This window comes from Mesoplodon mirus (genome assembly GCF_964341445.2).
Source record: "Mesoplodon mirus genome assembly, contig: SUPER_14_unloc_5, whole genome shotgun sequence".
In the NCBI taxonomy this organism is placed as follows: Eukaryota; Metazoa; Chordata; class Mammalia; order Artiodactyla; family Ziphiidae; genus Mesoplodon; species Mesoplodon mirus.
Window position 1 is genome coordinate 341,932 of NW_028295698.1, and position 71,612 is coordinate 413,543.

Genomic DNA, 71,612 nt, shown 5'->3' on the forward strand with positions numbered 1-71,612 from the left:
CTCAGAAGACTGCCAGCCTGAAGCCTTACCTCTTCCAAGGGACGGCCACACCGTCTTCCAGGATCTTCTGTCCCATGAATCTCAGTTGCTGTTTGGAACTCAAAGGAGAGAAAAGACCCTGCCTGCGGGGTCTCTTTGGGCTGGGGCCTTCCCCCGTGGGCTGCTCTCCCTCATTCTCCTTTTCTTCTTGCTTCTCTACCTCCTTCTCCTCCTCCTCCTCCTCCTCGTTCTCCTCCTCCTCCTCCTCGTCCTCTTCCTCAGGGGTGCTCTCGGATTCCACATTGCCCATCCACTGGGCCACGGTGAGATGAAAGGCATGGCAGCTGAAACCCTGCAGGACGCCGCCCTTCACGTGCTGCTGGAGGATCTCCAAGGTGGGGAAGACCCGGCAGCAGGCCATGCACCTGAAGCCGGTCTCCATGGTCAGCATCCAGTCCGCTGTCTTGGCGCTGGGTCTCTCCTCGACGGCAGGTGGCCCTGATGGGCTGCCTGGCTCTGCCCTTTCCTCATACTCTTTCTCCTCCCCAGTGGGCTCACTGTCAGACAGGAGGCTTTCGGTGCACACATCAGAAGAGGGGTCAGTGGCTACTGCGCACACATCCTCAGGAAAGGTCACTTCTTCTATCCTCAGCTGCTTTTCAGGCAACTCCAAGGGTTTCTTTGTCTTCCAGGAGACAGCGACACCCTTGTTCACTTGTACCTGCATGTAGTATATTTTCATGCCCCTTTCCTCTTTGTCTGGGTGCAGATAGTTCTTACAGGGTGAAGAGGGTGAGGAGGAGACACAGTGTGATGGGGAAGCGGTCTCTCCTTCTTCCTGATCCTGGGCTAGGGGTGGTCTAGGCTGGGCAGTGTCTCGATGAAATCTCCGGATTCCTGAAAAAGGAAATTAAAATCATAATAACATGCATGGGCCATGCCGGAAGCTGAGGGAGCAGGTGTGGTAGACGAGAGAGGGACATTGGCACGACATAGCAATGTCGTGAGCTTGGTGTCCGTTGGCCGTAGGACGGAGTGGTGTATCTGGTGTCATCTGTGGGCTTTTCATGTGCGTGGGGGGGTATACTGGAGCGGTGTCTGTATACAGGGGTGTGGAGTATGGTGGTGAGGGCTGTAGTATGTGAGGGATGCGGCTGGATGCGTGTACGATGAGGAGTGTGAGTTTGGGAATATCGGTGGTGCATTCCTTGTGGAATGGGGCTGTGGTGCAGGAGAGTACTGTGGAGCACGTGCTTGGGGTTGATGTGCACTGAGAAGGGCTGTGCCTGGAGGGCGCGTGTATGTGTGAGCTGTGTGCACCTGAGCTGGATGGTCCTGCTCTCAGGCTGGAGGTGTATGATGCAGAACTCTGTCCTTCTCTGGAAGCAAAGGCAAAGACAAAGCCTACATTTTCCTCTGAAGATGCTTAATCTGGTCCCTCTTCCCTCCACCTCAAGCCCAGACCTTTCCGGCCCCTGCTCCTTGACTTCCCCACCATGGTAGTAGCAGTATTCACACACACACCCCCAGACTCAGCTGGCATCCACGCCCTCGGAACAGCTCAGCCATCCTGCCCAGGCTCCTCCACAGAGCCCTCATCACCTCTGATGACCCTGGATTTCCTCTCAGCCTCCCTGGGATCTGTGTGCCTCCTGCTTCACAGCCAAGCACCCCGTCACCTGAGGAGCCCCACGCCCTTACCAGCGTAGCTGAGCTTGCGCAGAGTAGAAGTACAGAAGAAGTATTTAGAGGCAGAGGAGACCTCCACTGCCCCTGGGCTGCAGCCTTGGGCCACCACAATGGATCCAAGCCGAGGGGGATCCTCTTGTGACTTCGAGATTCCTGAGGGAGGAATGAAAGGCTCAGGGTGGGTTCATCAGTCCTCTGTCCACAAATATTTACTGAGTGTGTGACACGTGTCAGGTGCAGTGAATACACACAGTTGAGAGTGTGGTTCCCAGTGGATCCTCCAGGATTTAATTCCAATCAATACTTATTCTCTCACTGTCTAGTTGGTAATGTAGGCCTCGGTGGTGACTGTGAGTGTGTGGGAAGAGTGAGTGATGTGTATCAGTTAAGTCTGTGGTAAGTGTGGGGTTGGCATGGGGAGCACAGTGCAGACGTGTCTATCTGTGTCTGTGGCCTTTGTGTGCATGGTTTCTGTTCACAAGTCAGGAATTCTGGGACATGTAACGTTTCCTCATTACATGGTGTGGCTTGTATTTATGGTGCGTGTTCATTCATTCATTCACCAAGATTCAGTAAGCAGCTACTCCTGTGTATCCGGCACTCTTCCATTGTTGTAGTCTTTGGTAACGCTGCACATTCTAGTAGGGGAAGACACACACTAAACAAAACTACAATAAATATATAATACATCAGCAGGTGGTAAGTATATAAGGGTTGCCAGACTTAGCGAACAAGAATACAAGGCACCCAGTTAAATTTCAGTTTCAGATAAACCCAGAATAATCTTTTAGTGTAAGTATTCCCATGCAGTATTTGGCCTGACTTAGTTTTAGTGTAAGTATAGCCCATACAATATGTGGGACATACGGACACTGAAAAATTACTTGTTCTTTATCTAGAATTCAAATTGAACTGGATAGCCCATATTTTCTCTGGCAATCCTGACATGGGTTACTGAGACTGTGGTTTACTGTGGTTTGTACAAAGCGGGTCTGGCATTACGCAAGAATGTGTTATAAGTGTGGTGTGTATGACACGTGACTGGTTCTTATAGAGGTATTTAGAGATGGCTGAAGTTAGTTGTGTTTGTGCAAGAGTTGAGGAGATACATGTATATAGTGTGTGTGTGTGTGTGTGTCCTATATATATAGTGTGTGTGTCTATATACATATCTCATCTCCAGCGTTTGGTGTTGGAGGAGAGGATTGTGATACAGGTGGGTTGTAAGGGAACGTAGTACAGGAGGGATGTGTGTATATACCTCCATGTGCTGTGTGTGGTTTACTAAGGAAGTTATATGTGGGGTGTGTGATATTTTTGCTGTATCAGAGTGTACATGGGTGTATGAGTTACTGTCTCATAAAACACCCCTAACAAGAATTCTGTATACACTCTTACGTACACCGAGTGTCAGCCAGGTCCAGGCAGGGTGACAAGAACTTTACCACGCAGACTTTATATCTGGTAAGCACTCTACCCCCATTCATCTCGCTCTTCTCTGCACTACCACACACACACACACACACACACACACTCAAACACACACACACACACGAACATAGAGCAAAATATTCTGAATGGTCAGGGGCAGTCACTGCCTTCCCCAGCCTGTCCCAGCCACTGCCTGGAAATCTGCCTGCTGTCTAGAGCTCCATTCCCAGGGCCCATCCTACAGTCTCCAGGGCCCTGGGCCTGGTAGGAGCTACTGGGCTCTAATCTGGGGCAGAGGCCTCTAGCTGGAGCTCTGGGGTGACCACCCCTCTCCCAGGGCAAGCTACTCGCCTACATTTAATGCACGCAGGCACCACGTGGCCCGTGGCTCTCAGAGCTCCCCACAGGACACTGAGGCCATTTCTCACCCCCGCTCACGCCGTCTCAGTCTCTGGAAAACCCTTCCCTTCCCTTGATCTCCTTGGGGAAATTCTTCCTGTTGAAAGAATAAAACCTCCTTGCTTTCAATATGACACCATCCCTAGACAAACAATCTTCTTTCAAAGTACATTCCAATTGTCAAGATATTTTTCAACAGGGCCTTCAACTCATGGGGCTTCTCTTTCCACTTTGGTAAAAGAGGCCAAGCAACTCATGGGTCTCTCTCAGCATCCTTGCATCCTTCACATCCCCCACCTCATGACCCCAGGGAAAGATCCAAGAGCATAAGGGAGAAATCGGGGACTGAGAAAAGCTGCACCTCTAGGTCTGTGCAAGCAGGATGCAGCCTGCTATGTGTCCGACAAAGCTCCAGGCCCGGCTGCCCCAGGAGAGAGTCCTCAGACCAGCGGAGCTGACCTCCCATCTCCCAGGGGGCATCTGGCCGTTCTGTGCCGTCTCACACCACAGGGACCCTCCGGATAGATACGGCAGCATCAGTGAGACAAGGTCTCTCGCTCCCTGCTTCACAGGTGACACGTTCTCAGTCCCCCGCTTCCTAGAGAAGCTTCAGTTTGGCAGAAACCCATGTGCCCCAGACAAGTTGCCCCCCACAAACCTCCTCCGTTCTCGCAGTTTCCTGGGACTCTTCATTTTCCAGATGTTTCCTCTTTTGTCGCCATTCCATCGTACCAAATAGAAGTCTCCCTTAGAAGATGCCTCAAGAGATGTCCAACTCCTCCTCTTCCCTACAGGTTGGCCCTTCTTGGCTCTTGGGCAATCCGTTGAAATGATTCAGTACAAACAAAAATAGTCAAGTCTCCTAAATGGCTGAAAAACTTGTACCACTTGGTGAACCAGCAGTAGTGCCTAGTGCTCACCAGGGCTGTTATGTTTGCAAGGTTGCCAGGCTCACAGTGGAATTCTGTGACCTCAGTGATGACATCAGAGCATTCGGTGGACCTAGGTTGAGCACAGTGTCTGCAATAGCACAGGCCCCATTTTCAAGAACAATTCCTTTTTCCCAGCCGAAGCTTTCCCGTGAAAGGGAAAGGTTCCTACCATATCTATTATAAATTGTATCATACCATGTCTATTATAAAATTCACATTTTGATTGGAGATCTTTTAATGTCTTTTCTAGAGAGATTTAATATGAATGTTTTAAATGGTCTCCAGTTTCCCTGTGGATTATTGACATTTTAAACTCTGCACTTCAATTTTCCCTCAATACGTGTAATTTTGTCACGGCTATTTCTGTACTTAAAGATGAGGAACTATATAATTGATTTCTTCATTTTTTCCCCATCTCTTTCCAAGGTACTGCATTTGATTGTGTCTTGCGACTGAGTGAAAAATGCTAGTCCTTGAGTCAGGACATTGGGCCCTTTAGCAAGTAACTCAACCTATCTGGGCTTCAGCTTCTGTATGTGCGATCAAGAGGCTTGGACTAGCTGACTTTTCAAATGCTGTGTTTCTTTGCTTCACTCTCACTTACTGATCTGCTCCTTAAGAAGAGGGTCTGTTCTCATAAAGTAACAACAGTCTTTCGTACTCAGTTTGTTAGTTATATTGCCTTCTACGTATGCTTAGCTCTAAATAATTTATACGGCTCTTGTGACAAATTTTAGATCTTCTTTTTTTCTTATTTTCTTTTATAGTTTCTAATTTGTTATCGCCAGTGTAGAGGAGCCTGATTGACTTTTAAAATTTATTGATCTTGTATGTGTGTGCCTTGTTGAACCGTCTTATTAGTTCCTGCTAGTTTATCTGTGGGTTCTTTTGGGTCTCCTAGATAAATGAGCATATTAAATGTAAATAATGTGTTCTTTGGATAAAGTTTATTTTCTTGCATCTCTATATATAGAAGCAATATGTTGAATTGATTTAAATATTTAAACACTTACATACCTGTTATCACAATCTAACATTGTTTATCTTATTTTCTTTCAATCAATATTATGTTTTCAAGATTTATCCACGTGAATCCATAGAGATCTAGGTCTTTGATTTTTGACTGTTTGATATTATGTGATCACATGCATATAGCATCATTTATTTTCCATTCAAGCATTATTGGACAATTGGATTGTTTCCCTCCCTTCTCTAGAACAAACAACATTTCCTAGAATATCCCTGAAGATGTCTGACAGTCGAGAAGGGCCAGGCTGCCCGAAGGATTGCTACTTGCTTTTAGCCACCTTCCAACAGGCCGTCTCCAGCCAGCAATTTGAAGCACAGCTGAAATGAGAACTGCCCCAAATGTGAAGATCTTAGGAGCTTCCTAGAAGGTGGGAGGTTAATGATAGGCATCCTGCTGGGATCCCAGGGGAGTCTGAGCTGGCCTGAAGCTCATCTTCCTCCTCCACCTCTCAAGAGAAATGTGGAGGAAAGAAGACTTCAAAAACTGTGAGCAGGCAGAGGGAGAGATATTGGGGGCCGAAGCTGTAACTGAGGTCTTGGAGTGGGCTGTGAGCACGCAGAGCCTCTCGAGAGCCAGGCTCTGCCTTCTGAGAACTTCTCCCCTAAGGCTGCTCATAATTCACGTGATACCAGCCATATAGAGCCGACTTGGCCCACACTGTCACAGAAAGCCTTATCAGAATCTCTTCTTCTTCATACACTCTTGTGTCTGTTACTTGGTTATTGCCTTTGGTACTCCAGTGATGTGAACCACAGTCGCCAGGGGATGGAGGACACTAGTGACCCATCTTGCTCTGTGGCCTCAGTCCACAGCTGGAGGGTAAGGGAAGAGGCCAAATGAAGGTCAAGAAGGAAAGATGGAGTTTGAAGAGAAGACCTGAGTTAAGGGTGTCTTCTCAAGTCTTGATGACTGAAATGTAGCTCCAGTACCTGAAGTCCTGCTTGTTCTCAAGGCTGACCGCGGGGCTGGGTGCACTCAGTGAAGGAACCGTATACACTTAGTATTTCCTTGCTTGCTCACACTTGCCCTCCTCTGATACACCCTCTGCAAGACTGATCTTCCCCTGAAACAACTTTCCACCTGCTACTGTCATCTCAGGAACATTTGCTTCCCCTTCCTAAAGTCCCCCTAGAATGCCATTGCAGCCAATTCATAATTTGATAATCATGCTGCTTACCATATTCTCAGCAACTTCTGAGAAATTTTATTCACTTTATTCCATAGTCTTCACCCATCAATAATCTTCCTTAACTTCCTAGCTGCAGGTTAACCCATTCGGAATCATTTCTTTTGCTTTCTCTTCTTTGGCAAATCCTTTCTATCTTTTAAGGTCTTTTTCTTGTCTCTCTACCATCCTGCCTTCCTGAACTTCTTTTTTTTTCGTTTAAGTAACCTTTCAATCTCCTTCCCCAATTTCCTCATACACATTGAGAGTTTATTCCTCACACGTTAGACAGCGGTTTATGAATGGCCAGGCATAATGGACTCAGAATGAGTTGGCACCCCCGAGGTACCTGTCTTGCTGGGGAGCCGCAGGTGAAGGGCTGGCCGCTGGACACATGTTTGCATGGAGTCAGGCTGAGTGGCCTCAGGGTGTTTGCTCTGCACTTGTGTGTGTTTCTCCCTAGTTGGTTTCCTTGTCCAGCCACCTGTGACCTCCCTCCATCCAGCCCAGGGAATCCTTCTCATCACTGGGGTAGGATGTTTGTCTCATTTTCCATCACATCCTTTCCCCAAAGTTTGGTTGTGAGTTGTTCCCATTCCAAAGACCTTTCCTCTTTGAAGAGAAAAGAGAAAATCTTGTCTCTCCTTTTCTCTCACTTCACTTCTGCTCTATTATCTCCTCCGTCCAGAATGGCCCACTGACTCACATGGGTGTAGATCCAAAGATGGCAAGAAATGCCAGCAATTCTGAGATAATAATACGGATGGATCAGGAAAACTTGAAAACCTTTATCCCGCCACATTAAAAAAAATTGCACTTCCAGTGTATTCAGAGTCTCAGTGTAGAAACACAAATGATAGAGAAATTGAATGACACTCAAGTTTTTCTTTCCTCCTTTCCTGATTTATTCTAATCGTCCAAGTTAACATGATGAACTCTTTGTTGTGTAAAGTTTCAGACATTTCTACCCATGCACACTTTTCTTCTTTTCACATAAGAGTGTGAACTATGTCACTTTCAACATGCTGTGATTCTGTGATTCACTGTCTCCCACCGAGTCATCCACGGATAAAGTCATCTGTTTCATGGAGAACTATTTCCAATAGCTAATAGCCAATGTCTGTGGAGTGCTTACTCTGTGTCGGTTTCTTGTAACTACTTTACAGATCATTTGTACAGCGTACCCATGGACCAGGTACAATTATGACCCCCAAGTGACAGATAAGTGCAGATAAGTACAAATAAATACAGAGGCCAAGTGACTTGCCCAAGACACTGGAGCAAATCAAAATCCATGCCTCTGTAATCATTTTGCTCTATTGCCTCTGTCTGGGAGGCTTGATGATTTGGCAACTAAAACCTTAAATATCATGTTCCATTTTTATATCTGTGACACAAGCGTGGGGCTGTGATACGGGGTAACTAACCTGACTACTTTTGAAAACCCTTATGCACCTGGATGAAAGTAAGCCAGGGACTGCAAACCATAGTTTTAAGTTTTCCTACCAACTTTTAAAAATAGCTTCTTGAATGCAATTTATGTAGTGTCAAGTCTAGGATGTAGTCCAAATAGTAACAGAAAAATGGAGATATGTAGAAAAATACTTAAAGTTGACAAGTATTGGGAGTGTAGTATTTTTGGGGCCAGCGTGTAGACCACAGGAAAACTTGCTGTTTCAATCCCAAAGGGAAGAGCCCTACGTTGCAACTGCCAAGGTGCCTGGGACAGCAAGTGTGCTCACTGCTTAGTAAAGAAGCATCCTCAGTTTGATAGAATCATATGGGAGCCTTACATTTGGTTAGCAGTTCTACATTCTTGATGTAATAATATTTTCAGGGTGTGGGAGGGTATCAAGCTCTGAAAATACCCTTGGAGAAATCTGCTTATTAAGTTTGGCTTTTTCAGTCTCCCTACTACTTCTTTACTAAACACCAGGCGGTTTCCTTCACTTTTCAGAACCATATTGTTTTTCCCTTCTCTAATGAACTTTGAAATACTTTTGGATGAGCTATTAAGATTGGGAAAAAATAAACATCTCTTTAAAATAAGGAAGATAATAACAATGACAAGTAGAAAAAGCTCTAAAACAGAGAATATCCTCCATTCTAGCCACTGACTGGGAGTGGAAGGTTCGTGCTCGCTGTCCAGGACGTAGAAATAAAAGCTGAGGAGGCGCTGAGGCGTCTCCTGGATCTCTATGAGCCTCCATCATTTCTGCTGAGTAGGGTTGACAGATAAAATATAGACTGTTTAGTTAAATATGAATGTTTGAAAAACAACGAGTACATTTTGAAGATAAGTATGCCCCAAATAGTTCATAGGATCTACTTATACTAAAAATAATGACTTATTATTCATGTGAAGTTCAAGGTTAACTGGGTATCCTGTATTTTTATGTCCTAAATCTGACAGCCCTACTGATGATCCACAATGGAGGCAGTTGAGGAACGGTACATGCTGGCTCTCGGACAGTCAGAAATGGCTTCAGCAGATCCAGGTACAGTATGAAATTCTTTTTGGATGTAGCTCAGAAGCCATGGCCAGCCCTTGACTGCAAGTACTGCCTCGGGTTTCCCTGAGGTGGGGTAAACCTTCCTCTTAATGGCCTTTTGGTAAGTCTGGAAGACCATATCCAAGGGGAGCCCCAAAGTCAGTTTCATCCTCACAACCATGTTTCCAATTCCTGGAATTGGCTGCATGTGACTCACAAGAGCTGAGGAGGTTTGTGGAAGTTGGGAGTGTCATAGCTTGAACCCTTTGTAGGTAAAGTTTTGCTGTTGTGAGAGTTTTAACAGGAGGATTGTGAAAGACTCCAAGTCCCCAGGTAGATAGAAATAATCCTGTTCTACCTGTGTGTATGTGACAAGTCTCTAATAGTTCAGAGAGCAAGTATCTGGTCTTAGAAAGACTGATCCAAGCTTGGATGTTTCTGGTGACAAGGCAAGGTCCTGAGTTTCAAGTTCACCTTTTATGGTTGAGGAGACAATAAGGTGGTCAGAAGGGAAATCATGGAGGAGACCTTGGCTTCATCCATCGTGCAGGCTTGTATATGTGGTTCTATGTAGATTGTGTTTCAAAGGTGGAGCTTGTTTACAACTATGAACATTCTCCGATGTGCTTTTTGGACCTTCATTCCCAGAGCGAGAGCAGTGCCGAGGCTCTAGAAATGCCATGGATATTCTGAGCTGTCAGTGGCATTTCCCCGGTACTGTTCCCTTGGTGCCGCTCCTTGAAATGTCCAAAGGGATTATCATGTGTCTTGTGGCGGGTCCTAGCATTGTGAAAGGAAGCTGCTGCACCTGGCTCAGAGGATTTCGGATGTGGTGGGAGGAGGAGTAGTACTACGACTATAAATTGTATCACAGCATATCGATTCCATCTTGAGAGTGGGGTTGGGGGGTTATGAAGGGGGGCTTTTATTGTACTTTTTTACATTGTACCCTTGAAACTAATTCAATTTTTTAAAATTAATTAATTTATTTGGGGCTGCATTGGGTCTTTGTTGCTGCTAGCGGGCGTTCTCTAGTTGCAGTGAGCGGGGGCTCCTCTTGGCTGTGGTGCACGGGCTTCTCATTGCAGTGGCTTCTCTTGTTGCGGAGCATGGTCTCTAGGCACGCAGGCTTCCGTAGTTGTGGCACGTGTGCTCGGTTGATGTGGCACACGGGCTCTAGAGCGCAGGCTCTGTAGTTGTGGTGCGCGGGCTTAGTTACTCCGTGGCACGTGGGATCTTCCCAGAACAGGGCTCGAACCCATGACCCCTGCATTCGCAGGCATATTCTTAACCACTGCTCCACCAGGGAAGCCCGATAATTCAGTTTTTTATAAAGAGAAGATTCCTAATATTATTCCAAAATTTTAAAAATATGTAGTTGGATAACACTATGAAAAATTAACTGATATATTCTTTTATTATTTCTCTTTGCTCCCTGGATTTTTTTCCCCATCCAGTCAGCTAGGCACTGTGAGTTCACTGCATTAGGAAGGTAAAGACTCAGCAGAAATGAGGGAGAAAAACAGAAAAGTCTCAGCTTTGGAATGTTCACAACGGAAGCCATAGTAGAACAGTTGAGAATTCTGTGAACCAAAAATAAAAGTCGTCTCAAATGCAAAAAAGTATTCTCTGCACTGGGAGGCAGGAGAGGGAGGGAGGGAAGGACTGAAGGAGAGAGATCAGTGTGGCCAGGGACATGGAGACTGTGCTTGAGGACGATATGCCCAGGAAGAGAATCAGAATCTGGAGAAGATTCAGCCTGCACGTGATCATTGCCTCCAGCCAGCACCCTCATCTCAGACGTTGGGAAATTCAGAGAGAGAGTGGGAGTATGTCAGGAGGGCCACGCGCATAGTCTGTGTGGCAGGGGTTGTGGCCGTTCCCTATTTGTGAGGAGTCCCCAGCAATTTGCAGGCCTCTTCTGGAAAATGCTGGCGGACGTCTCTAGTGCTTATGTGAAAGCTTGTTCACAAACCTTGAAAGATACAGATGTAGATGACAGATAGATGCATAGATAGAAAAATGTCATTAAATAAAAGCTCCAGGAAAGGTTTGGAAAATGCCCTTTATTGCATAGGACGCTTCTATTGTCATATGATGTTAGACTGAGTGCCGGTCCCTTCATCCTCCTTCAGACCACGGCATTCTGTCTGCTACTCTCCCGAGGGTCCTTTCTTCTCCCTGGAAGGGATAAAACAAATGAGGTAGGACAGGAAGAGACAAGAAGCACTCCAAGCTCTGCTGGTCAGGGTTACCCTCCAGCTTTGCCTTAATGCTCACTTCACTTCTGCTCTATTATCTCCTCCGTCCAGAATGGCCCACTGACTCACATGGGTGTAGATCCAAAGATGGCAAGAAATGCCAGCAATTCTGAGATAATAATACGGATGGATCAGGAAAACTTGAAAACATTTATCCCGCCACATTAAAAAAAATTGCACTTCCAGTGTATTCAGAGTCTCAGTGTAGAAACACAAATGATAGAGAAATTGAATTACACTCAAGTTTTTCTTTCCTCCTTTCCTGATTTATTCTAATCCTCCAAGTTAACATGATGAACTCTTTGTTGTGTAAAGTTTCAGACATTTTCTACCCATGCACACTTTTCTTCTTTTCACATTAGAGTGTGAACTAGGTCACTTTCAACATGCTGTGATTCTGTGATTCACTGTCTCCCACCGAGTCATCCACGGATAAAGTCATCTGTTTCACGGAGGACTATTTCCAATAGCTAATAGCCAATGTCTGTGGAGTGCTTACTCTGTGTCGGTTTCTTGTAAGTACTTTACAGATCATTTGTACAGCGTACCCATGGACCAGGTACAATTATGACCCCCAAGTGACAGATAAGTGCAGATAAGTACAAATAAATACAGAGGCCAAGTGACTTGCCCAAGACACTGGAGCAAATCAAAATCCATTCCTCTGTAATCATTTTGCTCTATTGCCTCTGTCTGGGAGGCTTGATGATTTGGCAACTAAAACCTTAAATATCATGTTCCATTTTTATATCTGTGACACAAGCGTGGGGCTGTGATACGGGGTAACTAACCTGACTACTTTTGAAAACCCTTATGCACCTGGATGAAAGTAAGCCAGGGACTGCAAGCCATAGATTTAAGGTTTCCTACCAACTTTTAAAAATAGCTTCTTGAATGCAATTTATGTAGTGTCAAGTCTAGGATGTAGTCCAAATAGTAACAGAAAAATGGAGATATGTAGAAAAATACTTAAAGTTGACAAGTATTGGGAGTGTAGTATTTTTGGGGCCAGCGTGTAGACCACAGGAAAACTTGCTGTTTCCATCCCAAAGGGAAGAGCCCTACGTTGCAACTGCCAAGGTCCCTGGGACAGCAAGTGTGCTCACTGCTTAGTAAAGAAGCATCCTCAGTTTGATAGAATCATATGGGAGCCTTACATTTGGTTAGCAGTTCTACATTCTTGATGTAATAATATTTTCAGGGTGTGGGAGGGTATCAAGCTCTGAAAATACCCTTGGAGAGATCTGCTTATTAAGTTTGGCTTTTTCAGTCTCCCTACTACTTCTTTACTAAACACCAGGCGGTTTCCTTCACTTTTCAGAACCATATTGTTTTTCCCTTCTCTAATGAACTTTGAAATACTTTTGGATGAGCTATTGAGATTGGGAAAAAATAAACATCTCTTTAAAATAAGGAAGATAATAACAATGACAAGTAGAAAAAGCTCTAAAACAGAGAATATCCTCCATTCTAGCCACTGACTGGGAGTGGAAGGTTCGTGCTCGCTGTCCAGGACGTAGAAATAAAAGCTGAGGAGGCGCTGAGGCGTCTCCTGGATCTCTATGAGCCTCCATCATTTCTGCTGAGTAGGGTTGACAGATAAAATATAGACTGTTTAGTTAAATATGAATGTTTGAAAAACAACGAGTACATTTTGAAGATAAGTATGCCCCAAATAGTTCATAGGATCTACTTATACTAAAAATAATGACTTATTATTCATGTGAAGTTCAAGTTTAACTGGGTATCCTGTATTTTTATGTCCTAAATCTGACAGCCCTACTGATGATCCACAATGGAGGCAGTTGAGGAACGGTACATGCTGGCTCTTGGACAGTCAGAAATGGCTTCAGCAGATCCAGGTACAGTATGAAATTCTTTTTGGATGTAGCTCAGAAGCCATGGCCAGCCCTTGACTGCAAGTACTGCCTCGGATTTCCCTGAGGTGGGGTAAACCTTCCTCTTAATGGCCTTTTGGTAAGTCTGGAAGACCATATCCAAGGGGAGCCCCAAAGTAAGTTTCATCATCACAACCATGTTTCCAATTCCTGGAATTGGCTGCATGTGACTCACAAGAGCTGAGGAGGTTTATGGAAGTTGGGAGTGTCATAGCTTGAACCCTTTGTAGGTAAAGTTTTGCTGTTGTGAGAGTTTTAACAGGAGCAATGTGAAAGACTCCATGTCCCCAGGTAGATAGAAATAATCCTGTTCTACCTGTGTGTATGTGACAAGTCTCTAATGGTTCAGAGAGCAAGTATCTGGTCTTAGAAAGACTGATCCAAGCTTGGATGTTTCTGGTGACAAGGCAAGGTCCTGAGTTTCAAGTTCACCTTTTATGGTTGAGGAGACAATAAGGTGGTCAGAAGGGAAATCATGGAGGAGACCTTGGCTTCATCCATCGTGCAGGCTTGTATATGTGGTTCTATGTAGATTGTGTTTCAAAGGTGGAGCTTGTTTACAACTATGAACATTCTCCGATGTGCTTTTTGGACCTTCATTCCCAGAGCGAGAGCAGTGCCGAGGCTCTAGAAATGCCATGGATATTCTGAGTTGTCAGTGGCATTTCCCCGGTACTGTTCCCTTGGTGCCGCTCCTTGAAATGTCCAAAGGGATTATCATGTGTCTTGTGGCGGGTCCTAGCATTGTGAAAGGAAGCTGCTGCACCTGGCTCAGAGGATTTCGGATGTGGTGGGAGGAGGAGTAGTAGTACGACTATAAATTGTATCACAGCATATCGATTCCATCTTGAGAGTGGGGTTGGGGGGTTATGAAGGGGGGCTTTTATTGTACTTTTATACATTGTACCCTTGAAACTAATTCAATTTTTAAAAATTAATTAATTTATTTGGGGCTGCATTGGGTCTTTGTCACTGCTAGCGGGCGTTCTCTAGTTGCAGTGAGCGGGGGCTCCTCTTGGCTGTGGTGCACGGGCTTCTCATTGCAGTGGCTTCTCTTGTTGTGGCGCATGGTCTCTAGGCACGCAGGCTTCCGTAGTTGTGGCACGTGGGCTCGGTTGATGTGGCACACGGGCTCTAGAGCGCAGGCTCAGTAGTTGTGGCGCACGGGCTTAGTTACTCCGTGGCACGTGGGATCTTCCCAGAACAGGGCTCGAACCCATGACCCCTGCATTCGCAGGCATATTCTTAACCACTGCTCCACCAGGGAAGCCCGATAATTCAGTTTTTTATAAAGAGAAGATTCCTAATATTATTCCAAAATTTTAAAAATATGTAGTTGGATAACACTATGAAAAATTAACTGATATATTCTTTTATTATTTCTCTTTGCTCCCTGGATTTTTTTCCCAATCCAGTCAGCTAGGCACTGTGAGTTCACTGCATTAGGAAGGTAAAGACTCAGCAGAAATGAGGGAGAAAAACAGAAAAGTCTCAGCTTCGGAATGTTCACAACGGAGGCCACAGTAGAACAGTTGAGAATTCTGTGAACCAAAAATAAATGTCGTCTCAAATGCAAAAAAGTATTCTCTGCACTGGGAGGCAGGAGAGGGAGGGAGGGAAGGACTGAAGGAGAGAGATCAGTGTGGCCAGGGACATGGAGACTGTGCTTAAGGACGATATGCCCAGGAAGAGAATCAGAATCTGGAGAAGATTCAGCCTGCACGTGATCATTGCCTCCAGCCAGCACCCTCATCTCAGACGTTGGGAAATTCAGAGAGAGAGTGGGAGTACGTCAGGAGGGCCACGCGCATAGTCTGTGTGACAGGGGTTGTGGCCGTTCCCTATTTGTGAGGGGTCCCCAGCAATTTGCAGGCCTCTTCTGGAAAATGCTGGCGGACGTCTCTAGTGCTTATGTGAAAGCTTGTTCACAAACCTTGAAAGATACAGATGTAGATGACAGATAGATGCATAGATAGAAAAATGTCATTAAATAAAAGCTCCAGGAAAGGTTTGGAAAATGCCCTTTATTGCATAGGACGCTTCTATTGTCATATGATGTTAGACTGAGTGCCGGTCCCTTCATCCTCCTTCAGACCACGGCATTCTGTCTGCTACTCTCCCGAGGGTCCTTTCTTCTCCCTGGAAGGGATAAAACAAATGAGGTAGAACAGGAAGAGACAAGAAGCACTCCAAGCTCTGCTGGTCAGGGTTACCCTCCAGCATTGCCTTAATGCTCAGAGCCACACACACCACAGTGAGCTTGGCTCCAGATCAACTACCACGCAACGAAGGTTCTGGAACATTTCCATATCTCGGGGGACCTCATTTCCACGTGACTCTCTTTCATATTCCCCTTTGTCACAGAAGGCTAGGTCCAGTGGTCCGGGTGAGATCTCGGCTCAGGCCCAAGGATCTCAGACCTCAAAGTTCTGGTCCTGCAAGGGCCCCTGTCCTCTCTTGAGACCACTCCTGGCTCTCTCTGCCGAGAAGGAGCTGCTGGCAGTACGTCCTCTAAGAGTTGAGGTCCATCGTGCAGACCCTGAGAAAACACCTAGGAAAAGGCTCCACCTTCTTGTTTACGTCAACAGAGGTCAATGCCTTTGTTAGTGCTGAGTGTGTCCCATTTGATGCAACTGCAGAGCCATTAGGTAAACCAGCACATGTGTGCGGCCCCTTCCCTTAGACTTCTCTGGGCCCTCGTGACATAGGCTCAGAAGACTGCCAGCCTCAAGCCTTACCTCTTCCAAGGGACGGCCACACCGTCTTCCAGGATCTTCTGTCCCATGAATCTCAGTTGCTGTTTGGAACTCAAAGGAGAGAAAAGACCCTGCCTGCAGGGTCTCTTTGGGCTGGGGCCTTCCCCCATGGGCTGCTCTCCCTCATTATCCTTTTCTTCTTGCTTCTCTACCTCCTCCTCCTCCTCCTCCTCCTCGTTCTCCTCCTCCTCCTCCTCGTCCTCTTCCTCAGGGGTGCTCTCGGATTCCACATTGCCCATCCGCTGGGCCATGGTGAGATGAAAGGCACGGCAGCTGAAGCCCTGCAGGACGCCGCCCTTCACGTGCTGCTGGAGGATCTCCATGTTGGGGAAGTCCCGGCAGCAGGCCATGCACCTGAAGACGGTCTCCATGGTCAGCATCCAGTCTGCTGTCTTGGCGCTGGGTCTCTCCTCAACGGCAGGTGGCCCTGATGGGCTGCCTGGCTCTGCCCTTTCCTCATACTCTTTCTCCTCCCCAGTGGGCTCACTGTCAGACAGGAGGCTTTCGGTGGACACATCAGAAGAGGGGTCATTGGATACTGTGCACACATCCTCAGGAAGGGTCACTTCTTCTATCGTCAGCTGCTTTTCAGCCAACTCCAAGGGTTTCTTTGTCTTCCAGGAGACAGCGACACCCTTGTTCACTTGTACCTGCATGTAGTATATTTTCACGCCCCTTTCCTCTTTGTCTGGGTGCAGATAGTTCTTACAGGGTGAAGAGGGTGAGGAGGAGACACAGTGTGATGGGGAAGCGGTCTCTCTTTCTTCCTGATCCTGGGCTAGGTGTGGTCTAGGCTGGGCAGTGTCTCGATGAAATCTCCGGATTCCTGAAAAAGGAAATTAAAATCATAATAACATGCATGGGCCATGCCGGAAGCTGAGGGAGCAGGTGTGGTAGACGAGAGAGGGACATTGGCACGACATAGCAATGTCGTGAGCTTGGTGTCCGTTGGCCGTAGGACGGAGTGGTGTATCTGGTGTCATCTGTGGGCTTTTCATGTGCCTGGGGGTGTATACTGGAGTGGTGTCTGTATACAGGGGTGTGGAGTATGGTGGTGAGGGCTGTCGTATGTGAGGGATGCGGCTGGATGCGTGTACGATGAGGAGTGTGAGTTTGGGAATATCGGTGGTGCATTCCTTGTGGAATGGGGCTGTGGTGCAGGAGAGTACTGTGGAGCACGTGCTTGGGGTTGATGTGCACTGAGAAGGGCTGTGCCTGGAGGGCGCGTGTATGTGTGAGCTGTGTGCACCTGAGCTGGATGGTCCTGCTCTCAGGCTGGAGGTGTATGATGCAGAACTCTGTCCTTCTCTGGAAGCAAAGGCAAAGTCAAAGCCTACATTTTCCTCTGAAGATGCTTAATCTGGTCCCTCTTCCCTCTACCTCAAGCCCAGACCTTTCCGGCCCCTGCTCCTTGACTTCCCCACCATGGTAGTAGCAGTATTCACACACACACCCCCAGACTCAGCTGGCATCCACGCCCTCGGAACAGCTCAGCCATCCTGCCCAGGCTCCTCCACAGAGCCCTCATCACCTCTGATGACCCTGGATTTCCTCTCAGCCTCCCTGGGATCTGTGTGCCTCCTGCTTCACAGCCAAGCACCCCGTCACCTGAGGAGCCCCACGCCCTTACCAGCGTAGCTGAGCTTGCGCAGAGTAGAAGTACAGAAGAAGTATTTAGAGGCAGAGGAGACCTCCACTGCCCCTGGGCTGCAGCCTTGGGCCACCACAGTGGATCCAAGCCGAGGGGGATCCTCTTGTGACTTCGAGATTCCTGAGGGAGGAATGAAAGGCTCAGGGTGGGTTCATCAGTCCTCTGTCCACAAATATTTACTGAGTGTGTGACACGTGTCAGGTGCAGTGAATACACACATTTGAGAGTGTGGTTCCCAGTGGATCCTCCAGGATTTAATTCCAATCAATACTTATTCTCTCACTGTCTAGTTGGTAATGTAGGCCTCGGTGGTGACTGTGAGTGTGTGGGAAGAGTGAGTGATGTGTATCAGTTAAGTCTGTGGTAAGTGTGGGGTTGGCATGGGGAGCACAGTGCAGACGTGTCTATCTGTGTCTGTGGCCTTTGTGTGCATGGTTTCTGTTCACAAGTCAGGAATTCTGGGACATGTAACGTTTCCTCATTACATGGTGTGGCTTGTATTTATGGTGTGTGTTCATTCATTCATTCACCAAGATTCAGTAAGCAGCTACTCCTGTGTATCCGGCACTCTTCCATTGTTGTAGTCTTTGGTAACGCTGCACATTCTAGTAGGGGAAGACACACACTAAACAAAACTACAATAAATATATTATACATCAGCTGGTGGTAAGTATATAAGGGTTGCCAGACTTAGCGAACAAGAATACAAGGCACCCAGTTAAATTTCAGTTTCAGATAAACCCAGAATAATCTTTTAGTGTAAGTATTCCCATGCAGTATTTGGCCTGACTTAGTTTTAGTGTAAGTATAGCCCATACAATATGTGGGACATACGGATACTGAAAAATTACTTGTTGTTTATCTGGAATTCAAATTGAACTGGATAGCCCATATTTTCTCTGGCAATCCTGACATGGGTTACTGAGACTGTGGTTTACTGTGGTTTGTACAAAGCGGGTCTGGCATTACTCAAGAATGTGTTATAAGTGTGGTGTGTATGACACGTGACTGGTTCTTATAGAGGTATTTAGAGATGGCTGAAGTTAGCTGTGTTTGTGCAAGAGTTGAGGAGATACATGTATATAGTGTGTGTGTGTGTGTGTGTCCTATATATATAGTGTGTGTGTCTATATACATATCTCATCTCCAGCGTTTGGTGTTGGAGGAGAGGATTGTGATACAGGTGGGTTGTATGAGAATGTAGTACAGGAGGGATCCGTGTATATACCTCCATGTGCTGTGTGTGGTTTATTAAGGAAGTTATATGTGGGGTGTGTGATATTTTTGCTGCATCAGAGTGTACATGGGTGTATGAGTTACTGTCTCATAAAACACCCCTAACAAGAATTCTGTATACACTCTTACGTACACCGAGTGTCAGCCAGGTCCAGGCAGGGTGACAAGAACTTTACCACGCAGACTTTATGTCTGGTAAGCACAATAACCCCGTTCATCTCGCTCTTCTCTGCACTACCACACACACACACACACACACACACACACACACACACACACTCACACACACACACACACACAGGAACATAGGGCAAAATATTCTGAATGGTCAGGGGCAGTCATTGCCTTCCCCAGCCTGTCCCAGCCACTGCCTGGAAATCTGCCTGCTGTCTAGAGCTCCATTCCCAGGGCCCATCCTACAGTCTCCAGGGCCCTGGGCCTGGTAGGAGCTACTGGGCTCTAATCTGGGGCAGAGGCCTCTAGCTGGAGCTCTGGGGTGACCACCCCTCTCCCAGGGCAAGCTACTCGCCTACATTTAATGCACGCAGGCACCACGTGGCCCGTGGCTCTCAGAGCTCCCCGCAGGACCCTGAGGCCATTTCTCACCCCCGCTCACGCGGTCTCAGTCTCTGGAAAACCCTTCCCTTCCCTTGATCTCCTTTGGGAAATTCTTCCTGTTGAAGGAATAAAACCTCCTTGCTTTCAATATGACACCATCCCTAGACAAACAATCTTCTTTCAAAGTGCATTCCACTTGTCAAGATATTTTTCAACAGGGCCTTCAACTCATGGGGCTTCTCTTTCCACTTTGGTAAAAGAGGCCAAGCAACTCATGGGTCTCTCTCAGCATCCTTGCATCCTTCACATCCCCCACCTCATGACCCCTAGGAAAGATCCAAGAGCATAAGAGAGAAATCGGGGACTGAGAAAAGCTGCACCTCTAGGTCTGTGCAAGCAGGATGCAGCCTGCTGTGAGTCCGACAAAGCTCCAGGCCCGGCTGCCCCAGGAGAGAGTCCTCAGACCAGCGGAGCTGACCTCCCATCTCCCAGGGTGCATCTGGCCGTTCTGTGCCGTCTCACACCACAGGGACCCTCCGGATAGATACGGCAGCATCAGTGAGACAAGGTCTCTCGCTCCCTGCTTCACAGGTGACACGTTCTCAGTCCCCCGCTTCCTAGAGAAGCTTCAGTTTGGCAGAAACCCATGTGCCCCAGACAAGTTGCCCCCCACATACCTCCTCCGTTCTCGGCAGTTTCCTGGGACTCTTCATTTTCCAGATGTTTCCTCTTTTGTCGCCGTTCCATCGTACCAACTAGAAGTCTCCCTTAGAAGATGCCTCAAGAGATGTCCAACTCCTCCTCTTCCCTACAGGTTGGCCCTTCTTGGCTCTTGGGCAATCCGTTGAAATGATTCAATACAAACAAAAATAGTCAAGTCTCCTAAATGGCTGAAAAACTTGTACCACTTGGTGAACCAGCAGTAGTGCCTAGTGCTCACCAGGGCTGTTAGGTTTGCAAGGTTGCCAGGCTCACAGTGGAATTCTGTGACCTCAGTGATGACATCAGAGCATTCGGTGGACCTAGGTTGAGCACAGTGTCTGCAATAGCACAGGCCCCATTTTCAAGAACAATTCCTTTTTCCCAGCCGAAGCTTTCCCGTGAAAGGGAAAGGTTCCTACCATATCTATTATAAATTGTATCATACCATGTCTATTATAAAATTCACATTTTGATTGGAGATCTTTTCATGTCTTTTCTAGAGAGATTTAATATGAATGTTTTAAATGGTCTCCAGTTTCCCTGTGGATTATTGACATTTTAAACTCTGCACTTCAATTTTCCCTCAATACGTGTAATTTTGTCACGGCTATTTCTGTACTTAAAGATGAGGAACTATATAATTGATTTCTTCATTTTTTCCCCATCTCTTTCCAAGTTACTGCATTTGATTGTGTCTTGCGACTGAGTGAAAAATGCTAGTCCTTGAGTCAGGACATTGGGCCCTTTAGCAAGTAACTCAACCTATCTGGGCTTCAGCTTCTGTATGTGCGATCAAGAGGCTTGGACTAGCTGACTTTTCAAATGCTGTGTTTCTTTGATTCACTCTCACTTACTGATCTGCTCCTTAAGAAGAGGGTCTGTTCTCATAAAGTAACAACAGTCTTTTCCTAACCTTGGGTTGGGCGGAGTTTAACTGTTCGTACTCAGTTTGTTAGTTATATTGCCTTCTACGTATGCTTACCTCTAAAAAACATATATGGCTCTTGTGACAATTTTTAGATCTTCTTTTTTTCTTATTTTCTTTTACAGTTTCTAATTTGTTATCGCCAGTGTAGAGGAGCCTGATTGATTTTTAAAATTTATTGATCTTGTATGTGTGTGCCTTGTTGAACCGTCTTATTAGTTCCTGCTAGTTTATCTGTGGGTTCTTTTGGGTCTCCTAGATAAATGAGCATATTAAATTTAAATAATGTGTTCTTTGGATAAAGTTTATTTTCTTGCATCTATATATATAGAAGCAATATGTTGAATTGATTTAAATATTTAAATACTTACATACCTGTTATCACAATCTAACGTTCTTTATCTTATTTTCTTTCAATCAATATTATGTTTTCAAGATTTATCCACGTGAATCCATAGAGATCTAGGTCTTTGATTTTTGACTGTTTGATATTATTTGATCACATGCATATAGCATCATTTATTTTCCATTCAAGCATTATTGGACAATTGGATTGTTTCCCTCCCTTCTCTAGAACAAACAACATTTCCTAGAATATCCCTGAAGATGTCTGACAGTCGAGAAGGGCCAGGCTGCCCGAAGGATTGCTACTTGCTTTTAGCCACCTTCCAACCGGCCGTCTCCAGCCAGCAATTTGAAGCACAGCTGAAATGAGAACTGCCCCAAATGTGAAGAACTTAGGAGCTTCCTAGAAGGTGGGAGGTTAATGATAGGCATCTTGCTGGGATCCCAGGGGAGTCTGAGCTGGCCTGAAGCTCATCTTCCTCCTCCACCTCTCAAGAGAAATGTGGAGGAAAGAAGACTTCAAAAAATGTGAGCAGGCAGAGGGAGGGATATTGGGGGCCGAAGCTGTAACTGAGGTCTTGGAGTGGGCTGTGAGCACGCAGAGCCTCTCGAGAGCCAGGCTCTGCCTTCTGAGAACTTCTCCCGTAAGGCTGCTCATAATTCACGTGATACCAGCCATATAGAGCCGACTTGGCCCACACTGTCACAGAAAGCCTTATCAGAATCTCTTCTTCTTCATACACTCTTGTGTCTGTTACTTGGTTATTGCCTTTGGTACTCCACTGATGTGAACCACAGTCGCCAGGGGATGGAGGACACTAGTGACCCATCTTGCTCTGTGGCCTCAGTCCACAGCTGGAGGGTAAGGGAAGAGGCCAAATGAAGGTCAAGAAGGAAAGATGGAGTTTGAAGAGAAGACCTGAGTTAAGGGTGTCTTCTCAAGTCTTGATGACTGAAATGTAGCTCCAGTACCTGAAGTCCTGCTTGTTCTCAAGGCTGACCACGGGGCTGGGTGCACTCAGTGAAGGAACCGTATACACTTAGTATTTCCTTGCTTGCTCACAATTGCCCTCCTCTGATACACCCTCTGCAAGACTGATCTTCCCCTGAAACAACTTTCCACCTGCTACTGTCATCTCAGGAACATTTGCTTCCCCTTCCTAGTGTCCCCCTAGAATGCCATTGCAGCCAATTCATAATTTGATAATCATGCTTCTTACCATAGTCTCAGCAACTTCTGAGAAATATTATTTGCTTTATTCCATAGTCTTCACCCATCAATAATCTTCCTTAACTTCCTAGCTGCAGGTTAACCCATTTGGAATCATTTCTTTTTCTTTCTCTTCTTTGGCAAATCCTTTCTATCTTTTAAGGTCTTTTTCTTGTCTCTCTACCATCCTGCCTTCCTGAACTTCTTTTTTTTCCGTTTAAGTAACCTTTCAATCTCCTTCCCCAGTTTCCTCATAAATATTGAGAGTTTATTCCTCACACGTTAGACAGCGGTTTATGAATGGCCAGGCATAATGGACTCAGAATGAGTTGACACCCCCGAGTTACCTGTCTTGCTGGGGAGTCACAGGTGAAGGGCTGGCTGCTGGACACATGTTTGCATGGAGTCAGGCTGAGTGGCCTCAGGGTGTATGCCCTGCACTTGTGTGTGTTTCTCCCTAGTTGGTTTCCTTGTCCAGCCACCTGTGACCTCCCTCCATCCAGCCCAGGGAATCCTTCTCATCACAGGTGTAGGATGTTTGTCTCAATTTCCATCACATCCTTTCCCCAAAGTTTGGTTGTGAGTTGTTCCCATTCCAAAGACCTTTCCTCTTTGAAGAGAAAAGAGAAAATCTTTTCTCTCCTTTCCTCTCACTTCACTTCTGCTCTATTATCTCCTCCGTCCAGAATGGCCCACTGACTCACATGGGTGTAGATCCGAAGATGGCAAGAACTGCCAGCAATTCTGAGATAATAATACGGATGGATCAGGAAAACTTGAAAACCTTTATCCCGCCACATTAAAAAAAATTGCACTTCCAGTGTATTCAGAGTCTCTGTGTAGAAACAAAAATGATAGAGGAATTGAATTACACTCAAGTTTTTCTTTCCTCCTTTCCTGATTTATTCTAATCCTCCAAGTTAACATGATGAACTCTTTGTTGTGTAAAGTTTCAGACATTTTCTACCCATGCACACTTTTCTTTTTTTCACATAAGAGTGTGAACTAGGTCACTTTCAACATGCTGTGATTCTGTGATTCACTGTCTCCCACCGAGTCATCCACTGATAAAGTCATCTGTTTCACGGAGAACTATTTCCAATAGCTAATAGCCAATGTCTGTGGAGTGCTTACTCTGTGTCGGTTTCTTGTAACTACTTTACAGATCATTTGTACAGCGTACCCATGGACCAGGTACAATTATGACCCCCAAGTGACAGATAAATGCAGATAAGTACAAATAAATAGAGGCCAAGTGACTTGCCCAAGACGCTGGAGCAAATCAAAATCCATGCCTCTGTAATCATTTTGCTCTATTGCCTCTGTCTGGGAGGCTTGATGATTTGGCAACTAAAACCTTAAATATCATGTTCCATTTTTATATCTGTGACACAAGCGTGGGGCTGTGATACTGGGTAACTAACCTGACTACTTTTGAAAACCCTTATGCACCTGGATGAAAGTAAGCCAGGGACTGCAAGCCATAGATTTAAGGTTTCCTACCAACTTTTAAAAATAGCTTCTTGAATGCAATTTATGTAGTGTCAAGTCTAGGATGTAGCCCAAATAGTAACAGAAAAATGGAGATATGTATGAAAATACTTAAAGTTGACAAGTATTGGGAGTGTAGTATTTTTGGGGCCAGCGTGTAGACCACAGGAAAACTTGCTGTTTCCATCTCAAAGGGAAGAGCCCTACGTTGCAACTGCCAAGGTCGCTGGGGCAGCAAGTGTGCTCACTGCTTAGTAAAGAAGCATCCTCAGTTTGATAGAATCATATGGGAGCCTTACATTTGGTTAGCATTTCTACATTCTTGATGTAATAATATTTTCAGGGTGTGGGAGGGTATCAAGCTCTGAAAATACCCTTGGAGAGATCTGCTTATTAAGTTTGGCTTTTTCAATCTCCCTACTACTTCTTTACTAAACACCAGGCGGTTTCCTTCACTTTTCAGAACCATGTTGTTTTTCCCTTGTCTAATGAACTTTGAAATACTTTTGGATGAGCTATTAAGTTTGGGAAAAAATAAACATCTCTTTAAAATAAGGAAGATAGGGCTTCCTTGGTGGTGCAGTGGTTGAGAGTCCGCCTGCCGATGCAGGGGAAACGGGTTCGTGCCCCGGTCTGGGAAGATCCCACATGCCGTGGATCGGCTGGGCCTGTGAGCCATGGCCGCTGGGCCTGTGCGTCCGGAGCCTGTGCTCCACAACGGGAGAGGCCACAACAGTGAGAGGCCCACATACCGCAAAAAAAAAATAAAGAAATAAATAAAAAAAATAAAATAAGGAAGATAATAACAATGACAAGTAAAAAAAGCTCTAAAACAGAGAATATCCTCCATTCTAGCCAATGACGGAGTGGAAGGTTCGTGCTCGCTGTCCAGGACGTAGAAAGAAAAGCTGAGGAGGCGCTGAGGCGTCTCCTGGATCTCTATGAGCCTCCATCATTTCTGCTGAGTAGGGTTGACAGATAAATTATAGGCTGTTTAGTTAAATATGAATGTTTGAAAAACAACGAGTACATTTTGAAGATAAGTATGCCCCAAATAGTTCATAGATTATACTTATACTAAAAATAATGACTTATTATTCATGTGAAGTTCAAGTTTAACTGGGTATCCTGTATATTTATGTACTAAATCTGACAGCCCTACTGATGATCCACAATGGAGGCAGTTGAGGAGGGATACATGCTGGCTCTCGGACAGTCAGAAATGGCTTCAGCAGATCCAGGTACAGTATGAAGTTCTTTTTGGATGTAGCTCAGAAGCCATGGCCAGCCCTTGACTGCAAGTACTGCCTCGGGTTTCCCTGAGGTGGGGTAAACCTTCCTCTTAATGGCCTTTTGGTAAGTCTGGAAGACCATATCCAAGGGGAGCCCCAAAGTCAGTTTCATCCTCACAACCATGTTTCCAATTCCTGGAATTGGCTGCATGTGACTCACAAGAGCTGAGGAGGTTTGTGGAAGTTGGGAGTGTCATAGCTTGAACCCTTTGTAGGTAAAGTTTTGCTGTTGTGAGAGTTTTAACAGGAGCAATGTGAAAGACTCCAGGTCCCCAGGTAGATAGAAATAATCCTGTTCTACCTGTGTGTATGTGACAAGTCTCTAATAGTTCAGAGAGCAAGTATCTGGTCTTAGAAAGACTGATCCAAGCTTGGATGTTTCTGGTGACAAGGCAAGGTCCTGAGTTTCAAGTTCACCTTTTATGGTTGAGGAGACAATAAGGTGGTCAGAAGGGAAATCATGGAGGAGACCTTGGCTTCATCCATCGTGCAGGCTTGTATATGTGGTTCTATGTAGATTGTGTTTCAAAGGTGGAGCTTGTTTACAACTATGAACATTCTCCGATGTGCTTTTTGGACCTTCATTCCCAGAGCGAGAGCAGTGCCGAGGCTCTAGAAATGCCATGGATATTCTGAGCTGTCAGTGGCATTTCCCCGGTACTGTTCCCTTGGTGCCGCTCCTTGAAATGTCCAAAGGGATTATCATGTGTCTTGTGGCGGGTCCTAGCATTGTGAAAGGAAGCTGCTGCACCTGGCTCAGAGGATTTCGGATGTGGTGGGAGGAGGAGTAGTACTACGACTATAAATTGTATCACAGCATATCGATTCCATCTTGAGAGTGGGGTTGGGGGGTTATGAAGGGGGGCTTTTATTGTACTTTTATACATTGTACCCTTGAAACTAATTCAATTTTTAAAAATTAATTAATTTATTTGGGGCTGCATTGGGTCTTTGTTGCTGCTAGAGGGCGTTCTCTAGTTGCAGTGAGCGGGGGCTCCTCTTGGCTGTGGTGCACGGGCTTCTCATTGCAGTGGCTTCTCTTGTTGCGGAGCATGGGCTCTAGGCACGCAGGCTTCCGTAGTTGTGGCACGTGGGCTCGGTAGATGTGGCACGGGCTCTAGAGCGCAGGCTCAGTAGTTGTGGCGCGCGGGCTTAGTTACTCCGTGGCACGTGGGATCTTCCCAGAACAGGGCTCAAACCCATGACCCCTGCATTCGCAGGCATATTCTTAACCACTGCTCCACCAGGGAAGCCCGATAATTCAGTTTTTTATAAAGAGAAGATTCCTAATATTATTCCAAAATTTTAAAAATATGTAGTTGGATAACACTATGAAAAATTAACTGATATATTCTTTTATTATTTCTCTTTGCTCCCTGGATCTTTTTCCCCATCCAGTCAGCTAGGCACTCTGAGTTCATTGCATTAGGAAGGTAAAGACTCAGCAGAAATGAGGGAGAAAAACAGAAAAGTCTCAGCTTTGGAATGTTCACAACGGAGGCCACAGTAGAACAGGTGAGAATTCTGTGAACCAAAAATAAATGTCGTCTCAAATGCAAAAAAGTATTCTCTGCACTGGGAGGCAGGAGAGGGAGGGAGGGAAGGACTGAAGGAGAGAGATCAGTGTGGCCAGGGACATGGAGACTGTGCTTGAGGACGATATGCCCAGGAAGAGAATCAGAATCTGGAGAAGATTCAGCCTGCACGTGATCATTGCCTCCAGCCAGCACCCTCATCTCAGACGTTGGGAAATTCAGAGAGAGAGTGGGAGTACGTCAGGAGGGCCACGCGCATAGTCTGTGTGGCAGGGGTTGTGGCCGTTCCCTATTTGTGAGGAGTCCCCAGCAATTTGCAGGCCTCTTCTGGAAAATGCTGGCGGACGTCTCTAGTGCTTATGTGAAAGCTTGTTCACAAACCTTGAAAGATACAGATGTAGATGACAGATAGATGCATAGATAGAAAAATGTCCTTAAATAAAAGCTCCAGGAAAGGTTTGGAAAATGCCCTTTATTGCATAGGACGCTTCTATTGTCATATGATGTTAGACTGAGTGCCGGTCCCTTCATCCTCCTTCAGACCACGGCATTCTGTCTGCTACTCTCCCGAGGGTCCTTTCTTCTCCCTGGAAGGGATAAAACAACTGAGGTAGAACAGGAAGAGACAAGAAGCACTCCAAGCTCTGCTGGTCAGGGTTACCCTCCAGCATTGCCTTAATGCTCAGAGCCACACACACCACAGTGAGCTTGGCTCCAGATCAACTACCACACAACGAAGGTTCTGGAACATTTCCATATCTCAGGGGACCTCATTTCCACGTGACTCTCTTTCATATTCCCCTTTGTCACAGAAGGCTAGGTACAGTGGTCAGGGTGAGATCTCAGCTCAGGCCCAAGGCTCTCAGACCTCAAAGTTCTGGTCCTGCAAGGGCCCCTGTCCTCTCTTGAGACCACTCCTGGCTCTCTCTGCCGAGAAGGAGCTGCTGGCAGTACATCCTCTAAGAGTTGAGGTCCATCGTGCAGACCCTGAGAAAACTCCTAGGAAAAGGCTCCACCTTCTTGTTTACGTCAACAGAGGTCAATGCCTTTGTTAGTGCTGGGTGTGTCCCATTTGATGCAACTGCAGAGCCATTAGGTAAACCAGCACATGTGTGCGGCCCCTTCCCTTAGACTCCTCTGGGCCCTCGTGACATAGGCTCAGAAGACTGCCAGCCTCAAGCCTTACCTCTTCCAAGGGACGGCCACACCGTCTTCCAGGATCTTCTGTCCCATGAATCTCAGTTGCTGTTTGGAACTCAAAGGAGAGAAAAGACCCTGCCTGCGGGGTCTCTTTGGGCTGGGGCCTTCCCCCGTGGGCTGCTCTCCCTCATTCTCCTTTTCTTCTTGCTTCTCTTCCTCCTCCTCCTCCTCGTCCTCCTCCTCAGGGGTGCTCTCGGATTCCACATTGCCCATCCACTGGGCCATGTTGAGATGAAAGACACGGCAGCTGAAGCCCTGCAGGACGCCGCCCTTCACGTGCTGCTGGAGGATCTCCAAGGTGGGGAAGACCCGGCAGCAGGCCATGCACCTGTAGCCGATCTCCATGGTCACCATCCAGTCCGGTGTCTTGGCCCTGGGTGTCTCCTCGACGGCAGGTGACCCTGATGGGCTGCCTGGCTCTGCCATTTCCTCATACCCTTTCTCCTCCCCAGTGGGCTCACTGTCAGACAGGAGGCTTTCGGTGAACACATCAGAGGGGCAAGTGCCTACTGTGCACGCATCCTCAGGAAGGGTCATTTCTTCTATCGTCAGCTGCTTTTCAGGCAACTCCAAGGGTTTCTTTGTCTTCCAGGAGACAGCGACACCCTTGTTCACTTGTACCTGCATGTAGTATATTTTCATGCCCCTTTCCTCTTTGTCTGGGTGCAGATAGTCCTTACAGGGTGAAGAGAGTGAGGAGGAGACACAGTGTGATGGGGGAGCGGTCTCCCCTTCTTCCTGAACCTGGGCTAGGGGTGCTGTAGGCCAGGCAGTGTCTCGAAATCTCCGCATTGCTGAAAAAGGAAATTAAAACCATAATAACATGCATGGGCCGTGCCGGAAGCTGAGGGAGCAGGTGTGGTAGACGAGAGAGGGACATTTGCATGACGTAGCTATGTCGAGAGCTTGGTGTCTGTTGGCCGTAGGATGGAGCGGTGTATCTGGTGTCATCTGTGGGCTTTTCATGTGCGTGGGGGGGATACTGGAGTGGTGTGTGTATACAGGGGTGTGGAGTATGGTGGTGAGGGCTGTGGTATGTGAGGGATGCGGCTGGATGCGTGTATGACAAGGAGTGTGATTTTGGTAATATCGGTGGTGCATTTCTTGTGGAATGGGGCTGTGGTGCTTGGGGTTTATGTGTGCTGTGAGAAGGGCTGTGCCTGGAGGGCAGATGTATGTGTGAGCTGTGTGGACCTGAGCTGGATGGTCCTGCTCTCAGGCTGGAGGTGTATGATGCAGAACTCTGTCCTTCTCTGGAAGCAAAGGCAAAGACAAAGCCTACATTTTCCTCTGAAGATGCTTAATCTGGTCCCTCTTCCCTCCACCTCAAGCCCAGACCTGTCCGGCCCCTGCTCCTTGACTTCCCCACCATGGTACTACCAGTATTCTCACCGCACCCCCAGTCTCAGCTGGCATCCACGCCCTCGGAACAGCTCAGCCATCCTGCCCAGGCTCCTCCACAGAGCCCTCATCACCTCTGATGACCCTGGATTTCCTCTCAGCCTCCCTGGGATCTGTGTGCCTCCTGCCTCACAGCCAAGCACCCCCTCACCTGAGGAGCCCCGCACCCTTACCAGCGTAGCTGAGCTTGCATGGAGTAGAAGTACAGAAGAAGTATTTAGGGGCAGAGGAGACCTCCATTGCCCCTGGGCTGCAGCCTTGGGCCACCACGGTGGATCCAAGCCGAGGGGGATCCTCTTGTGACTTCGAGATTCCTGAGGGAGGAATGAAAGGCTCAGGGTGGGTTCATCAGTCCTCTGTCCACAAATATTTACTGAGTGTGTGACACGTGTCAGGTGCAGTGAATACACACAGTTGAGAGTGTGGTTCCCAGTGGATCCTCCAGGATTTAATTCCAATCAATACTTATTCTCTCACTGTCTAGTTGGTAATGTAGGCCTCGGTGGTGACTGTGAGTGTGTGGGAAGAGTGAGTGATGTGTATCAGTTAAGTCTGTGGTAAGTGTGGGGTTGGCATGGGGAGCACAGTGCAGACGTGTCTATCTGTGTCTGTGGCCTTTGTGTGCATTTTTTCTGTTCACAATTCAGGAATTCTGGGAAATGTAACTTTTCCTCATTACATGGTGTGGCTTGTATTTATGGTGCGTGTTCAGTCATTCATTCACCAAGATTCAGTAAGCAGCTACTCCTGTGTATCCGGCACTCTTCCATTGTTGTAGTCTTTGGTAACGCTGCACATTCTAGTAGGGGAAGACACACACTAAACAAAACTACAATAAATATATAATACATCACCTGGTGGTAAGTATATAAGGGTTGCCAGACTTAGCGAACAAGAATACAAGGCACCCAGTTAAATTTCAGTTTCAGATAAACCCAGAATAATTTTTTAGTGTAAGTATTCCCATGCGGTATTTGGCCTGACTTAGTTTTAGTGTAAGTATGGCCCATACAATATTTGGGACATACTGATACTGCAAAATTACTTGTTCTTTATCTGGAATTCAAATTGAACTGGATAGCCCATATTTTCTCTGGCAATCCTGACATGGGTTACTGAGACTGTGGTTTACTGTGGTTTGTACAAAGCGGGTCTGGCATTACTCAAGAATGTGTTACAAGTGTGGTGTGTATGACACGTGAATGGTTCTTACAGAGGTATTTAGCGATGGCTGAAGTTAGCTGTGTTTGTGCGAGAGTTGTGGAGATACATATATATATATATATATATATATATATATAGTGTGTGTGTGTGTGTGTCCTATATATATAGTGTGTGTGTCTATATTCATATCTCATCTCCAGCGTTTGGTGTTGGAGGAGAGGATTGTGATACAGGTGGGTTGTATGAGAACGTAGTACAGGAGGGATCTGTGTATATACCTCCATGTGCTGTGTGTGGTTTACTAAGGAAGTTATATGTGGGGTGTGTGATATTTTTGCTGCATCAGAGTGTACATGGGTGTATGAGTTACTGTCTCATAAAACACCCCTAACAAGAATTCTGTATACACTCTTACGTACACCGAGTGTCAGCCAGGTCCAGGCAGGGTGACAAGAACTTTACCACGCAGACGTTATATCTGGTAAGCACTCTAACCCCATTCATCTCGCTCTTCTCTGCACTACCACACACACACACACACACACACACACACACACACTCTCACACACCCACACACACACAGGAACATAGAGCAAAATATTCTGAATGGTCAGGGGCAGTCATTGCCTTCCCCAGCCTGTCCCAGCCACTGCCTGGAAATCTGCCTGCTGTCTAGAGCTCCATTCCCAGGGCCCATCTTACAGTCTCCAGGGCCCTGGGCCTGGTAGGAGCTACTGGGCTCCAATCTGGGGCAGAGGCCTCTAGCTGGAGCTCTGGGGTGACCACCCCTCTCCCAGGGCAAGCTACTCGCCTCTATTTAATGCACGCAGGCACCACGTGGCCCGTGGCTCTCAGAGCTCCCCGCAGGACCCTGAGGCCATTTCTCACCCCCGCTCACGTGGTCTCAATCTCTGGAAAACCCTTCCCTTCCCTTGATCTCCTTTGGGAAATTCTTCCTGTTGAAGGAATAAATCCTCCTTGCTTTCAATATGACACCATCCCTAGACAAAATCTTCTTTCAAAGTGCATTCCACTTGTCAAGATATTTTTCAACAGGGCCTTCAACTCATGGGGCTTCCCTTTCCACTTTGGTAAAAGAGGCCAAATAACTCATGGGTCTCTCTCAGCATCCTTGCATCCTTCACATCCCCCACCTCATGACCCCAGGGAAAGATCCAAGAGAATAAGAGAGAAATCGGGGACTGAGAAAAGCTGCACCTCTAGGTCTGTGCAAGCAGGATGCAGCCTGCTGTGAGTCCGACAAAGCTCCAGGCCCGGCTGCCCCAGGAGAGAGTCCTCAGACCAGCGGAGCTGACCTCCCATCTCCCAGGGGGCATCTGGCCGTTCTGTGCCGTCTCACAACACAGGGGCCCTCCAGATAGATACGGCAGCATCAGTGAGACAAGGTCTCTCGCTCCCTGCTTCACAGGTGACACGTTCTCAGTCCCCCGCTTCCTAGAGAAGCTTCAGTTTGGCAGAAACCCATGTGCCCAGCCAAGTTGACCCCACATACCTCCTCCGTTCTCGGCAGTTTCCTGGGACTCTTCATTTTCCAGATGTTTCCTCTTTTGTCGCCATTCCATCGTACCAACTAGAAGTCTCCCTTAGAAGATGCCTCAAGAGATGTCCAACTCCTCCTCTTCCCTACAGGTTGGCCCTTCTTGGCTCTTGGGCAATCCGTTGAAATGATTCAATACAAACAAAAATAGTCAAGTCTCCTAAATGTCTGAAAAACTTGTACCACTTAGTGAACCAGCAGTACTGCCTAGTGCTCACCAGGGCTGTTATGTTTGCAAGGTTGCCAGGCGCACAGCGGAATTCTGTGACCTCAGTGATGACATCAGAGCATTCGGTGGACCTAGGTTGAGCACAGTGTCTGCAGTAGCACAGGCCCCATTTTCAAGAACAATTCCTTTTTCCCAGCCGAAGCTTTCCCGTGAAAGGGAAAGGTTCCTACCATATCTATTATAAATTGTATCATACCATGTCTATTATAAAATTCACATTTTGATTGGAGATCTTTTCATGTCTTTTCTAGAGAGATTTAATATGAATATTTTAAATGGTCTCCAGTTTCCCTGTGGATTATTGACATTTTAAACTCTGCACTTCAATTTTCCCTCAATACGTGTAATTTTGTCACAGCTATTTCTGTACTTAAAGATGAGGAACTATATAATTGATTTCTTCATTTTTTCCCCATCTCTTTCCAAGTTACTGCAGTTGATTGTGTCTTGCGACTGAGTGAAAAATGCTAGTCCTTGAGTCAGGACATTGGGCCCTTTAGCAAGTAACTCAACCTATCTGGGCTTCAGCTTCTGTATGTGCGATCAAGAGGCTTGGACTAGCTGACTTTTCAAATGCTGTGTTTCTTTGATTCACTCTCACTTACTGATCTGCTCCTTAAGAAGAGGGTCTGTTCTCATAAAGTAACAACAGTCTTTCGTACTCAGTTTGTTAGTTATATTGCCTTCTACGTATGCTTAGCTCTAAATAATTTATATGGCTCTTGTGACAATTTTTAGATCTTCTTTTTTTCTTATTTTCTTTTACAGTTTCTAATTTGTTATCGCCACTGTAGAGGAGCCTGATTGATTTTTAAAATTTATTTTTTTTTATTTTTTATTTTTTTAAATTTATTGATCTTGTATGTGTGTGCCTTGTTGAACCGTGTTATTAGTTCCTGCTAGTTTATCTGTGGGTTCTTTTGGGTCTCCTAGATAAATGAGCATATTAAATGTAAATAATGTGTTCTTTGGATAAAGTTTATTTTCTTACATCTATATATATAGAAGCAATATGTTGAATTGATTTAAATATTTAAATACTTACACACCTGTTATCACAATCTAACGTTCTTTATCTTATTTTCTTTCAATCAATATTATGTTTTCAAGATTTATCCACGTGAATCCATATAGATCTAGGTCTTTGATTTTTGACTGTTTGATATTATGTGATCACATGCATATAGCATCATTTATTTTCCATTCAAGCATTATTGGACAATTGGATTGTTTCCCTCCCTTCTCTAGAACAAACAATATTTCCTAGAATATCCCTGAAGATGTCTGACAGTCGAGAAGGGCCAGGCTGCCCGAAGGATTGCTACTTGCTTTTAGCCACCTTCCAACAGGCCGTCTCCAGCCAGCAATTTGAAGCACAGCTGAAATGAGAACTGCCCCAAATGTGAAGATCTTAGGAGCTTCCTAGAAGGTGGGAGGTTAATGATAGGCATCCTGCTGGGATCCCAGGGGAGTCTGAGCTGGCCTGAAGCTCATCTTCCTCCTCCACCTCTCAAGAGAAATGTGGAGGAAAGAAGACTTCAAAAACTGTGAGCAGGCAGAGGGAGGGATATTGGGGGCCGAAGCTGTAACTGAGGTCTTAGAGTGGGCTGTGAGCACGCAGAGCCTCTCGAGAGCCAGGCTCTGCCTTCTGAGGACTTCTCCCGTAAGGCTGTTCATAATTCACGTGATACCAGCCATATAGAGCCGACTTGGCCCACACTGTCACAGAAAGCCTTATCAGAATCTCTTCTTCTTCATACACTCTTGTGTCTGTTACTTGGTTATTGCCTTTGGTACTCCACTGATGTGAACCACAGTCGCCAGGGGATGGAGGACACTAGTGACCCATCTTGCTCTGTGGCCTCAGTCCACAGCTGGAGGGTAAGGGAAGAGGCCAAATGAAGGTCAAGAAGGAAAGATGGAGTTTGAAGAGAAGACCTGAGTTAAGGGTGTCTTCTCAAGTCTTGATGACTGAAATGTAGCTCCAGTACCTGAAGTCCTGCTTGTTCTCAAGGCTGACCGCGGGGCTGGGTGCACTCAGTGAAGGAACCGTATACACTTAGTATTTCCTTGCTTGCTCACACTTGCCCTCCTCTGATACACCCTCTGCAAGACTGATCTTCCCCTGAAACAACTTTCCACCTGCTACTGTCATCTCAGGAACATTTGCTTCCCCTTCCTAGTGTCCCCCTAGAATGCCATTGCAGCCAATTCATAATTTGATAATCATGCTTCTTACCATAGTCTCAGCTACTTCTGAGAAATTTTATTCACTTTATTCCATAGTCTTCACCCATCAATAATCTTCCTTAACTTCCTAGCTGCAGGTTAACCCATTTGGAATCATTTCTTTTTCTTTCTCTTCTTTTGCAAATCCTTTCTATCTTTTAAGGTCTTTTTCTTGTCTCTCTACCATCCTGCCTTCCTGAACTTCTTTTTTTTCCGTTTAAGTAACCTTTCAATCTCCTTCCCCAGTTTCCTCATAAACATTGAGAGTTTATTCCTCACACGTTAGACAGCGGTTTATGAATGGCCAGGCATAATGGACTCAGAATGAGTTGGCACCCCCGAGGTACCTGTCTTGCTGGGGAGCCACAGGTGAAGGGCTGTCTGCTGGACACATGTTTGCATGGAGTCAGGCTGAGTGGCCTCAGGGTGTTTGCCCTGCACTTGTGTGTGTTTCTCCCTAGTTGGTTTCCTTGTCCAGCCACCTGTGACCTCCCTCCATCCAGCCCAGGGAATCCTTCTCATCACAGGGGTAGGATGTTTGTCTCATTTTCCATCACATCCTTTCCCCAAAGTTTGGTTGTGAGTTGTTCCCATTCCAAAGACCTTTCCTCTTTGAAGAGAAAAGAGAAAATCTTTTCTCTCCTTTCCTCTCACTTCACTTCTGCTCTATTATCTCCTCCGTCCAGAATGGCCCACTGACTCACATGGGTGTAGATCCGAAGATGGCAAAAACTGCCAGCAATTCTGAGATAATAATACGGATGGATCAGGAAAACTTGAAAACCTTTATCCCTCCACATTAAAAAAAATTTGCACTTCCAGTGTATTCAGTGTCTCAGTGTAGAAACACAAATGATAGAGAAATTGAATTACACTCAAGTTTTTCTTTCCTCCTTTCCTGATTTATTCTAATCCTCAGTGCTATCATGATGAACTATTTGTTAGGTAAAGTTTCAGACATTTTCTACCCATGCACACTTTTCTTTTTTTCACATAAGAGTGTGAACTAGGTCACTTTCAACATGCTGTGATTCTGTGATTCACTGTCTCCCACCGAGTCATCCACGGATAAAGTCATCTGTTTCACGGAGAACTATTTCCAATAGCTAATAGCCAATGTCTGTGGAGTGCTTACTCTGTGTCGGTTTCTTGTAACTACTTTACAGATCATTTGTACAGCGTACCCATGGACCAGGTACAATTATGACCCCCAAGTGACAGATAAGTGCAGATAAGTACAAATAAATAGAGGCCAAGTGACTTGCCCAAGACGCTGGAGCAAATCAAAATCCATGCCTCTGTAATCATTTTGCTCTATTGCCTCTGTCTGGGAGGCTTGATGATTTGGCAACTAAAACCTTAAATATCATGTTCCATTTTTATATCTGTGACACAAGCGTGGGGCTGTGATACGGGGTAACTAACCTGACTACTTTTGAAAACCCTTACGCACATGGATGAAAGTAAGCCAGGGACTGCAAGCCATAGATTTAAGGTTTCCTACCAACTTTTAAAAATAGCTTCTTGAATGCAATTTATGTAGTGTCAAGTCTAGGATGTAGTCCAAATAGTAACAGAAAAATGGAGATATGTAGGAAAATACTTAAAGTTGACAAGTATTGGGAGTGTAGTATTTTGGGGGCCAGCGTGTAGACCACAGGAAAACTTGCTGTTTCCATCCCAAAGGGAAGAGCCCTACGTTGCAACTGCCAAGGTCCCTGGGGCAGCAAGTGTGCTCACTGCTTAGTAAAGAAGCATCCTCAGTTTGATAGAATCATATGGGAGCCTTACATTTGGTTAGCAGTTCTACATTCTTGATGTAATGATATTTTCAGGGTGTGGGAGCGTATCAAGCTCTGAAAATACCCTTGGAGAGATCTGCTTATTAAGTTTGGCTTTTTCAATCTCCCTACTACTTCTTTACTAAACACCAGGCGGTTTCCTTCACTTTTCAGAACCATGTTGTTTTTCCCTTGTCTAATGAACTTTGAAATACTTTTGGATGAGCTATTAAGTTTGGGAAAAAATAAACATCTCTTTAAAATAAGGAAGATAATAACAATGACAAGTAAAAAAAGCTCTAAAACAGAGAATATCCTCCATTCTAGCCAATGACGGAGTGGAAGGTTCGTGCTCGCTGTCCAGGACGTAGAAATAAAAGCTGAGGAGGCGCTGAGGCGTCTCCTGGATCTCTATGAGCCTCCATCATTTCTGCTGAGTAGGGTTGACAGATAAATTATAGGCTGTTTAGTTAAATATGAATGTTTGAAAAACAACGAGTACATTTTGAAGATAAGTATGCCCCAAATAGTTCATAGATTATACTTATACTAAAAATAATGACTTATTATTCATGTGAAGTTCAAGTTTAACTGGGTATCCTGTATATTTATGTCCTAAATCTGACAGCCCTACTGATGATCCACAATGGAGGCAGTTGAGGAGGGGTACATGCTGGCTCTCGGACAGTCAGAAATGGCTTCAGCAGATCCAGGTACAGTATGAAGTTCTTTTTGTATGTAGCTCAGAAGCCATGGCCAGCCCTTGACTGCAAGTACTGCCTCGGGTTTCCCTGAGGTGGGGTAAACCTTCCTCTTAATGGCCTTTTGGTAAGTCTGGAAGACCATATCCAAGGGGAGCCCCAAAGTCAGTTTCATCCTCACAACCATGTTTCCAATTCCTGGAATTGGCTGCATGTGACTCACAAGAGCTGAGGAGGTTTGTGGAAGTTGGGAGTGTCATAGCTTGAACCCTTTGTAGGTAAAGTTTTCCTGTTGTGAGAGTTTTAACAGGAGCAATGTGAAAGACTCCAGGTCCCCAGGTAGATAGAAATAATCCTGTTCTACCTGTGTGTATGTGACAAGTCTCTAATAGTTCAGAGAGCAAGTATCTGGTCTTAGAAAGACTGATCCAAGCTTGGATGTTTCTGGTGACAAGGCAAGGTCCTGAGTTTCAAGTTCACCTTTTATGGTTGAGGAGACAATAAGGTGGTCAGAAGGGAAATCATGGAGGAGACCTTGGCTTCATCCATCGTGCAGGCTTGTATATGTGGTCCTATGTAGATTGTGTTTCAAAGGTGGAGCTTGTTTACAACTATGAACATTCTCCGATGTGCTTTTTGGACCTTCATTCCCAGAGCGAGAGCAGTGCCGAGGCTCTAGAAATGCCATGGATATTCTGAGCTGTCAGTGGCATTTCCCCGGTACTGTTCCCTTGGTGCCGCTCCTTGAAATGTCCAAAGGGATTATCATGTGTCTTGTGGCGGGTCCTAGCATTGTGAAAGGAAGCTGCTGCACCTGGCTCAGAGGATTTCGGATGTGGTGGGAGGAGGAGTAGTACTACGACTATAAATTGTATCACAGCATATCGATTCCATCTTGAGAGTGGGGTTGGGGGGTTATGAAGGGGGGCTTTTATTGTACTTTTATACATTGTACCCTTGAAACTAATTCAATTTTTAAAAATTAATTAATTTATTTGGGGCTGCATTGGGTCTTTGTTGCTGCTAGCGGGCGTTCTCTAGTTGCAGTGAGCGGGGGCTCCTCTTGGCTCTGGTGCACGGGCTTCTCATTGCAGTGGCTTCTCTTGTTGCGGAGCATGGGCTCTAGGCACGCAGGCTTCCGTAGTTGTGGCACGTGGGCTCGGTAGATGTGGCACGGGCTCTAGAGCGCAGGCTCAGTAGTTGTGGCGCGCGGGCTTAGTTACTCCGTGGCACGTGGGATCTTCCCAGAACAGGGCTCAAACCCATGACCCCTGCATTCGCAGGCATATTCTTAACCACTGCTCCACCAGGGAAGCCCGATAATTCAGTTTTTTATGAAGAGAAGATTCCTAATATTATTCCAAAATTTTAAAAATATGTAGTTGGATAACACTATGAAAAATTAACTGATATATTCTTTTATTATTTCTCTTTGCTCCCTGGATCTTTTTCCCCATCCAGTCAGCTAGGCACTCTGAGTTCATTGCATTAGGAAGGTAAAGACTCAGCAGAAATGAGGGAGAAAAACAGAAAAGTCTCAGCTTTGGAATGTTCACAACGGAGGCCACAGTAGAACAGGTGAGAATTCTGTGAACCAAAAATAAATGTCGTCTCAAATGCAAAAAAGTATTCTCTGCACTGGGAGGCAGGAGAGGGAGGGAGGGAAGGACTGAAGGAGAGAGATCAGTGTGGCCAGGGACATGGAGACTGTGCTTGAGGACGATATGCCCAGGAAGAGAATCAGAATCTGGAGAAGATTCAGCCTGCACGTGATCATTGCCTCCAGCCAGCACCCTCATCTCAGACGTTGGGAAATTCAGAGAGAGAGTGGGAGTACGTCAGGAGGGCCACGCGCATAGTCTGTGTGGCAGGGGTTGTGGCCGTTCCCTATTTGTGAGGAGTCCCCAGCAATTTGCAGGCCTCTTCTGGAAAATGCTGGCGGACGTCTCTAGTGCTTATGTGAAAGCTTGTTCACAAACCTTGAAAGATACAGATGTAGATGACAGATAGATGCATAGATAGAAAAATGTCCTTAAATAAAAGCTCCAGGAAAGGTTTGGAAAATGCCCTTTATTGCATAGGACGCTTCTATTGTCATATGATGTTAGACTGAGTGCCGGTCCCTTCATCCTCCTTCAGACCACGGCATTCTGTCTGCTACTCTCCCGAGGGTCCTTTCTTCTCCCTGGAAGGGATAAAACAACTGAGGTAGAACAGGAAGAGACAAGAAGCACTCCAAGCTCTGCTGGTCAGGGTTACCCTCCAGCATTGCCTTAATGCTCAGAGCCACACACACCACAGTGAGCTTGGCTCCAGATCAACTACCACACAACGAAGGTTCTGGAACATTTCCATATCTCGGGGGACCTCATTTCCACGTGACTCTCTTTCATATTCCCCTTTGTCACAGAAGGCTAGGTACAGTGGTCAGGGTGAGATCTCAGCTCAGGCCCAAGGCTCTCAGACCTCAAAGTTCTGGTCCTGCAAGGGCCCCTGTCCTCTCTTGAGACCACTCCTGGCTCTCTCTGCCGAGAAGGAGCTGCTGGCAGTACATCCTCTAAGAGTTGAGGTCCATCGTGCAGACCCTGAGAAAACTCCTAGGAAAAGGCTCCACCTTCTTGTTTACGTCAACAGAGGTCAATGCCTTTGTTAGTGCTGGGTGTGTCCCATTTGATGCAACTGCAGAGCCATTAGGTAAACCAGCACATGTGTGCGGCCCCTTCCCTTAGACTCCTCTGGGCCCTCGTGACATAGGCTCAGAAGACTGCCAGCCTCAAGCCTTACCTCTTCCAAGGGACGGCCACACCGTCTTCCAGGATCTTCTGTCCCATGAATCTCAGTTGCTGTTTGGAACTCAAAGGAGAGAAAAGACCCTGCCTGCGGGGTCTCTTTGGGCTGGGGCCTTCCCCCGTGGGCTGCTCTCCCTCATTCTCCTTTTCTTCTTGCTTCTCTTCCTCCTCCTCCTCCTCGTCCTCCTCCTCAGGGGTGCTCTCGGATTCCACATTGCCCATCCACTGGGCCATGTTGAGATGAAAGACACGGCAGCTGAAGCCCTGCAGGACGCCGCCCTTCACGTGCTGCTGGAGGATCTCCAAGGTGGGGAAGACCCGGCAGCAGGCCATGCACCTGTAGCCGATCTCCATGGTCACCATCCAGTCCGGTGTCTTGGCCCTGGGTGTCTCCTCGACGGCAGGTGACCCTGATGGGCTGCCTGGCTCTGCCATTTCCTCATACCCTTTCTCCTCCCCAGTGGGCTCACTGTCAGACAGGAGGCTTTCGGTGAACACATCAGAGGGGCAAGTGCCTACTGTGCACGCATCCTCAGGAAGGGTCATTTCTTCTATCGTCAGCTGCTTTTCAGGCAACTCCAAGGGTTTCTTTGTCTTCCAGGAGACAGCGACACCCTTGTTCACTTGTACCTGCATGTAGTATATTTTCATGCCCCTTTCCTCTTTGTCTGGGTGCAGATAGTCCTTACAGGGTGAAGAGAGTGAGGAGGAGACACAGTGTGATGGGGGAGCGGTCTCCCCTTCTTCCTGAACCTGGGCTAGGGGTGCTGTAGGCCAGGCAGTGTCTCGAAATCTCCGCATTGCTGAAAAAGGAAATTAAAACCATAATAACATGCATGGGCCGTGCCGGAAGCTGAGGGAGCAGGTGTGGTAGACGAGAGAGGGACATTTGCATGACGTAGCTATGTCGAGAGCTTGGTGTCTGTTGGCCGTAGGATGGAGCGGTGTATCTGGTGTCATCTGTGGGCTTTTCATGTGCGTGGGGGGGATACTGGAGTGGTGTGTGTATACAGGGGTGTGGAGTATGGTGGTGAGGGCTGTGGTATGTGAGGGATGCGGCTGGATGCGTGTATGACAAGGAGTGTGATTTTGGTAATATCGGTGGTGCATTTCTTGTGGAATGGGGCTGTGGTGCTTGGGGTTTATGTGTGCTGTGAGAAGGGCTGTGCCTGGAGGGCAGATGTATGTGTGAGCTGTGTGGACCTGAGCTGGATGGTCCTGCTCTCAGGCTGGAGGTGTATGATGCAGAACTCTGTCCTTCTCTGGAAGCAAAGGCAAAGACAAAGCCTACATTTTCCTCTGAAGATGCTTAATCTGGTCCCTCTTCCCTCCACCTCAAGCCCAGACCTGTCCGGCCCCTGCTCCTTGACTTCCCCACCATGGTACTACCAGTATTCTCACCGCACCCCCAGTCTCAGCTGGCATCCACGCCCTCGGAACAGCTCAGCCATCCTGCCCAGGCTCCTCCACAGAGCCCTCATCACCTCTGATGACCCTGGATTTCCTCTCAGCCTCCCTGGGATCTGTGTGCCTCCTGCCTCACAGCCAAGCACCCCCTCACCTGAGGAGCCCCACACCCTTACCAGCGTAGCTGAGCTTGCATGGAGTAGAAGTACAGAAGAAGTATTTAGGGGCAGAGGAGACCTCCATTGCCCCTGGGCTGCAGCCTTGGGCCACCACAGTGGATCCAAGCCGAGGGGGATCCTCTTGTGACTTCGAGATTCCTGAGGGAGGAATGAAAGGCTCAGGGTGGGTTCATCAGTCCTCTGTCCACAAATATTTACTGAGTGTGTGACACGTGTCAGGTGCAGTGAATACACACAGTTGAGAGTGTGGTTCCCAGTGGATCCTCCAGGATTTAATTCCAATCAATACTTATTCTCTCACTGTCTAGTTGGTAATGTAGGCGTCGGTGGTGACTGTGAGTGTGTGGGAAGAGTGAGTGATGTGTATCAGTTAAGTCTGTGGTAAGTGTGGGGTTGGCATGGGGAGCACAGTGCAGACGTGTCTATCTGTGTCTGTGGCCTTTGTGTGCATTTTTTCTGTTCACAATTCAGGAATTCTGGGAAATGTAACTTTTCCTCATTACATGGTGTGGCTTGTATTTATGGTGCGTGTTCAGTCATTCATTCACCAAGATTCAGTAAGCAGCTACTCCTGTGTATCCGGCACTCTTCCATTGTTGTAGTCTTTGGTAACGCTGCACATTCTAGTAGGGGAAGACACACACTAAACAAAACTACAATAAATATATAATACATCACCTGGTGGTAAGTATATAAGGGTTGCCAGACTTAGCGAACAAGAATACAAGGCACCCAGTTAAATTTCAGTTTCAGATAAACCCAGAATAATTTTTTAGTGTAAGTATTCCCATGCGGTATTTGGCCTGACTTAGTTTTAGTGTAAGTATGGCCCATACAATATTTGGGACATACTGATACTGCAAAATTACTTGTTCTTTATCTGGAATTCAAATTGAACTGGATAGCCCATATTTTCTCTGGCAATCCTGACATGGGTTACTGAGACTGTGGTTTACTGTGGTTTGTACAAAGCGGGTCTGGCATTACTCAAGAATGTGTTACAGGTGTGGTGTGTATGACACGTGAATGGTTCTTACAGAGGTATTTAGCGATGGCTGAAGTTAGCTGTGTTTGTGCGAGAGTTGTGGAGATACATATATATATATATATATATATATATATATAGTGTGTGTGTGTGTGTGTCCTATATATATAGTGTGTGTGTCTATATTCATATCTCATCTCCAGCGTTTGGTGTTGGAGGAGAGGATTGTGATACAGGTGGGTTGTATGAGAACGTAGTACAGGAGGGATCTGTGTATATACCTCCATGTGCTGTGTGTGGTTTACTAAGGAAGTTATATGTGGGGTGTGTGATATTTTTGCTGCATCAGAGTGTACATGGGTGTATGAGTTACTGTCTCATAAAACACCCCTAACAAGAATTCTGTATACACTCTTACGTACACCGAGTGTCAGCCAGGTCCAGGCAGGGTGACAAGAACTTTACCACGCAGACGTTATATCTGGTAAGCACTCTAACCCCATTCATCTCGCTCTTCTCTGCACTACCACACACACACACACACACACACACACACACACACTCTCACACACCCACACACACACAGGAACATAGAGCAAAATATTCTGAATGGTCAGGGGCAGTCATTGCCTTCCCCAGCCTGTCCCAGCCACTGCCTGGAAATCTGCCTGCTGTCTAGAGCTCCATTCCCAGGGCCCATCTTACAGTCTCCAGGGCCCTGGGCCTGGTAGGAGCTACTGGGCTCCAATCTGGGGCAGAGGCCTCTAGCTGGAGCTCTGGGGTGACCACCCCTCTCCCAGGGCAAGCTACTCGCCTCTATTTAATGCACGCAGGCACCACGTGGCCCGTGGCTCTCAGAGCTCCCCGCAGGACCCTGAGGCCATTTCTCACCCCCGCTCACGTGGTCTCAATCTCTGGAAAACCCTTCCCTTCCCTTGATCTCCTTTGGGAAATTCTTCCTGTTGAAGGAATAAATCCTCCTTGCTTTCAATATGACACCATCCCTAGACAAAATCTTCTTTCAAAGTGCATTCCACTTGTCAAGATATTTTTCAACAGGGCCTTCAACTCATGGGGCTTCCCTTTCCACTTTGGTAAAAGAGGCCAAATAACTCATGGGTCTCTCTCAGCATCCTTGCATCCTTCACATCCCCCACCTCATGACCCCAGGGAAAGATCCAAGAGAATAAGAGAGAAATCGGGGACTGAGAAAAGCTGCACCTCTAGGTCTGTGCAAGCAGGATGCAGCCTGCTGTGAGTCCGACAAAGCTCCAGGCCCGGCTGCCCCAGGAGAGAGTCCTCAGACCAGCGGAGCTGACCTCCCATCTCCCAGGGGGCATCTGGCCGTTCTGTGCCGTCTCACAACACAGGGGCCCTCCAGATAGATACGGCAGCATCAGTGAGACAAGGTCTCTCGCTCCCTGCTTCACAGGTGACACGTTCTCAGTCCCCCGCTTCCTAGAGAAGCTTCAGTTTGGCAGAAACCCATGTGCCCAGCCAAGTTGACCCCACATACCTCCTCCGTTCTCGGCAGTTTCCTGGGACTCTTCATTTTCCAGATGTTTCCTCTTTTGTCGCCATTCCATCGTACCAACTAGAAGTCTCCCTTAGAAGATGCCTCAAGAGATGTCCAACTCCTCCTCTTCCCTACAGGTTGGCCCTTCTTGGCTCTTGGGCAATCCGTTGAAATGATTCAATACAAACAAAAATAGTCAAGTCTCCTAAATGGCTGAAAAACTTGTACCACTTAGTGAACCAGCAGTACTGCCTAGTGCTCACCAGGGCTGTTATGTTTGCAAGGTTGCCAGGCGCACAGCGGAATTCTGTGACCTCAGTGATGACATCAGAGCATTCGGTGGACCTAGGTTGAGCACAGTGTCTGCAGTAGCACAGGCCCCATTTTCAAGAACAATTCCTTTTTCCCAGCCGAAGCTTTCCCGTGAAAGGGAAAGGTTCCTACCATATCTATTATAAATTGTATCATACCATGTCTATTATAAAATTCACATTTTGATTGGAGATCTTTTCATGTCTTTTCTAGAGAGATTTAATATGAATATTTTAAATGGTCTCCAGTTTCCCTGTGGATTATTGACATTTTAAACTCTGCACTTCAATTTTCCCTCAATACGTGTAATTTTGTCACAGCTATTTCTGTACTTAAAGATGAGGAACTATATAATTGATTTCTTCATTTTTTCCCCATCTCTTTCCAAGTTACTGCAGTTGATTGTGTCTTGCGACTGAGTGAAAAATGCTAGTCCTTGAGTCAGGACATTGGGCCCTTTAGCAAGTAACTCAACCTATCTGGGCTTCAGCTTCTGTATGTGCGATCAAGAGGCTTGGACTAGCTGACTTTTCAAATGCTGTGTTTCTTTGATTCACTCTCACTTACTGATCTGCTCCTTAAGAAGAGGGTCTGTTCTCATAAAGTAACAACAGTCTTTCGTACTCAGTTTGTTAGTTATATTGCCTTCTACGTATGCTTAGCTCTAAATAATTTATATGGCTCTTGTGACAATTTTTAGATCTTCTTTTTTTCTTATTTTCTTTTACAGTTTCTAATTTGTTATCGCCACTGTAGAGGAGCCTGATTGATTTTTAAAATTTATTTTTTTTTATTTTTTATTTTTTTAAATTTATTGATCTTGTATGTGTGTGCCTTGTTGAACCGTGTTATTAGTTCCTGCTAGTTTATCTGTGGGTTCTTTTGGGTCTCCTAGATAAATGAGCATATTAAATGTAAATAATGTGTTCTTTGGATAAAGTTTATTTTCTTACATCTATATATATAGAAGCAATATGTTGAATTGATTTAAATATTTAAATACTTACACACCTGTTATCACAATCTAACGTTCTTTATCTTATTTTCTTTCAATCAATATTATGTTTTCAAGATTTATCCACGTGAATCCATATAGATCTAGGTCTTTGATTTTTGACTGTTTGATATTATGTGATCACATGCATATAGCATCATTTATTTTCCATTCAAGCATTATTGGACAATTGGATTGTTTCCCTCCCTTCTCTAGAACAAACAATATTTCCTAGAATATCCCTGAAGATGTCTGACAGTCGAGAAGGGCCAGGCTGCCCGAAGGATTGCTACTTGCTTTTAGCCACCTTCCAACAGGCCGTCTCCAGCCAGCAATTTGAAGCACAGCTGAAATGAGAACTGCCCCAAATGTGAAGATCTTAGGAGCTTCCTAGAAGGTGGGAGGTTAATGATAGGCATCCTGCTGGGATCCCAGGGGAGTCTGAGCTGGCCTGAAGCTCATCTTCCTCCTCCACCTCTCAAGAGAAATGTGGAGGAAAGAAGACTTCAAAAACTGTGAGCAGGCAGAGGGAGGGATATTGGGGGCCGAAGCTGTAACTGAGGTCTTAGAGTGGGCTGTGAGCACGCAGAGCCTCTCGAGAGCCAGGCTCTGCCTTCTGAGGACTTCTCCCGTAAGGCTGTTCATAATTCACGTGATACCAGCCATATAGAGCCGACTTGGCCCACACTGTCACAGAAAGCCTTATCAGAATCTCTTCTTCTTCATACACTCTTGTGTCTGTTACTTGGTTATTGCCTTTGGTACTCCACTGATGTGAACCACAGTCGCCAGGGGATGGAGGACACTAGTGACCCATCTTGCTCTGTGGCCTCAGTCCACAGCTGGAGGGTAAGGGAAGAGGCCAAATGAAGGTCAAGAAGGAAAGATGGAGTTTGAAGAGAAGACCTGAGTTAAGGGTGTCTTCTCAAGTCTTGATGACTGAAATGTAGCTCCAGTACCTGAAGTCCTGCTTGTTCTCAAGGCTGACCGCGGGGCTGGGTGCACTCAGTGAAGGAACCGTATACACTTAGTATTTCCTTGCTTGCTCACACTTGCCCTCCTCTGATACACCCTCTGCAAGACTGATCTTCCCCTGAAACAACTTTCCACCTGCTACTGTCATCTCAGGAACATTTGCTTCCCCTTCCTAGTGTCCCCCTAGAATGCCATTGCAGCCAATTCATAATTTGATAATCATGCTTCTTACCATAGTCTCAGCTACTTCTGAGAAATTTTATTCACTTTATTCCATAGTCTTCACCCATCAATAATCTTCCTTAACTTCCTAGCTGCAGGTTAACCCATTTGGAATCATTTCTTTTTCTTTCTCTTCTTTTGCAAATCCTTTCTATCTTTTAAGGTCTTTTTCTTGTCTCTCTACCATCCTGCCTTCCTGAACTTCTTTTTTTTCCGTTTAAGTAACCTTTCAATCTCCTTCCCCAGTTTCCTCATAAACATTGAGAGTTTATTCCTCACACGTTAGACAGCGGTTTATGAATGGCCAGGCATAATGGACTCAGAATGAGTTGGCACCCCCGAGGTACCTGTCTTGCTGGGGAGCCACAGGTGAAGGGCTGTCTGCTGGACACATGTTTGCATGGAGTCAGGCTGAGTGGCCTCAGGGTGTTTGCCCTGCACTTGTGTGTGTTTCTCCCTAGTTGGTTTCCTTGTCCAGCCACCTGTGACCTCCCTCCATCCAGCCCAGGGAATCCTTCTCATCACAGGGGTAGGATGTTTGTCTCATTTTCCATCACATCCTTTCCCCAAAGTTTGGTTGTGAGTTGTTCCCATTCCAAAGACCTTTCCTCTTTGAAGAGAAAAGAGAAAATCTTTTCTCTCCTTTCCTCTCACTTCACTTCTGCTCTATTATCTCCTCCGTCCAGAATGGCCCACTGACTCACATGGGTGTAGATCCGAAGATGGCAAAAACTGCCAGCAATTCTGAGATAATAATACGGATGGATCAGGAAAACTTGAAAACCTTTATCCCTCCACATTAAAAAAAATTTGCACTTCCAGTGTATTCAGTGTCTCAGTGTAGAAACACAAATGATAGAGAAATTGAATTACACTCAAGTTTTTCTTTCCTCCTTTCCTGATTTATTCTAATCCTCAGTGCTATCATGATGAACTATTTGTTAGGTAAAGTTTCAGACATTTTCTACCCATGCACACTTTTCTTTTTTTCACATAAGAGTGTGAACTAGGTCACTTTCAACATGCTGTGATTCTGTGATTCACTGTCTCCCACCGAGTCATCCACGGATAAAGTCATCTGTTTCACGGAGAACTATTTCCAATAGCTAATAGCCAATGTCTGTGGAGTGCTTACTCTGTGTCGGTTTCTTGTAACTACTTTACAGATCATTTGTACAGCGTACCCATGGACCAGGTACAATTATGACCCCCAAGTGACAGATAAGTGCAGATAAGTACAAATAAATAGAGGCCAAGTGACTTGCCCAAGACGCTGGAGCAAATCAAAATCCATGCCTCTGTAATCATTTTGCTCTATTGCCTCTGTCTGGGAGGCTTGATGATTTGGCAACTAAAACCTTAAATATCATGTTCCATTTTTATATCTGTGACACAAGCGTGGGGCTGTGATACGGGGTAACTAACCTGACTACTTTTGAAAACCCTTACGCACATGGATGAAAGTAAGCCAGGGACTGCAAGCCATAGATTTAAGGTTTCCTACCAACTTTTAAAAATAGCTTCTTGAATGCAATTTATGTAGTGTCAAGTCTAGGATGTAGTCCAAATAGTAACAGAAAAATGGAGATATGTAGGAAAATACTTAAAGTTGACAAGTATTGGGAGTGTAGTATTTTGGGGGCCAGCGTGTAGACCACAGGAAAACTTGCTGTTTCCATCCCAAAGGGAAGAGCCCTACGTTGCAACTGCCAAGGTCCCTGGGGCAGCAAGTGTGCTCACTGCTTAGTAAAGAAGCATCCTCAGTTTGATAGAATCATATGGGAGCCTTACATTTGGTTAGCAGTTCTACATTCTTGATGTAATGATATTTTCAGGGTGTGGGAGCGTATCAAGCTCTGAAAATACCCTTGGAGAGATCTGCTTATTAAGTTTGGCTTTTTCAATCTCCCTACTACTTCTTTACTAAACACCAGGCGGTTTCCTTCACTTTTCAGAACCATGTTGTTTTTCCCTTGTCTAATGAACTTTGAAATACTTTTGGATGAGCTATTAAGTTTGGGAAAAAATAAACATCTCTTTAAAATAAGGAAGATAATAACAATGACAAGTAAAAAAAGCTCTAAAACAGAGAATATCCTCCATTCTAGCCAATGACGGAGTGGAAGGTTCGTGCTCGCTGTCCAGGACGTAGAAATAAAAGCTGAGGAGGCGCTGAGGCGTCTCCTGGATCTCTATGAGCCTCCATCATTTCTGCTGAGTAGGGTTGACAGATAAATTATAGGCTGTTTAGTTAAATATGAATGTTTGAAAAACAACGAGTACATTTTGAAGATAAGTATGCCCCAAATAGTTCATAGATTATACTTATACTAAAAATAATGACTTATTATTCATGTGAAGTTCAAGTTTAACTGGGTATCCTGTATATTTATGTCCTAAATCTGACAGCCCTACTGATGATCCACAATGGAGGCAGTTGAGGAGGGGTACATGCTGGCTCTCGGACAGTCAGAAATGGCTTCAGCAGATCCAGGTACAGTATGAAGTTCTTTTTGTATGTAGCTCAGAAGCCATGGCCAGCCCTTGACTGCAAGTACTGCCTCGGGTTTCCCTGAGGTGGGGTAAACCTTCCTCTTAATGGCCTTTTGGTAAGTCTGGAAGACCATATCCAAGGGGAGCCCCAAAGTCAGTTTCATCCTCACAACCATGTTTCCAATTCCTGGAATTGGCTGCATGTGACTCACAAGAGCTGAGGAGGTTTGTGGAAGTTGGGAGTGTCATAGCTTGAACCCTTTGTAGGTAAAGTTTTGCTGTTGTGAGAGTTTTAACAGGAGCAATGTGAAAGACTCCAGGTCCCCAGGTAGATAGAAATAATCCTGTTCTACCTGTGTGTATGTGACAAGTCTCTAATAGTTCAGAGAGCAAGTATCTGGTCTTAGAAAGACTGATCCAAGCTTGGATGTTTCTGGTGACAAGGCAAGGTCCTGAGTTTCAAGTTCACCTTTTATGGTTGAGGAGACAATAAGGTGGTCAGAAGGGAAATCATGGAGGAGACCTTGGCTTCATCCATCGTGCAGGCTTGTATATGTGGTCCTATGTAGATTGTGTTTCAAAGGTGGAGCTTGTTTACAACTATGAACATTCTCCGATGTGCTTTTTGGACCTTCATTCCCAGAGCGAGAGCAGTGCCGAGGCTCTAGAAATGCCATGGATATTCTGAGCTGTCAGTGGCATTTCCCCGGTACTGTTCCCTTGGTGCCGCTCCTTGAAATGTCCAAAGGGATTATCATGTGTCTTGTGGCGGGTCCTAGCATTGTGAAAGGAAGCTGCTGCACCTGGCTCAGAGGATTTCGGATGTGGTGGGAGGAGGAGTAGTACTACGACTATAAATTGTATCACAGCATATCGATTCCATCTTGAGAGTGGGGTTGGGGGGTTATGAAGGGGGGCTTTTATTGTACTTTTATACATTGTACCCTTGAAACTAATTCAATTTTTAAAAATTAATTAATTTATTTGGGGCTGCATTGGGTCTTTGTTGCTGCTAGCGGGCGTTCTCTAGTTGCAGTGAGCGGGGGCTCCTCTTGGCTCTGGTGCACGGGCTTCTCATTGCAGTGGCTTCTCTTGTTGCGGAGCATGGGCTCTAGGCACGCAGGCTTCCGTAGTTGTGGCACGTGGGCTCGGTAGATGTGGCACGGGCTCTAGAGCGCAGGCTCAGTAGTTGTGGCGCGTGGGCTTAGTTACTCCGTGGCACGTGGGATCTTCCCAGAACAGGGCTCAAACCCATGACCCCTGCATTCGCAGGCATATTCTTAACCACTGCTCCACCAGGGAAGCCCGATAATTCAGTTTTTTATGAAGAGAAGATTCCTAATATTATTCCAAAATTTTAAAAATATGTAGTTGGATAACACTATGAAAAATTAACTGATATATTCTTTTATTATTTCTCTTTGCTCCCTGGATCTTTTTCCCCATCCAGTCAGCTAGGCACTCTGAGTTCATTGCATTAGGAAGGTAAAGACTCAGCAGAAATGAGGGAGAAAAACAGAAAAGTCTCAGCTTTGGAATGTTCACAACGGAGGCCACAGTAGAACAGGTGAGAATTCTGTGAACCAAAAATAAATGTCGTCTCAAATGCAAAAAAGTATTCTCTGCACTGGGAGGCAGGAGAGGGAGGGAGGGAAGGACTGAAGGAGAGAGATCAGTGTGGCCAGGGACATGGAGACTGTGCTTGAGGACGATATGCCCAGGAAGAGAATCAGAATCTGGAGAAGATTCAGCCTGCACGTGATCATTGCCTCCAGCCAGCACCCTCATCTCAGACGTTGGGAAATTCAGAGACAGAGTGGGAGTACGTCAGGAGGGCCACGTGCATAGTCTGTGTGGCAGGGGTTGTGGCCGTTCCCTATTTGTGAGGAGTCCCCAGCAATTTGCAGGCCTCTTCTGGAAAATGCTGGCGGACGTCTCTAGTGCTTATGTGAAAGCTTGTTCACAAACCTTGAAAGATACAGATGTAGATGACAGATAGATGCATAGATAGAAAAATGTCCTTAAATAAAAGCTCCAGGAAAGGTTTGGAAAATGCCCTTTATTGCATAGGACGCTTCTATTGTCATATGATGTTAGACTGAGTGCCGGTCCCTTCATCCTCCTTCAGACCACGGCATTCTGTCTGCTACTCTCCCGAGGGTCCTTTCTTCTCCCTGGAAGGGATAAAACAACTGAGGTAGAACAGGAAGAGACAAGAAGCACTCCAAGCTCTGCTGGTCAGGGTTACCCTCCAGCATTGCCTTAATGCTCAGAGCCACACACACCACAGTGAGCTTGGCTCCAGATCAACTACCACACAACGAAGGTTCTGGAACATTTCCATATCTCGGGGGACCTCATTTCCACGTGACTCTCTTTCATATTCCCCTTTGTCACAGAAGGCTAGGTACAGTGGTCAGGGTGAGATCTCAGCTCAGGCCCAAGGCTCTCAGACCTCAAAGTTCTGGTCCTGCAAGGGCCCCTGTCCTCTCTTGAGACCACTCCTGGCTCTCTCTGCCGAGAAGGAGCTGCTGGCAGTACATCCTCTAAGAGTTGAGGTCCATCGTGCAGACCCTGAGAAAACTCCTAGGAAAAGGCTCCACCTTCTTGTTTACGTCAACAGAGGTCAATGCCTTTGTTAGTGCTGGGTGTGTCCCATTTGATGCAACTGCAGAGCCATTAGGTAAACCAGCACATGTGTGCGGCCCCTTCCCTTAGACTCCTCTGGGCCCTCGTGACATAGGCTCAGAAGACTGCCAGCCTCAAGCCTTACCTCTTCCAAGGGACGGCCACACCGTCTTCCAGGATCTTCTGTCCCATGAATCTCAGTTGCTGTTTGGAACTCAAAGGAGAGAAAAGACCCTGCCTGCGGGGTCTCTTTGGGCTGGGGCCTTCCCCCGTGGGCTGCTCTCCCTCATTCTCCTTTTCTTCTTGCTTCTCTTCCTCCTCCTCCTCCTCGTCCTCCTCCTCAGGGGTGCTCTCGGATTCCACATTGCCCATCCACTGGGCCATGTTGAGATGAAAGACACGGCAGCTGAAGCCCTGCAGGACGCCGCCCTTCACGTGCTGCTGGAGGATCTCCAAGGTGGGGAAGACCCGGCAGCAGGCCATGCACCTGTAGCCGATCTCCATGGTCACCATCCAGTCCGGTGTCTTGGCCCTGGGTGTCTCCTCGACGGCAGGTGACCCTGATGGGCTGCCTGGCTCTGCCATTTCCTCATACCCTTTCTCCTCCCCAGTGGGCTCACTGTCAGACAGGAGGCTTTCGGTGAACACATCAGAGGGGCAAGTGCCTACTGTGCACGCATCCTCAGGAAGGGTCATTTCTTCTATCGTCAGCTGCTTTTCAGGCAACTCCAAGGGTTTCTTTGTCTTCCAGGAGACAGCGACACCCTTGTTCACTTGTACCTGCATGTAGTATATTTTCATGCCCCTTTCCTCTTTGTCTGGGTGCAGATAGTCCTTACAGGGTGAAGAGAGTGAGGAGGAGACACAGTGTGATGGGGGAGCGGTCTCCCCTTCTTCCTGAACCTGGGCTAGGGGTGCTGTAGGCCAGGCAGTGTCTCGAAATCTCCGCATTGCTGAAAAAGGAAATTAAAACCATAATAACATGCATGGGCCGTGCCGGAAGCTGAGGGAGCAGGTGTGGTAGACGAGAGAGGGACATTTGCATGACGTAGCTATGTCGAGAGCTTGGTGTCTGTTGGCCGTAGGATGGAGCGGTGTATCTGGTGTCATCTGTGGGCTTTTCATGTGCGTGGGGGGGATACTGGAGTGGTGTGTGTATACAGGGGTGTGGAGTATGGTGGTGAGGGCTGTGGTATGTGAGGGATGCGGCTGGATGCGTGTATGACAAGGAGTGTGATTTTGGTAATATCGGTGGTGCATTTCTTGTGGAATGGGGCTGTGGTGCTTGGGGTTTATGTGTGCTGTGAGAAGGGCTGTGCCTGGAGGGCAGATGTATGTGTGAGCTGTGTGGACCTGAGCTGGATGGTCCTGCTCTCAGGCTGGAGGTGTATGATGCAGAACTCTGTCCTTCTCTGGAAGCAAAGGCAAAGACAAAGCCTACATTTTCCTCTGAAGATGCTTAATCTGGTCCCTCTTCCCTCCACCTCAAGCCCAGACCTGTCCGGCCCCTGCTCCTTGACTTCCCCACCATGGTACTACCAGTATTCTCACCGCACCCCCAGTCTCAGCTGGCATCCACGCCCTCGGAACAGCTCAGCCATCCTGCCCAGGCTCCTCCACAGAGCCCTCATCACCTCTGATGACCCTGGATTTCCTCTCAGCCTCCCTGGGATCTGTGTGCCTCCTGCCTCACAGCCAAGCACCCCCTCACCTGAGGAGCCCCACACCCTTACCAGCGTAGCTGAGCTTGCATGGAGTAGAAGTACAGAAGAAGTATTTAGGGGCAGAGGAGACCTCCATTGCCCCTGGGCTGCAGCCTTGGGCCACCACAGTGGATCCAAGCCGAGGGGGATCCTCTTGTGACTTCGAGATTCCTGAGGGAGGAATGAAAGGCTCAGGGTGGGTTCATCAGTCCTCTGTCCACAAATATTTACTGAGTGTGTGACACGTGTCAGGTGCAGTGAATACACACAGTTGAGAGTGTGGTTCCCAGTGGATCCTCCAGGATTTAATTCCAATCAATACTTATTCTCTCACTGTCTAGTTGGTAATGTAGGCGTCGGTGGTGACTGTGAGTGTGTGGGAAGAGTGAGTGATGTGTATCAGTTAAGTCTGTGGTAAGTGTGGGGTTGGCATGGGGAGCACAGTGCAGACGTGTCTATCTGTGTCTGTGGCCTTTGTGTGCATTTTTTCTGTTCACAATTCAGGAATTCTGGGAAATGTAACTTTTCCTCATTACATGGTGTGGCTTGTATTTATGGTGCGTGTTCAGTCATTCATTCACCAAGATTCAGTAAGCAGCTACTCCTGTGTATCCGGCACTCTTCCATTGTTGTAGTCTTTGGTAACGCTGCACATTCTAGTAGGGGAAGACACACACTAAACAAAACTACAATAAATATATAATACATCACCTGGTGGTAAGTATATAAGGGTTGCCAGACTTAGCGAACAAGAATACAAGGCACCCAGTTAAATTTCAGTTTCAGATAAACCCAGAATAATTTTTTAGTGTAAGTATTCCCATGCGGTATTTGGCCTGACTTAGTTTTAGTGTAAGTATGGCCCATACAATATTTGGGACATACTGATACTGCAAAATTACTTGTTCTTTATCTGGAATTCAAATTGAACTGGATAGCCCATATTTTCTCTGGCAATCCTGACATGGGTTACTGAGACTGTGGTTTACTGTGGTTTGTACAAAGCGGGTCTGGCATTACTCAAGAATGTGTTACAAGTGTGGTGTGTATGACACGTGAATGGTTCTTACAGAGGTATTTAGCGATGGCTGAAGTTAGCTGTGTTTGTGCGAGAGTTGTGGAGATACATATATATATATATATATATATATATATAGTGTGTGTGTGTGTGTGTCCTATATATATAGTGTGTGTGTCTATATTCATATCTCATCTCCAGCGTTTGGTGTTGGAGGAGAGGATTGTGATACAGGTGGGTTGTATGAGAACGTAGTACAGGAGGGATCTGTGTATATACCTCCATGTGCTGTGTGTGGTTTACTAAGGAAGTTATATGTGGGGTGTGTGATATTTTTGCTGCATCAGAGTGTACATGGGTGTATGAGTTACTGTCTCATAAAACACCCCTAACAAGAATTCTGTATACACTCTTACGTACACCGAGTGTCAGCCAGGTCCAGGCAGGGTGACAAGAACTTTACCACGCAGACCTTATATCTGGTAAGCACTCTAACCCCATTCATCTCGCTCTTCTCTGCACTACCACACACACACACACACACACACACACACACACACTCTCACACACCCACACACACACAGGAACATAGAGCAAAATATTCTGAATGGTCAGGGGCAGTCATTGCCTTCCCCAGCCTGTCCCAGCCACTGCCTGGAAATCTGCCTGCTGTCTAGAGCTCCATTCCCAGGGCCCATCTTACAGTCTCCAGGGCCCTGGGCCTGGTAGGAGCTACTGGGCTCCAATCTGGGGCAGAGGCCTCTAGCTGGAGCTCTGGGGTGACCACCCCTCTCCCAGGGCAAGCTACTCGCCTCTATTTAATGCACGCAGGCACCACGTGGCCCGTGGCTCTCAGAGCTCCCCGCAGGACCCTGAGGCCATTTCTCACCCCCGCTCACGTGGTCTCAATCTCTGGAAAACCCTTCCCTTCCCTTGATCTCCTTTGGGAAATTCTTCCTGTTGAAGGAATAAATCCTCCTTGCTTTCAATATGACACCATCCCTAGACAAAATCTTCTTTCAAAGTGCATTCCACTTGTCAAGATATTTTTCAACAGGGCCTTCAACTCATGGGGCTTCCCTTTCCACTTTGGTAAAAGAGGCCAAATAACTCATGGGTCTCTCTCAGCATCCTTGCATCCTTCACATCCCCCACCTCATGACCCCAGGGAAAGATCCAAGAGAATAAGAGAGAAATCGGGGACTGAGAAAAGCTGCACCTCTAGGTCTGTGCAAGCAGGATGCAGCCTGCTGTGAGTCCGACAAAGCTCCAGGCCCGGCTGCCCCAGGAGAGAGTCCTCAGACCAGCGGAGCTGACCTCCCATCTCCCAGGGGGCATCTGGCCGTTCTGTGCCGTCTCACAACACAGGGGCCCTCCAGATAGATACGGCAGCATCAGTGAGACAAGGTCTCTCGCTCCCTGCTTCACAGGTGACACGTTCTCAGTCCCCCGCTTCCTAGAGAAGCTTCAGTTTGGCAGAAACCCATGTGCCCAGCCAAGTTGACCCCACATACCTCCTCCGTTCTCGGCAGTTTCCTGGGACTCTTCATTTTCCAGATGTTTCCTCTTTTGTCGCCATTCCATCGTACCAACTAGAAGTCTCCCTTAGAAGATGCCTCAAGAGATGTCCAACTCCTCCTCTTCCCTACAGGTTGGCCCTTCTTGGCTCTTGGGCAATCCGTTGAAATGATTCAATACAAACAAAAATAGTCAAGTCTCCTAAATGGCTGAAAAACTTGTACCACTTAGTGAACCAGCAGTACTGCCTAGTGCTCACCAGGGCTGTTATGTTTGCAAGGTTGCCAGGCGCACAGCGGAATTCTGTGACCTCAGTGATGACATCAGAGCATTCGGTGGACCTAGGTTGAGCACAGTGTCTGCAGTAGCACAGGCCCCATTTTCAAGAACAATTCCTTTTTCCCAGCCGAAGCTTTCCCGTGAAAGGGAAAGGTTCCTACCATATCTATTATAAATTGTATCATACCATGTCTATTATAAAATTCACATTTTGATTGGAGATCTTTTCATGTCTTTTCTAGAGAGATTTAATATGAATATTTTAAATGGTCTCCAGTTTCCCTGTGGATTATTGACATTTTAAACTCTGCACTTCAATTTTCCCTCAATACGTGTAATTTTGTCACAGCTATTTCTGTACTTAAAGATGAGGAACTATATAATTGATTTCTTCATTTTTTCCCCATCTCTTTCCAAGTTACTGCAGTTGATTGTGTCTTGCGACTGAGTGAAAAATGCTAGTCCTTGAGTCAGGACATTGGGCCCTTTAGCAAGTAACTCAACCTATCTGGGCTTCAGCTTCTGTATGTGCGATCAAGAGGCTTGGACTAGCTGACTTTTCAAATGCTGTGTTTCTTTGATTCACTCTCACTTACTGATCTGCTCCTTAAGAAGAGGGTCTGTTCTCATTAAGTAACAACAGTCTTTCGTACTCAGTTTGTTAGTTATATTGCCTTCTACGTATGCTTAGCTCTAAATAATTTATATGGCTCTTGTGACAATTTTTAGATCTTCTTTTTTTCTTATTTTCTTTTACAGTTTCTAATTTGTTATCGCCACTGTAGAGGAGCCTGATTGATTTTTAAAATTTATTTTTTTTTATTTTTTATTTTTTTAAATTTATTGATCTTGTATGTGTGTGCCTTGTTGAACCGTGTTATTAGTTCCTGCTAGTTTATCTGTGGGTTCTTTTGGGTCTCCTAGATAAATGAGCATATTAAATGTAAATAATGTGTTCTTTGGATAAAGTTTATTTTCTTACATCTATATATATAGAAGCAATATGTTGAATTGATTTAAATATTTAAATACTTACACACCTGTTATCACAATCTAACGTTCTTTATCTTATTTTCTTTCAATCAATATTATGTTTTCAAGATTTATCCATGTGAATCCATATAGATCTAGGTCTTTGATTTTTGACTGTTTGATATTATGTGATCACATGCATATAGCATCATTTATTTTCCATTCAAGCATTATTGGACAATTGGATTGTTTCCCTCCCTTCTCTAGAACAAACAATATTTCCTAGAATATCCCTGAAGATGTCTGACAGTCGAGAAGGGCCAGGCTGCCCGAAGGATTGCTACTTGCTTTTAGCCACCTTCCAACAGGCCGTCTCCAGCCAGCAATTTGAAGCACAGCTGAAATGAGAACTGCCCCAAATGTGAAGATCTTAGGAGCTTCCTAGAAGGTGGGAGGTTAATGATAGGCATCCTGCTGGGATCCCAGGGGAGTCTGAGCTGGCCTGAAGCTCATCTTCCTCCTCCACCTCTCAAGAGAAATGTGGAGGAAAGAAGACTTCAAAAACTGTGAGCAGGCAGAGGGAGAGATATTGGGGGCCGAAGCTGTAACTGAGGTCTTGGAGTGGGCTGTGAGCACGCAGAGCCTCTAGAGAGCCAGGCTCTGCCTTCTGAGAACTTCTCCCCTAAGGCTGCTCATAATTCACGTGATACCAGCCATATAGAGCCGACTTGGCCCACACTGTCACAGAAAGCCTTATCAGAATCTCTTCTTCTTCATACACTCTTGTGTCTGTTACTTGGTTATTGCCTTTGGTACTCCACTGATGTGAACCACAGTCGCCAGGGGATGGAGGACACTAGTGACCCATCTTGCTCTGTGGCCTCAGTCCACAGCTGGAGGGTAAGGGAAGAGGCCAAATGAAGGTCAAGAAGGAAAGATGGAGTTTGAAGAGAAGACCTGAGTTAAGGGTGTCTTCTCAAGTCTTGATGACTGAAATGTAGCTCCAGTACCTGAAGTCCTGCTTGTTCTCAAGGCTGACCGCGGGGCTGGGTGCACTCAGTGAAGGAACCATATACACTTAGTATTTCCTTGCTTGCTCACACTTGCCCTCCTCTGATACACCCTCTGCAAGACTGATCTTCCCCTGAAACAACTTTCCACCTGCTACTGTCATCTCAGGAACATTTGCTTCCCCTTCCTAGTGTCCCCCTAGAATGCCATTGCAGCCAATTCATAATTTGATAATCATGATTCTTACCATAGTCTCAGCAACTTCTGAGAAATTTTATTCACTTTATTCCATAGTCTTCACCCATCAATAATCTTCCTTAACTTCCTAGCTGCAGGTTAACCCATTTGGAATCATTTCTTTTTCTTTCTCTTCTTTGGCAAATCCTTTCTATCTTTTAAGGTCTTTTTCTTGTCTCTCTACCATCCTGCCTTCCTGAACTTCTTTTTTTTCCGTTTAAGTAACCTTTCAATCTCCTTCCCCAGTTTCCTCATAAACATTGAGAGTTTATTCCTCACACGTTAGACAGCGGTTTATGAATGGCCAGGCATAATGGACTCAGAATGAGTTGGCACCCCCGAGTTACCTGTCTTGCTGGGGAGCCACAGGTGAAGGGCTGTCTGCTGGACACATGTTTGCATGGAGTCAGGCTGAGTGGCCTCAGGGTGTTTGCCCTGCACTTGTGTGTGTTTCTCCCTAGTTGGTTTCCTTGTCCAGCCACCTGTGACCTCCCTCCATCGAGCCCAGGGAATCCTTCTCATCACAGGGGTAGGATGTTTGTCTCATTTTCCATCACATCCTTTCCCCAAAGTTTGGTTGTGAGTTGTTCCCATTCCAAAGACCTTTCCTCTTTGAAGAGAAAAGAGAAAATCTTTTCTCTCCTTTCCTCTCACTTCACTTCTGCTCTATTATCTCCTCCGTCCAGAATGGCCCAGTGACTCACATGGGTGTAGATCCGAAGATGGCAAGAACTGCCAGCAATTCTGAGATAATAATACGGATGGATCAGGAAAACTTGAAAACCTTTATCCCTCCACATTAAAAAAAAATTGCACTTCCAGTGTATTCAGTGTCTCAGTGTAGAAACACAAATGATAGAGAAATTGAATTACACTCAAGTTTTTCTTTCCTCCTTTCCTGATTTATTCTAATCCTCAGTGCTATCAGGATGAACTATTTGTTAGGTAAAGTTTCAGACATTTTCTACCCATGCACACTTTTCTTTTTTTCACATAAGAGTGTGATCTAGGTCACTTTCAACATGCTGCGATTCTGTGATTCACTGTCTCCCACCGAGTCATCCACTGATAAAGTCATCTGTTTCACGGAGAACTATTTCCAATAGCTAATAGCCAATGTCTGTGGAGTGCTTACTCTGTGTCGGTTTCTTGTAACTACTTTACAGATCATTTGTACAGCGTACCCATGGACCAGGTACAATTATGACCCCCAAGTGACAGATAAGTGCAGATAAGTACAAATAAATAGAGGCCAAGTGACTTGCCCAAGACGCTGGAGCAAATCAAAATCCATGCCTCTGTAATCATTTTGCTCTATTGCCTCTGTCTGGGAGGCTTGATGATTTGGCAACTAAAACCTTAAATATCATGTTCCATTTTTATATCTGTGACACAAGCGTGGGGCTGTGATACGGGGTAACTAACCTGACTACTTTTGAAAACCCTTACGCACCTGGATGAAAGTAAGCCAGGGACTGCAAGCCATAGATTTAAGGTTTCATACCAACTTTTAAAAATAGCTTCTTGAATGCAATTTATGTAGTGTCAAGTCTAGGATGTAGTCCAAATAGTAACAGAAAAATGGAGATATGTAGGAAAATACTTAAAGTTGACAAGTATTGGGAGTGTAGTATTTTGGGGGCCAGCGTGTAGACCACAGGAAAACTTGCTGTTTCCATCCCAAAGGGAAGAGCCCTACGTTGCAACTGCCAAGGTCCCTGGGGCAGCAAGTGTGCTCACTGCTTAGTAAAGAAGCATCCTCAGTTTGATAGAATCATATGGGAGCCTTACATTTGGTTAGCAGTTCTACATTCTTGATGTAATGATATTTTCAGGGTGTGGGAGCGTATCAAGCTCTGAAAATACCCTTGGAGAGATCTGCTTATTAAGTTTGGCTTTTTCAATCTCCCTACTACTTCTTTACTAAACACCAGGCGGTTTCCTTCACTTTTCAGAACCATGTTGTTTTTCCCTTGTCTAATGAACTTTGAAATACTTTTGGATGAGCTATTAAGTTTGGGAAAAAATAAACATCTCTTTAAAATAAGGAAGATAATAACAATGACAAGTAAAAAAAGCTCTAAAACAGAGAATATCCTCCATTCTAGCCAATGACGGAGTGGAAGGTTCGTGCTCGCTGTCCAGGACGTAGAAATAAAAGCTGAGGAGGCGCTGAGGCGTCTCCTGGATCTCTATGAGCCTCCATCATTTCTGCTGAGTAGGGTTGACAGATAAATTATAGGCTGTTTAGTTAAATATGAATGTTTGAAAAACAACGAGTACATTTTGAAGATAAGTATGCCCCAAATAGTTCATAGATTATACTTATACTAAAAATAATGACTTATTATTCATGTGAAGTTCAAGTTTAACTGGGTATCCTGTATATTTATGTCCTAAATCTGACAGCCCTACTGATGATCCACAATGGAGGCAGTTGAGGAGGGGTACATGCTGGCTCTCGGACAGTCAGAAATGGCTTCAGCAGATCCAGGTACAGTATGAAGTTCTTTTTGTATGTAGCTCAGAAGCCATGGCCAGCCCTTGACTGCAAGTACTGCCTCGGGTTTCCCTGAGGTGGGGTAAACCTTCCTCTTAATGGCCTTTCGGTAAGTCTGGAAGACCATATCCAAGGGGAGCCCCAAAGTCAGTTTCATCCTCACAACCATGTTTCCAATTCCTGGAATTGGCTGCATGTGACTCACAAGAGCTGAGGAGGTTTGTGGAAGTTGGGAGTGTCATAGCTTGAACCCTTTGTAGGTAAAGTTTTGCTGTTGTGAGAGTTTTAACAGGAGCAATGTGAAAGACTCCAGGTCCCCAGGTAGATAGAAATAATCCTGTTCTACCTGTGTGTATGTGACAAGTCTCTAATAGTTCAGAGAGCAAGTATCTGGTCTTAGAAAGACTGATCCAAGCTTGGATGTTTCTGGTGACAAGGCAAGGTCCTGAGTTTCAAGTTCACCTTTTATGGTTGAGGAGACAATAAGGTGGTCAGAAGGGAAATCATGGAGGAGACCTTGGCTTCATCCATCGTGCAGGCTTGTATATGTGGTCCTATGTAGATTGTGTTTCAAAGGTGGAGCTTGTTTACAACTATGAACATTCTCCGATGTGCTTTTTGGACCTTCATTCCCAGAGCGAGAGCAGTGCCGAGGCTCCAGAAATGCCATGGATATTCTGAGCTGTCAGTGGCATTTCCCCGGTACTGTTCCCTTGGTGCCGCTCCTTGAAATGTCCAAAGGGATTATCATGTGTCTTGTGGAGGGTCCTAGCATTGTGAAAGGAAGCTGCTGCACCTGGCTCAGAGGATTTCGGATGTGGTGGGAGGAGGAGTAGTACTACGACTATAAATTGTATCACAGCATATCGATTCCATCTTGAGAGTGGGGTTGGGGGGTTATGAAGGGGGGCTTTTATTGTACTTTTATACATTGTACCCTTGAAACTAATTCAATTTTTAAAAATTAATTAATTTATTTGGGGCTGCATTGGGTCTTTGTTGCTGCTAGCGGGCGTTCTCTAGTTGCAGTGAGCGGGGGCTCCTCTTGGCTCTGGTGCACGGGCTTCTCATTGCAGTGGCTTCTCTTGTTGCGGAGCATGGGCTCTAGGCACGCAGGCTTCCGTAGTTGTGGCACGTGGGCTCGGTAGATGTGGCACGGGCTCTAGAGCGCAGGCTCAGTAGTTGTGGCGCGCGGGCTTAGTTACTCCGTGGCACGTGGGATCTTCCCAGAACAGGGCTCAAACCCATGACCCCTGCATTCGCAGGCATATTCTTAACCACTGCTCCACCAGGGAAGCCCGATAATTCAGTTTTTTATGAAGAGAAGATTCCTAATATTATTCCAAAATTTTAAAAATATGTAGTTGGATAACACTATGAAAAATTAACTGATATATTCTTTTATTATTTCTCTTTGCTCCCTGGATCTTTTTCCCCATCCAGTCAGCTAGGCACTCTGAGTTCATTGCATTAGGAAGGTAAAGACTCAGCAGAAATGAGGGAGAAAAACAGAAAAGTCTCAGCTTTGGAATGTTCACAACGGAGGCCACAGTAGAACAGGTGAGAATTCTGTGAACCAAAAATAAATGTCGTCTCAAATGCAAAAAAGTATTCTCTGCACTGGGAGGCAGGAGAGGGAGGGAGGGAAGGACTGAAGGAGAGAGATCAGTGTGGCCAGGGACATGGAGACTGTGCTTGAGGACGATATGCCCAGGAAGAGAATCAGAATCTGGAGAAGATTCAGCCTGCACGTGATCATTGCCTCCAGCCAGCACCCTCATCTCAGACGTTGGGAAATTCAGAGAGAGAGTGGGAGTACGTCAGGAGGGCCACGCGCATAGTCTGTGTGGCAGGGGTTGTGGCCGTTCCCTATTTGTGAGGAGTCCCCAGCAATTTGCAGGCCTCTTCTGGAAAATGCTGGCGGACGTCTCTAGTGCTTATGTGAAAGCTTGTTCACAAACCTTGAAAGATACAGATGTAGATGACAGATAGATGCATAGATAGAAAAATGTCCTTAAATAAAAGCTCCAGGAAAGGTTTGGAAAATGCCCTTTATTGCATAGGACGCTTCTATTGTCATATGATGTTAGACTGAGTGCCGGTCCCTTCATCCTCCTTCAGACCACGGCATTCTGTCTGCTACTCTCCCGAGGGTCCTTTCTTCTCCCTGGAAGGGATAAAACAACTGAGGTAGAACAGGAAGAGACAAGAAGCACTCCAAGCTCTGCTGGTCAGGGTTACCCTCCAGCATTGCCTTAATGCTCAGAGCCACACACACCACAGTGAGCTTGGCTCCAGATCAACTACCACACAACGAAGGTTCTGGAACATTTCCATATCTCGGGGGACCTCATTTCCACGTGACTCTCTTTCATATTCCCCTTTGTCACAGAAGGCTAGGTACAGTGGTCAGGGTGAGATCTCAGCTCAGGCCCAAGGCTCTCAGACCTCAAAGTTCTGGTCCTGCAAGGGCCCCTGTCCTCTCTTGAGACCACTCCTGGCTCTCTCTGCCGAGAAGGAGCTGCTGGCAGTACATCCTCTAAGAGTTGAGGTCCATCGTGCAGACCCTGAGAAAACTCCTAGGAAAAGGCTCCACCTTCTTGTTTACGTCAACAGAGGTCAATGCCTTTGTTAGTGCTGGGTGTGTCCCATTTGATGCAACTGCAGAGCCATTAGGTAAACCAGCACATGTGTGCGGCCCCTTCCCTTAGACTCCTCTGGGCCCTCGTGACATAGGCTCAGAAGACTGCCAGCCTCAAGCCTTACCTCTTCCAAGGGACGGCCACACCGTCTTCCAGGATCTTCTGTCCCATGAATCTCAGTTGCTGTTTGGAACTCAAAGGAGAGAAAAGACCCTGCCTGCGGGGTCTCTTTGGGCTGGGGCCTTCCCCCGTGGGCTGCTCTCCCTCATTCTCCTTTTCTTCTTGCTTCTCTTCCTCCTCCTCCTCCTCGTCCTCCTCCTCAGGGGTGCTCTCGGATTCCACATTGCCCATCCACTGGGCCATGTTGAGATGAAAGACACGGCAGCTGAAGCCCTGCAGGACGCCGCCCTTCACGTGCTGCTGGAGGATCTCCAAGGTGGAGAAGACCCGGCAGCAGGCCATGCACCTGTAGCCGATCTCCATGGTCACCATCCAGTCCGGTGTCTTGGCCCTGGGTGTCTCCTCGACGGCAGGTGACCCTGATGGGCTGCCTGGCTCTGCCATTTCCTCATACCCTTTCTCCTCCCCAGTGGGCTCACTGTCAGACAGGAGGCTTTCGGTGAACACATCAGAGGGGCAAGTGCCTACTGTGCACGCATCCTCAGGAAGGGTCATTTCTTCTATCGTCAGCTGCTTTTCAGGCAACTCCAAGGGTTTCTTTGTCTTCCAGGAGACAGCGACACCCTTGTTCACTTGTACCTGCATGTAGTATATTTTCATGCCCCTTTCCTCTTTGTCTGGGTGCAGATAGTCCTTACAGGGTGAAGAGAGTGAGGAGGAGACACAGTGTGATGGGGGAGCGGTCTCCCCTTCTTCCTGAACCTGGGCTAGGGGTGCTGTAGGCCAGGCAGTGTCTCGAAATCTCCGCATTGCTGAAAAAGGAAATTAAAACCATAATAACATGCATGGGCCGTGCCGGAAGCTGAGGGAGCAGGTGTGGTAGACGAGAGAGGGACATTTGCATGACGTAGCTATGTCGAGAGCTTGGTGTCTGTTGGCCGTAGGATGGAGCGGTGTATCTGGTGTCATCTGTGGGCTTTTCATGTGCGTGGGGGGGATACTGGAGTGGTGTGTGTATACAGGGGTGTGGAGTATGGTGGTGAGGGCTGTGGTATGTGAGGGATGCGGCTGGATGCGTGTATGACAAGGAGTGTGATTTTGGTAATATCGGTGGTGCATTTCTTGTGGAATGGGGCTGTGGTGCTTGGGGTTTATGTGTGCTGTGAGAAGGGCTGTGCCTGGAGGGCAGATGTATGTGTGAGCTGTGTGGACCTGAGCTGGATGGTCCTGCTCTCAGGCTGGAGGTGTATGATGCAGAACTCTGTCCTTCTCTGGAAGCAAAGGCAAAGACAAAGCCTACATTTTCCTCTGAAGATGCTTAATCTGGTCCCTCTTCCCTCCACCTCAAGCCCAGACCTGTCCGGCCCCTGCTCCTTGACTTCCCCACCATGGTACTACCAGTATTCTCACCGCACCCCCAGTCTCAGCTGGCATCCACGCCCTCGGAACAGCTCAGCCATCCTGCCCAGGCTCCTCCACAGAGCCCTCATCACCTCTGATGACCCTGGATTTCCTCTCAGCCTCCCTGGGATCTGTGTGCCTCCTGCCTCACAGCCAAGCACCCCCTCACCTGAGGAGCCCCGCACCCTTACCAGCGTAGCTGAGCTTGCATGGAGTAGAAGTACAGAAGAAGTATTTAGGGGCAGAGGAGACCTCCATTGCCCCTGGGCTGCAGCCTTGGGCCACCACAGTGGATCCAAGCCGAGGGGGATCCTCTTGTGACTTCGAGATTCCTGAGGGAGGAATGAAAGGCTCAGGGTGGGTTCATCAGTCCTCTGTCCACAAATATTTACTGAGTGTGTGACACGTGTCAGGTGCAGTGAATACACACAGTTGAGAGTGTGGTTCCCAGTGGATCCTCCAGGATTTAATTCCAATCAATACTTATTCTCTCACTGTCTAGTTGGTAATGTAGGCGTCGGTGGTGACTGTGAGTGTGTGGGAAGAGTGAGTGATGTGTATCAGTTAAGTCTGTGGTAAGTGTGGGGTTGGCATGGGGAGCACAGTGCAGACGTGTCTATCTGTGTCTGTGGCCTTTGTGTGCATTTTTTCTGTTCACAATTCAGGAATTCTGGGAAATGTAACTTTTCCTCATTACATGGTGTGGCTTGTATTTATGGTGCGTGTTCATTCATTCATTCACCAAGATTCAGTAAGCAGCTACTCCTGTGTATCCGGCACTCTTCCATTGTTGTAGTCTTTGGTAACGCTGCACATTCTAGTAGGGGAAGACACACACTAAACAAAACTACAATAAATATATAATACATCACCTGGTGGTAAGTATATAAGGGTTGCCAGACTTAGCGAACAAGAATACAAGGCACCCAGTTAAATTTCAGTTTCAGATAAACCCAGAATAATTTTTTAGTGTAAGTATTCCCATGCGGTATTTGGCCTGACTTAGTTTTAGTGTAAGTATGGCCCATACAATATTTGGGACATACTGATACTGCAAAATTACTTGTTCTTTATCTGGAATTCAAATTGAACTGGATAGCCCATATTTTCTCTGGCAATCCTGACATGGGTTACTGAGACTGTGGTTTACTGTGGTTTGTACAAAGCGGGTCTGGCATTACTCAAGAATGTGTTACAAGTGTGGTGTGTATGACACGTGAATGGATCTTACAGAGGTATTTAGCGATGGCTGAAGTTAGCTGTGTTTGTGCGAGAGTTGTGGAGATACATATATATATATATATATATATATATATATATATATATATATATATAGTGTGTTTGTGTGTGTGTCCTATATATATAGTGTGTGTGTCTATATTCATATCTCATCTCCAGCGTTTGGTGTTGGAGGAGAGGATTGTGATACAGGTGGGTTGTATGAGAACGTAGTACAGGAGGGATCTGTGTATATACCTCCATGTGCTGTGTGTGGTTTACTAAGGAAGTTATATGTGGGGTGTGTGATATTTTTGCTGCATCAGAGTGTACATGGGTGTATGAGTTACTGTCTCATAAAACACCCCTAACAAGAATTCTGTATACACTCTTACGTACACCGAGTGTCAGCCAGGTCCAGGCAGGGTGACAAGAACTTTACCACGCAGACCTTATATCTGGTAAGCACTCTAACCCCATTCATCTCGCTCTTCTCTGCACTACCACACACACACACACACACACACACACACACACTCTCACACACCCACACACACACAGGAACATAGAGCAAAATATTCTGAATGGTCAGGGGCAGTCATTGCCTTCCCCAGCCTGTCCCAGCCACTGCCTGGAAATCTGCCTGCTGTCTAGAGCTCCATTCCCAGGGCCCATCTTACAGTCTCCAGGGCCCTGGGCCTGGTAGGAGCTACTGGGCTCCAATCTGGGGCAGAGGCCTCTAGCTGGAGCTTTGGGGTGACCACCCCTCTCCCAGGGCAAGCTACTCGCCTACATTTAATGCACGCAGGCACCACGTGGCCCGTGGCTCTCAGAGCTCCCCACAGGACCCTGAGGCCATTTCTCACCCCCGCTCACGTGGTCTCAATCTCTGGAAAACCCTTCCCTTCCCTTGATCTCCTTTGGGAAATTCTTCCTGTTGAAGGAATAAATCCTCCTTGCTTTCAATATGACACCATCCCTAGACAAAATCTTCTTTCAAAGTGCATTCCACTTGTCAAGATATTTTTCAACAGGGCCTTCAACTCATGGGGCTTCCCTTTCCACTTTGGTAAAAGAGGCCAAATAACTCATGGGTCTCTCTCAGCATCCTTGCATCCTTCACATCCCCCACCTCATGACCCCAGGGAAAGATCCAAGAGAATAAGAGAGAAATCGGGGACTGAGAAAAGCTGCACCTCTAGGTCTGTGCAAGCAGGATGCAGCCTGCTGTGAGTCCGACAAAGCTCCAGGCCCGGCTGCCCCAGGAGAGAGTCCTCAGACCAGCGGAGCTGACCTCCCATCTCCCAGGGGGCATCTGGCCGTTCTGTGCCGTCTCACAACACAGGGGCCCTCCAGATAGATACGGCAGCATCAGTGAGACAAGGTCTCTCGCTCCCTGCTTCACAGGTGACACGTTCTCAGTCCCCCGCTTCCTAGAGAAGCTTCAGTTTGGCAGAAACCCATGTGCCCAGCCAAGTTGACCCCACATACCTCCTCCGTTCTCGGCAGTTTCCTGGGACTCTTCATTTTCCAGATGTTTCCTCTTTTGTCGCCATTCCATCGTACCAACTAGAAGTCTCCCTTAGAAGATGCCTCAAGAGATGTCCAACTCCTCCTCTTCCCTACAGGTTGGCCCTTCTTGGCTCTTGGGCAATCCGTTGAAATGATTCAATACAAACAAAAATAGTCAAGTCTCCTAAATGGCTGAAAAACTTGTACCACTTAGTGAACCAGCAGTACTGCCTAGTGCTCACCAGGGCTGTTATGTTTTCAAGGTTGCCAGGCGCACAGCGGAATTCTGTGACCTCAGTGATGACATCAGAGCATTCGGTGGACCTAGGTTGAGCACAGTGTCTGCAGTAGCACAGGCCCCATTTTCAAGAACAATTCCTTTTTCCCAGCCGAAGCTTTCCCGTGAAAGGGAAAGGTTCCTACCATATCTATTATAAATTGTATCATACCATGTCTATTATAAAATTCACATTTTGATTGGAGATCTTTTAATGTCTTTTCTAGAGAGATTTAATATGAATATTTTAAATGGTCTCCAGTTTCCCTGTGGATTATTGACATTTTAAACTCTGCACTTCAATTTTCCCTCAATACGTGTAATTTTGTCACAGCTATTTCTGTACTTAAAGATGAGGAACTATATAATTGATTTCTTCATTTTTTCCCCATCTCTTTCCAAGTTACTGCAGTTGATTGTGTCTTGCGACTGAGTGAAAAATGCTAGTCCTTGAGTCAGGACATTGGGCCCTTTAGCAAGTAACTCAACCTATCTGGGCTTCAGCTTCTGTATGTGCGATCAAGAGGCTTGGACTAGCTGACTTTTCAAATGCTGTGTTTCTTTGATTCACTCTCACTTACTGATCTGCTCCTTAAGAAGAGGGTCTGTTCTCATTAAGTAACAACAGTCTTTCGTACTCAGTTTGTTAGTTATATTGCCTTCTACGTATGCTTAGCTCTAAATAATTTATATGGCTCTTGTGACAATTTTTAGATCTTCTTTTTTTCTTATTTTCTTTTACAGTTTCTAATTTGTTATCGCCACTGTAGAGGAGCCTGATTGATTTTTAAAATTTATTTTTTTTTATTTTTTATTTTTTTAAATTTATTGATCTTGTATGTGTGTGCCTTGTTGAACTGTGTTATTAGTTCCTGCTAGTTTATCTGTGGGTTCTTTTGGGTCTCCTAGATAAATGAGCATATTAAATGTAAATAATGTGTTCTTTGGATAAAGTTTATTTTCTTACATCTATATATATAGAAGCAATATGTTGAATTGATTTAAATATTTAAATACTTACACACCTGTTATCACAATCTAACGTTCTTTATCTTATTTTCTTTCAATCAATATTATGTTTTCAAGATTTATCCACGTGAATCCATAGAGATCTAGGTCTTTGATTTTTGACTGTTTGATATTATGTGATCACATGCATATAGCATCATTTATTTTCCATTCAAGCATTATTGGACAATTGGATTGTTTCCCTCCCTTCTCTAGAACAAACAATATTTCCTAGAATATCCCTGAAGATGTCTGACAGTCGAGAAGGGCCAGGCTGCCCGAAGGATTGCTACTTGCTTTTAGCCACCTTCCAACAGGCCGTCTCCAGCCAGCAATTTGAAGCACAGCTGAAATGAGAACTGCCCCAAATGTGAAGATCTTAGGAGCTTCCTAGAAGGTGGGAGGTTAATGATAGGCATCCTGCTGGGATCCCAGGGGAGTCTGAGCTGGCCTGAAGCTCATCTTCCTCCTCCACCTCTCAAGAGAAATGTGGAGGAAAGAAGACTTCAAAAACTGTGAGCAGGCAGAGGGAGAGATATTGGGGGCCGAAGCTGTAACTGAGGTCTTGGAGTGGGCTGTGAGCACGCAGAGCCTCTAGAGAGCCAGGCTCTGCCTTCTGAGAACTTCTCCCCTAAGGCTGCTCATAATTCACGTGATACCAGCCATATAGAGCCGACTTGGCCCACACTGTCACAGAAAGCCTTATCAGAATCTCTTCTTCTTCATACACTCTTGTGTCTGTTACTTGGTTATTGCCTTTGGTACTCCACTGATGTGAACCACAGTCGCCAGGGGATGGAGGACACTAGTGACCCATCTTGCTCTGTGGCCTCAGTCCACAGCTGGAGGGTAAGGGAAGAGGCCAAATGAAGGTCAAGAAGGAAAGATGGAGTTTGAAGAGAAGACCTGAGTTAAGGGTGTCTTCTCAAGTCTTGATGACTGAAATGTAGCTCCAGTACCTGAAGTCCTGCTTGTTCTCAAGGCTGACCGCGGGGCTGGGTGCACTCAGTGAAGGAACCATATACACTTAGTATTTCCTTGCTTGCTCACACTTGCCCTCCTCTGATACACCCTCTGCAAGACTGATCTTCCCCTGAAACAACTTTCCACCTGCTACTGTCATCTCAGGAACATTTGCTTCCCCTTCCTAGTGTCCCCCTAGAATGCCATTGCAGCCAATTCATAATTTGATAATCATGATTCTTACCATAGTCTCAGCAACTTCTGAGAAATTTTATTCACTTTATTCCATAGTCTTCACCCATCAATAATCTTCCTTAACTTCCTAGCTGCAGGTTAACCCATTTGGAATCATTTCTTTTTCTTTCTCTTCTTTGGCAAATCCTTTCTATCTTTTAAGGTCTTTTTCTTGTCTCTCTACCATCCTGCCTTCCTGAACTTCTTTTTTTTCCGTTTAAGTAACCTTTCAATCTCCTTCCCCAGTTTCCTCATAAACATTGAGAGTTTATTCCTCACACGTTAGACAGCGGTTTATGAATGGCCAGGCATAATGGACTCAGAATGAGTTGGCACCCCCGAGTTACCTGTCTTGCTGGGGAGCCACAGGTGAAGGGCTGTCTGCTGGACACATGTTTGCATGGAGTCAGGCTGAGTGGCCTCAGGGTGTTTGCCCTGCACTTGTGTGTGTTTCTCCCTAGTTGGTTTCCTTGTCCAGCCACCTGTGACCTCCCTCCATCGAGCCCAGGGAATCCTTCTCATCACAGGGGTAGGATGTTTGTCTCATTTTCCATCACATCCTTTCCCCAAAGTTTGGTTGTGAGTTGTTCCCATTCCAAAGACCTTTCCTCTTTGAAGAGAAAAGAGAAAATCTTTTCTCTCCTTTCCTCTCACTTCACTTCTGCTCTATTATCTCCTCCGTCCAGAATGGCCCACTGACTCACATGGGTGTAGATCCGAAGATGGCAAGAACTGCCAGCAATTCTGAGATAATAATACGGATGGATCAGGAAAACTTGAAAACCTTTATCCCTCCACATTAAAAAAAAATTGCACTTCCAGTGTATTCAGTGTCTCAGTGTAGAAACACAAATGATAGAGAAATTGAATTACACTCAAGTTTTTCTTTCCTCCTTTCCTGATTTATTCTAATCCTCAGTGCTATCAGGATGAACTATTTGTTAGGTAAAGTTTCAGACATTTTCTACCCATGCACACTTTTCTTTTTTTCACATAAGAGTGTGAACTAGGTCACTTTCAACATGCTGCGATTCTGTGATTCACTGTCTCCCACCGAGTCATCCACTGATAAAGACATCTGTTTCACGGAGAACTATTTCCAATAGCTAATAGCCAATGTCTGTGGAGTGCTTACTCTGTGTCGGTTTGTTGTAACTACTTTACAGATCATTTGTACAGCGTACCCATGGACCAGGTACAATTATGACCCCCAAGTGACAGATAAGTGCAGATAAGTACAAATAAATACAGAGGCCAAG

General features: G+C 46.2%; 3 protein-coding genes across 3 annotated transcripts; all 3 read right to left on the reverse strand.

Annotated features, from left to right (window-relative positions):
- Positions 1-28,215: 28,215 nt before the first annotated feature.
- LOC309816161 (protein FAM170A-like) lies at positions 28,216-32,325 on the reverse strand (the record flags this gene model as incomplete). Its single annotated transcript, XM_082646816.1, has 4 exons — positions 28,216-28,232; positions 28,282-28,971; positions 29,752-29,892; positions 32,256-32,325. The coding sequence occupies 4 exons, from the start codon at positions 32,323-32,325 to the stop codon at positions 28,216-28,218; spliced, it is 918 nt and encodes a 305-aa protein (XP_082502942.1).
- A 7,751-nt stretch (positions 32,326-40,076) lies between these two features.
- Positions 40,077-44,186, reverse strand: LOC309816162 (protein FAM170A-like; the record flags this gene model as incomplete). Its single annotated transcript, XM_082646817.1, has 4 exons — positions 40,077-40,093; positions 40,143-40,832; positions 41,613-41,753; positions 44,117-44,186. 4 exons carry the CDS (start codon positions 44,184-44,186, stop codon positions 40,077-40,079), a joined length of 918 nt encoding a protein of 305 aa, XP_082502943.1.
- Positions 44,187-51,937: 7,751 nt separating this feature from the next.
- On the reverse strand, positions 51,938-56,045 carry LOC309816163 (protein FAM170A-like; the record flags this gene model as incomplete). The annotated part of the gene is made up of 4 exons (XM_082646818.1): positions 51,938-51,954; positions 52,004-52,693; positions 53,474-53,614; positions 55,976-56,045. The coding sequence occupies 4 exons, from the start codon at positions 56,043-56,045 to the stop codon at positions 51,938-51,940; spliced, it is 918 nt and encodes a 305-aa protein (XP_082502944.1).
- Positions 56,046-71,612: the final 15,567 nt, after the last annotated feature.